The 72,089-nt window shown below is 44.9% G+C and overlaps 3 protein-coding genes and 1 pseudogene across 3 annotated transcripts; 1 reads left to right on the top strand and 3 right to left on the bottom strand.

The window, feature by feature from the left end:
• Nucleotides 1–13,119: 13,119 nt before the first annotated feature.
• LOC121709773 lies at nucleotides 13,120–19,014 on the top strand. Its single transcript, XM_042093376.1, has 12 exons — nucleotides 13,120–13,279; nucleotides 13,383–13,512; nucleotides 13,626–13,992; nucleotides 14,088–15,074; nucleotides 15,193–15,555; nucleotides 15,641–16,174; nucleotides 16,277–16,648; nucleotides 16,699–16,885; nucleotides 16,981–17,169; nucleotides 17,271–17,599; nucleotides 17,792–18,773; nucleotides 18,929–19,014. Exons 1-12 carry the CDS (start codon nucleotides 13,120–13,122, stop codon nucleotides 19,012–19,014), a joined length of 4,686 nt encoding a protein of 1,561 aa, XP_041949310.1.
• Nucleotides 19,015–37,969: 18,955 nt separating this feature from the next.
• On the bottom strand, nucleotides 37,970–38,971 carry LOC121709774 (trace amine-associated receptor 13c-like). The gene has a single exon (XM_042093377.1). The coding sequence runs from the start codon at nucleotides 38,969–38,971 to the stop codon at nucleotides 37,970–37,972; it is 1,002 nt and encodes a 333-aa protein (XP_041949311.1).
• An 18,716-nt stretch (nucleotides 38,972–57,687) lies between these two features.
• LOC121709775 (trace amine-associated receptor 13c-like) lies at nucleotides 57,688–58,692 on the bottom strand. The gene has a single exon (XM_042093378.1). It carries the CDS (start codon nucleotides 58,690–58,692, stop codon nucleotides 57,688–57,690), a length of 1,005 nt encoding a protein of 334 aa, XP_041949312.1.
• A 10,219-nt stretch (nucleotides 58,693–68,911) lies between these two features.
• On the bottom strand, nucleotides 68,912–69,772 carry LOC121709776 (annotated as a pseudogene).
• Nucleotides 69,773–72,089: the final 2,317 nt, after the last annotated feature.

A 72,089-nucleotide genomic window follows, 5' to 3' on the forward strand; every position in this document is an offset into this window, starting at 1 on the left:
CGGCGAGAGAAAAATGCACAGGGGTGCAACTTGTTGTCCTCCTCTGCCCGTTGAGAGAGTATGGCCCCGACTCCCACGTCTGAGGCATCCACCTCGACAACGAACTGCCGGTCTGAATCCGGCATCTGGAGGATGGGGGCAGTGGTGAACCGGGCCTTGAGGGTATGAAAGGCTGTGTTGGCCTCTGGGGTCCAGAAAAAGGGGTGTTTGATGCTGGTCAGAGCTGTGAGGGGAGCGGCGACGGAGCTGTAGTTCCGGATGAATTTCCGGTAGAAATTGGCAAAACCGAGGAATTGCTGCAGCTTCTTCCTATTCCCCGGAACTGGCCAGGAGGTAACTGCCGAGACCTTTGCGGGGTCCATCTGGATATTGCCTTCAGCGACGATGTATCCCAGGAATGACACAGTCTGAGCATGGAACTCGCATTTCTCCGCCTTGACATAGAGAGAGTTCTCCAGGAGCCGTCGAAGAACCAGCTGGACATGACGGGTGTGTTCGGACAGAGTTCTGGAGAAAATTAAGATGTCGTCCAGGTACACGAAGACGAATTTATTCAGCATGTCCCGCAGCACATCATTCACCAGCGCCTGGAATACCGCTGGGGCGTTGGTGAGGCCAAATGGCAGTACCAGGTACTCATAATGGCCGGTGTGGGTGTTGAATGCTGTCTTCCACTCGTCACCCTCCCTTACTCGCACTAGGTGGTAAGCATTTCTAAGGTCCAGTTTGGTGAAAATAGTGGATCCCTGGAGCAATTCAAAAGCAGAGGTGAGTAAAGGCAGAGGGTACCGGTTCTTCACTGTGACATCATTCAGACCTCGATAATCAATGCAGGGGCGAAGAGAACCATCTTTCTTTCCCACAAAGAAGAACCCGGCACCAGCAGGAGAGGAAGACGGGCGGATGAGTCCAGCTGCCAGGGAGTCCCTGATGTAATCCTCCATAGTTTTTCTTTCAGGAGGGGATAGTGAGTAGAGGTGACCTTTGGGTGGAGCAGTCCCAGGGAGGAGATCAATGGCACAGTCGTACGGACGATGTGGGGGCAGAGATGTGGCTTTGGTCTTGTTGAACACCTCTCGGAGGCCATGGTAACATTCAGGGACATTAGAAATGTCGGGGGCAGTGCTGGGGGGTACTGAGCCGGGGGGCAGCGAGGCAGCACGCAAACAGGTCAGGTGGCAGGCATTTCCCCACTCTTTCACAGTTCCGGAGGCCCAATCGAGGTGAGGATTGTGGAGACGGAGCCAAGGGTAGCCCAGGATTAGGGGTTGGCCTGGAGAGCTGAGCAGGTGGAAGCGGATGGTCTCTCGGTGGTTTCCTGACACCATCATTGAGATGGGGGCTGTGATGCTGGTAACTGTGCCAATTGCGTGACCGTCCAGGGCCCGGGCTGGAACAGGAGTGGACAAGCGATGGCTTTCCAAGCCCAGCTGACGAGCAAGTCCTGTGTCAATAATGTTTGCTTCTGCGCCAGAGTCCACCAGGGCTGCCAGGGTGTGGGTGGAATCAGACAGGTGAAGACAGACTTGGATGAGGGGTTTACGGCTGATGGAGGGCTGAATGTTCATTGAGCTCATCCGGATTCCTCCTACATCTGGTGAGCTCCGGCTTTTGCTGGACAGGTGGCGACTCGATGACCATCACCACCACAGTACAGGCACAAGTTGGAGGTGATGCGTCGCTGGCGCTCTGCAGGGGTTAGGGAGGTGCGGCCGATCTCCATCGGTTCAGACTGGTCCGGCTGGCTAGATGGTGTGGCAGGTGCGGACAGAAGGGCAGTTGGGACAATCCGTGTGCTGGTGGATGGACTCTGGCGCCCTCTCTCATGACGGCGGGCCTGGATCCTGCGGTCGATGCGGACAGCCAGAGCAATGGCTTCATCAAGAGTGGGGGGTTGATCATGGGAAACCAGCTCGTCCTTTATGTAGTCCGCCAGGCTGTGGAGGAAAGCATCCACCAATGCTTCCATGTTCCAGGAGCTCCGACTTGCCACGGTTCGAAAGTCGATGGAGTAATCCGCAACAGTCCTTCTGCCTTGGCGAATACTCATCAGGATCCGAGATGCCTCGGCTATTGTGGATTCCAAATCGAATACCTTGAGCATCTCCTCTGCGAATAGGTTGAAGGTTGCACATGCTGGGGTCTGGCGCTCGAACTCCGCCGTTCCCCAGAGTCACGGACACGGCAGCTCGTCAGGAACGCCCGTACCTGGGTTGGGTCGCCGCTGAACCGCTCTGGATTGCCGATCCTGGGTTCTGGGGCTCCGGCAGCCACGGTAGCAGTGGACTGGGCAGGAGACTCGGGTGCTGGGCCGGTGAGCAGGCTGGCTGGGGCTGGGCCGGTGGGAGCAGGCAGAGGAGAAAGGTTGGTGAGAAGTTGAATGATCATTGCAAGTTGTTGCTGTTGCTGCTGGAACTGCTGACGCTGGCTCAAGCCGGCTTGAAGTAGGGAGGCAATGTCAGCAGTGTTGCGGTTTACCTCTCTCTCTGTCTCTTCCAGGCGTTGCATGGCGGTGGGTGGTTCTGGTTCGTCGGTTTCCATGCTGGTTCGACCGTGCGCTGGGTCCATGTTTGGTCAGATCGTACTGTCAGACACCAAACAGGACGAGGACCACAAAAGCATCACGTTCAAAAGTTTATTTAAGGGTTGGGGGTTTCAGGGGTTCCGGGGGGGGTACAGGAGTTCCAAGAGTCTGCGTGTGTGTGTTCCCCCAGTAGCCGAACAGCGATGGCAGGAGCTGGATGATCCGGGAAGTCCTGGGGGAAACACACACACAACAGCAATTGAAACGAAGCAGCAGTACAGTCAAGGACTAGGCGGTATTCGTAGAAGAGGGACGGAAGGCAGGTCAAGATTACCGGGGCTGGAGAACACAGAAGTAGTCGAGCGGGTCCGGGATCACAGGCAAAGAGTCAGAGGCGTTTTCAAAAACAGGCAGGTAACTGGTGCTGGTTGCAGACGATCTGACAAGTGTGGACTGAAAAGCAAGGCTTTATATAGAGGGCATGATGAGTGGTGAATGCAGTGCAGCTGGTAGGTAACGAGGGTGAGGCAGAGCAGAGCAGGAACAGGTGGAGGTCATCAGACTTCAATCAGCACGTGTTACCAGGCAGAGAGAGAGCTCATGACAAATAGTGAGTTGTAGTACCTGCGTTAAGCAGTGTAAAGCAGATTGCAGTAGCCTAAAGTTAATCATAACGTCGTCTATCGCTGAAAAAAAAATAGAGAGCGGCCTATGATAAGTTAATTAAATGTTCGGCAGGCCGGATTAAAGTGCATGGTGGGCCACAGTGTCGAGATTCAGGTTGTCATCTCGACAGGCTATTTCAGACTGGATCTCAGGTCTGAAGCCAAGTCGGTAGACGGTGAGGAGCGATCTCACCTTCCAACCGCTTCTGGCTGCAAGAGTCCGAAAAGACAGAGTAGTCAGCTACAGAACGATCACCCTGGTTAACTCATTGAATGCCGCGCTGTTTTCGGAAGCTTTGGCCCAGAGTGCCAGCAATCTTGATCATTGTTGACGATTTTTGTAGAGCCACAGCGTATTCTATGTTATAGCTATGAACACATACAATAGCTCGATTAAAAGGTAATCGAAGGAAGGTGTTCCTGAGAAATCCCAAGCTAAACAGTGGCTAGTTTTCATCAAAATCGCTGTAGAAATGGAGAAATGACGTCTTTCATGAAATATGAGGTGTTGCCTGTTACTTACTTGTGTAAACTTTCCGGGAAGTGATCAGCGAGACCTGGCGAGACTGCCACCTAGTGATAGACCCACGAAAATGGCCTGGTTTTGACCTGACGTGCATGCGTCACTGATTCGACCCAAATGGTAAAATGTCCAGATTGTGCGTTTTCATGAGTTTCACGATCGTCATATATTTCATTTCCATTCATCACAGAGTTCCCAAAATCACATATAAGGTGTGTTAGAGTGTCTAGTTTTGTAATTTTAAAAAAAAAGCTAAAAACGTAATATTACGTTTTTGCCACTCAACGCATGGGAAGGAAAAACGTAATATTACGTTTTTGGCACTTAATGATTTAATGTCTAGTGAGATATCAGGCCAATTTATGATTAATTGAAATACATTTCTTACATACGGTTCCTTTAACTCTGTAAAGGTATTCCTGTCCCTCAAAACTGTACAAATTGTATTAAAATGGCGTTTAGCAGTCAGAATTTCAAAATGTTCACGGGGGAGAACCCCCGGGCCCCCGCTGATATAATTCACACCCCCTCTCACAAAATGCATTCAATTACCCTTATTGTGCCCCTCTAGAATTTGGGCTTGCATGACACCCCTGATGCAGAGGCATTTTGCCCCCTTTATCGGTTGAAACACGCCCCATAATCACATCCCAATGGAGCAGTAAGACTCAAATTCTGACTATCATTGAGAATGACGATGTCAGGCCACCGTAGACCTCCATTCATTCTGCACTCGCCCGTAAGCGCCCTCACATGGAACCAGAGTGGAACTGCAACCAGTTTAGAAAGTTCACATATCCAATTTACAATACAGTGTAGTTACACTGACACACGCATAAAGCATCTTTCACAAGGTAGACATAGGCTCTGTTCGAAACAGAAAGCAGCGACTCGCCCCCTGCCTAAATAGAGAGCTGTCTCACTAGACATGACTACAGATTGAATGCATTTTTTAAGAATGAGTGTAGCACTCAATCTTTGGTTTTCGGTTTCGAACCGCACTTTCTGTCTCGCTCCCCCAGTTATGTAAAAGGCAGCCGTTTTTACCATTTCAAAGAGAGACTTCGACTCTATTCCTATAACCGTGGTATTTTGTTAGTTAATTCAACTGGCAGCCTTAAGATGTTTTCTTTGCATATCACAGTTGATATGTTAATGCATTTAAAGCATACACTTTGACTCCATACTGTAATAACATCATCTCTATCAGATAGTTAGATTATGATTTATGATGTATTTCCTAGATTGAAAGGCAATCTCAAAAGTCGGGTCATCTAAAAGTACAGTAGTAAACTGAACCAAAGCAATGGCCATGTTTAACTTCTTGCCATGCTGCGCAGATCTGGCTGAACTTTATGCATGTTTCCATTGCAATGTTGTAGCTATATCTGTGCATACAACGTTATTACAAAGGGGTTGTGTGCTTGTGTTCACACAGTTCATCCCAAGCTCCTTAAAGATGAGCCATGTGTAACAGCTTTTCCATTCTCTCCAGTGCTGACTGGTCCAGTTTGGAAGGAGGGATATTGTATTGTGTGACAGGCCCCTTCCTTCGGACAACCATTTTCCCCAGCGGATGGTGTGCTGACAGCGTACTGACAAAATATATAAAGTGATATAACATGAATGCTTACTTTTGGCCTGCATCCCTCCACCCAGGTTAATTTTTGGCCCTTTGAATTTGGGCACCCTTGATTTATACACTTTCAATCTTAACAAATGCTGGTAATTTCACCCTTGTAAGGTGTTCGCGTCTGTGGGACCCGTTTTCAATGTTTGCTAAAAGAAACATATGCTATTTATTATTTCTTCTAACTCCGACTCATTGGCCTTTGCTCATCTTCTGTGAAGAACATAAAAAATAATTTATTTTCAATGACTGCACACAGTACACCCCCCTACACATAACTATTACATATGAGGTGTTCGGGTCTACTGGACCCGAGTGTAATAACTGTAGGTGCTATGTACCTTAACTGTGTCCTCCTCCTAACGGCCTGCTGTGTGTGTGTGTGTTTCTTTGTGTGTGTGTCTGTGCATCTCTGTGTGTCTGGGCATCTGTATGTGTGCGTGTCTTAGTGTGAGTGTCTGTATGCGGGAATGTTTTTTTCTGCACCTGCTATACCCACACAAAGTTACAAAATTGTTACATTTCAAGAACTTTCACCTGATTAAGTTCTAAGAAATAAGCACCAATTATTTAACATCTTTCCTCTGCCATTGGAGTCTATGGCAGCCCATAGAACCGTCTGGTGAAAAGTTGTGAAATTTGGCACACTGATTGGGGACAGGCCAATGATTAATTTCACCAAGATTCATGCCGGGATCTTGAGCGCTCTAGCGCCACCAACAGGCCAAAGTTGGACGTGCGTTCACACACGTAACTTTTGACCCATAGGCCCAATTGTCAAAAATGAGGTATCGTTGGAATCCTTGGACCAAGCCAAGTTCAACGCACCATATGACATAATTTTCCGCCATGATGGATTTTCCGCCATTTTGGATTTTAGTGAAAGTGAAACTAATTCTTCACAGGTCACAAATTTTGTCCGATCGTCACCAAACTTGACACACATGATCTTCAGCCCAAGCCTCACAAAAGATACTCCTTTTCGTCTTCGGAACTCAAACCGTTCGCCCGTAACAGCCAATCGAAATATGCGGCGAAGCCGCCAAACAGGAAGTGAGCTCATATCTCAGCAACCCATTCACCTATCATAACCAAACTTAGTCCATGGACTCAGGACCCAATCAGGGGGACGCTCAAGAAATCTGGTGACCTTTGACCTCTAGGGGGCGCTGTAATTAAGAAACATGCCTTTTGGCCTGTAGCAGCAGTTGTGCTTAGAATTAAAACGCACTAGTGGTGTCTGGTAATACTGTTGGAGGTCCTTAGGCCGACCCAAGCCAACTTGTGATGTCATCGTAATTGATTCGGCCGCCATATTGGATTTAATCAAAAACATATACGAATTTTCGCAGGTCACAAATTTCAGCGGATCCTCACCAAAATTGGCAGAGAACATCTTCAGACCATGCCTTATCAGCGTTTTGGAACGATTGACAGTAGGATTCGGCTGTAACAGCCAATCGAAACTTGCGGCGAAGCCGCCAAACAGGAAGTGAGCTCATATCTCAGCAACCCTGCCATGTATCATAACCAAATTTACTACATAGGTTCAGGACCCCATTAGGAGGACGCTCAAACAATGTGTTGACCTTTGACCTGTAGGGGGTGCTGCAATTAGCAATATTGCATTTTGATCTGTAGTTGCGATGTGTTTTATCGATCTTTTATTTTTGGATGTGAAACTGATGACAACATGTTCCATCCAGTTCATTCTAATGCGTGCGTGGTAGGGCGGGGTGGGACGGGCAGAGGTGATTAGGTGGGGGGGCTGGCTGGCGGAGGCGGGTGGCAATACTCAGCCCTGTTTCAGCCCTACAAAATCAGTTATGTTTGATGTAACACTTGTTGAAAGTGTTGATCGCGAGTGTCTGCTGAGTTCTATCTTGTCGCCGTGGCTACTCCAGCCTATTCTGCTTGGCCCCCTCATTGCTGCTTGCAGCTATATTCTGCTTTGTTATTTATCCAAAAACCCGCCAGAGAGGTTTCCTTATAGACACTCTTAAGACCACCGTCATTTGCAATTTCGATCAACTGCTCTTCCTCCTGCGCTGACAAGTTAGGACTATTTGGGATATTGACAAATGGGTTGCGGACCCACTCATTGGTTTGCCGTGGATCTTTGGAGGATGGGAAGTAACGCTCAAACTCATTTGAAAGCGCAACAAGTTGATCGCGCACTAGCTGCGAGAGAAAGGGCCCTGCCTCAGTCTCTCCCAAAACCCCCACTACTGTTTGGAACATATCAAATACACCCCGGTCCACTCGTCGTCCCCACAAATCAAGCTTGGCTTTAAATGCAGCGACTTTATCTGCCAGTTTAAAGACAGTCTTCATTCTCTCCTGGAGTGACCGGTTGAGGTCCGAATATGTCACACAGGTAAGCGAGTTTTGACACCCAGTCCTCATCACTAAAATGTGCAGCTTTTTTTCTGTAAGAAATCTCTGCGGCGGCTCTCTCAACTCAAACACTCTGGCCAGTGACCTGCTAAAGATGCTTGTTTTTTGTTGCTCATTCTAGCAGTTTAGCTAACTTCGTGTGACATACCGTTCGCCAAGAACTGATCAAGTGAAGTGAGCTGACCTGAGGCTGCACAGCGCTGAAGGCAATATGTAAAAGTGTTGAAGGCGGGACAGACAGACGTAAGAAAATAGACCTTGCAAAATGCAAACATGCGTGCAATCAAACAACTGCATATAGGCCTATGCCATGTAAAAACGTGACATTATTGCGAATTAAATTTAGTTTAGTTTGCATGCATTTTTTTTTTTAAACTTAGGAATGTCCCGCGGCCCGGTGGTTGGGGACCGCTGACGTAAGATCATAGAGGTCCAAAAATATTGAACGGGCCATCAAAGAAATTAACTACTTTACTGAAATTTCAATGCAAATCCATTTACTGAAATTCAAATGCACAGTAAACGCTATATAGTCTGTAGTTCATCAACAAACAACCTACAGGTTAAAACGGAAAATGATAGCGAGAAAGTAGCTCTCATCACTAGTAGTCTAAACAGATGGACTCAACATGCAGTAGGCTAGGCTACTTCAGCCAGATCGGTCACATATTTTATAAATGGATAAGACAGATAGTGCTTTTGTGGTTGAGTTGATTTTATGAATGTATCAACTCAAGGATACAAGGAAGTTTATTGTCACATGCATATAGTTACTGGAAGTAAGAAATGCAGTGAAATTATGTCTGGTGTCAGCCTATTTGTGGGGGGGGGGCAAGGGCTGCATAAGAAAGGTGGGGGAGGATTGGGATGGGGGGGGGGCACCAACAAGGAGCACCCAAGAGCAACAGGGGCAAGGAAAAACTCCCTTACCAAGGAAGAAACCTTGGGCAGATCCACGGCTCAAGGGGCTAACCCAACTGCCAGGGGTCTGTGTGTGTGTTGGGGGGATGACAGGGGAGATGGGATAGTGTGCTGTGTATGTGGGGAGAGGGCAGTGTGCAATATGCAATATGTGTGTTGGAGAAGCTTCCTCATGAGACAATGTGCTGTGTATTGGGGGGAAGTGTGCTGTAAGTATGTTGGGGACGTGTGTTGGAGAAGCTTCCTGATGAAATAATGTGCTGTGTATGTAGGGGAGGGGGGGGGGGGCAGTGTACTGCAAGTATGGTGAAGGGACTTACTATTGCAAGCAGAGTACTGTATGTATGATGTATGTGAGTGATGACAGTGAAGATGTGTGTGTGGGCGGAAGGGGAGTGGAGCAGTGACTGTGTGTGTGTGTAGTGTGTGTGTGTGTGGGTAGGTGGGGGCAGTGTGCTGTAAGTATGTAGAGGATGTGTGTTGGAGAAGATCCTGAAGACAATGTGCTGTGTATGTAGGGAGGGGGGGGGGGGGGGGGGCAGTGTGCAGCAAGTATGTAGAGGAGGCTTACTGTAGCAAGCAGTGTGCTGTATGTATGTGAGGTGATGACAGTGATGATGTACAATGTAAGTGTGTGTGTTTTTTGTGTGTGTGTTGGGGATGGGGGTGGGGTGGGGGATGGGGGGGCAGAAAGGCTAGGCAATCAAGGACATGGGTAGATGGAGGAGAAATCAAAAATAATAAATAAAAAGTTCTATGGAGATGTGCAAAAGTTGGAGAAAATCAGATATGTGTGTGTGTGTGTTTTGACGTGTGATGAAATAAGAAAAATAAATAAAATGTCTGTAGCATAGGGTGAGGAATGTAAAAGTGCTAAAAGTCTTGTAGGTGTGTGTGTGGGGGGGGGGGGGGGGGGTCATGAGTGCTGAGGAGAGAATGAGTGCAAAGTCAGTATAGTGTGAGTTCAGAGTTGGGAAATGTTTGAGAGTGCTGAGGAGTGAATGTGTGCAAAGTCAGTATAGTGTGAGTTCAGAGTTCGGATGGCCTGGGGATAAAAACTTCTCCTGAGTCTCTCAGTTCTGGCTTTGTGACTACATAGGCGTCTTCTTGATTTCAACGGTAGGAATAATCCATTGTTAGGATGAGAAGAGTCCTTCAGAATCTTTTGGGCTCTTAGGAGTACTCTTCTGGAACAGATATCTTGTAGAGCAGGGAGTTGAGTTCTTATAGTACGTTCAGCTGAGTGCTCTCTGCAGAGTACTACAATCTCTAACTGTGGAGTTCCCATACCAGGTGATGATGCTACCAGTTAGAGCACTCTCAACCGCTTAAGTGTAGAAGGCCTTCATGATGGATGTAGAAACTTTGAATTTCCTTAGCTGACGAAGGAAGTAGAGTCGTTGTCTGGACTTCTTCAGCCACATATTGAGTGTTAACAGTCCATGTTAAGTCTTCAGTAATGTGGACACCAAGGTATTTAAAACTTGTGACTCTCTCTACAGGTTGCCCGCTGATCATTAGTGGGGTGTAACTGTAGTTCTGCTGCTGCCTTCTGTAATCCACTACCATTTCCTTGGTTTTATTGATATTCAGTGTCAAGCTGTTAGATTGACACCACTGTGCCACCTCATCAACCTGATCCAAGTAGAGCTGTTCATTGTTGTTACTAATCAGGCCCAAGATCACTGTGTCATCTGCAAACTTGATGATGGAGGTATGACTACTGTTGGCTTTGCAGTCATGTGTGTAGATGTTGTACAGCAGTGGACTCAAAACACAGCCTTGGGGAGCACCAGTGCTGATGGTTAATGAGTCAGATGTCAGACCCCCCACTCTAACCACTTGTGAACGGTTGGTGAGGAAGTCAAATATCCAGTGACACAGGGTGGTGTTCAGTCCTAAGGCCTTCATCTTTGTGACCAAGGTGAGAGGTACTATCGTGTTGAATGCTGAACTAAAGTCAATGAACAGCATCCTCACATAATTCCCATTCCCCTCCTCCAGGTGAGTTAAGGTGGTGTGCATGAGGTTTGAGATGGCATCCTCTGTAGACCTGTTGGCTCTGTAAGAGCAGATAATGTTTTTCACAAGCTTCTCGAAGCACTTCATCACTGTAGACGTCAGGGCTACTGGGCGGTAGTCATTCAGACATGATGGACTTTTGTTTTTCGGTACTGGAACAATAACAGACTGCTTGAGGCAAGTAGGAACTGTCTCTTGAGCCAATAATGTGTTAACGATATAAGTGAACACAGGAGCTAACTGAGCAGCGCAGGATTTCAAAACCCTGTTAGAAATTCCATCCGGTCCAGCAGCTTTTCTACAATTTACCCTCCTAAAGGCATTGCTCACATCGACCTCAGAGACACAGAAAGGTGCATCCTCATTTGCTTCACATGCTGCAGTTAGTGCAAGATAGTCTGTGTTTTTCATGTCAAAGCGAGCATAAAAAGCATTTAGTTCATCAGGGAGGGCTTTACTCACATTCATCATAGGAGGGGACTTTCTTTCAAAGCCAGTGATGGTTCGGAGTCCTTTCCACACTCGTGCTGGATCACCCTCCAAGAAATCAGCTTCAACTCTGTCTCTATAGCGCCGCTTAGCATCTTTATTGGCTCTACGTAAACTATAAGATGCTGCTTTGTAATCCGTCATATCCCCTGAAATAAGCCCAGCATTATAAGTCATGGTGCGTGTCTTTAATGCCGTTCTCACTTCTCTATCTACCCATGGCTTCTGGTTAGGGAAGCTTCGGATATTTACAGTTGGGATGATGGAATCAGTTAGCATATTGATGTAACGCAATGACACAGTGGGCATCGCTTTCAAATGACCACTTCATTTGCGCATTACGCTGCGTGAAGCTTTAGTACCACTTTCAGCCACTGTGCGTCGCTCTGCCACTGTACATCGCTCTGCCTGCCGTCCCTTACATAATTGTTGCCGAGAGTAATCCCAGCCTACGAATTCAATAACAAAATAAATCATGCATAATTAAACATTACCTCGATTTAGGCTACTTGGGTATGGCGTAAGGCTTGACTACACGAAAATCGAAATCGAAATTTGCTGTCTACATTATTGTCAGTGTTGGGGTTAACGCAACTACGCAAATCAAAACAGTGGTGTGATAATTGAGCCAGTAGAGAAATAACTGTTCAGAATGAATCTGTAGCCTTGGGTAGGCTTCTGCAGAAAACAATGTTGTTGCCGATTTAATACTATCTGGCGACGTTTTTAACAGGCTACGCAATAGAGGCTTAGACAACTATGACCCACGTTTTGGTTTCGTAAATTAATTTGCCCTACTTCTTGACTGCAATGTAGTCAATTGACTGCTTGACATGTCATTTTTATTTTTCTGTACAATAAACAATTACATCTGCTTTATGCCGCAGAATTACATTCATATTTGGCTGACTGCAGACGCGCCACTTCCCTCCCCATATTCGCAGACGTGATGTCTACCGAGCCAAACTGTCTACGATCGCGGCGGCCAACGTAGACTACCAGTTAAAGTAAAGGGGCCTGACTCAAGTTCGCAGGCTACGCTTTTGGCTCGTCATTGGCCCAGAGTCTACATTCATCGTAGACTTGGAACATACCAGAGAGCAGAACTCATCTTTGGCGGTCGTTAACGTTAGTTAATAGTCAGCCTCCGATTGCGCCAGAGTCTACGTTTATATCCAATCCGATAGCGAGACTGTCTATAAAAACATTTCAGGCAGGTGCGCAAACCCTTTCATCGACCCAACGGACGAGAACCCAAGCAACGGCAAGACGAGTCAAAACAGCAATCAAATTCTACAAACAATGACTATTATGAAGCTAATTCCTTCTAAATGAATGTTTAAGTACAGGAATGATAACTTAATTTGAAAGAAAGGTTAGCCTACCTGCATGCATGCATCCAATGTAGCTTAACGTTAACGTTAGCATCCTGCATCTTCTCAGCATAGCATTTATAACTCTGCTATTACATGCTCGACATGCTCAGTTAAGGGTTTAATTTGTTTAATCTCATTTATGTAGGTATTAATTTTTTCTATAGTGTTTGCGTTGTAATTTGGTTTTATGCTTACCTTGGTGAATTAGACCAATTTCAAAGCCAATTTCGTTAGCACGTTAGCACGGGAAAGCCATAGTTGGGGGGGAAAAAAAGTAAAACTACATAGAAATGTTAAAAAATGGACATTTAAGCCACACTACGAATGGGGTGTGTATAAAATTGTGCAAAAGTGTATATTTCCTTGATATTTCCTTAGTTAGAGAACAGTGCAGCTGCCGCTTGTTCAGGCTGCGCGGGAACTTGAGTAGCAGCTAGAGAGAGATGCTCTCAGTAGGGAGAATGAGAGCGCGCACTGGTTATATGTTGACTAACGTAAAGTAAAGCATAATGACGAGTAAAGCATAATGGTTTTAATGTTTTAATGTTAATTGACTGTTACCAATGTCAGATATGGATCCACTGCTGCCAGTGTTAGAGATACTGGACACTAGCGTGCCAGTAGAGAGGCAACAATGCATGCTACGGGCCTCAAAAGAGGCCAAGGCCGCGCAGGGCAAAAGCCTGAGTGTTAACAAGCTGCTGCGGGAGCCAAAGATGGCCTACAGAGAAGGTAACATCATGGCATAATGACAACCTAATGCACTGCAGTAGAGCTTTTGCTGGCTTGCTCACTAAGGTAATAAAATGTTCAAAATGTTTTTTTTTGTCTCCAGCAAAAAAGCGCTGTCACATTGACAACCCTACGGAGGCCCAGTACCTGGGACAACTGGTTCTGACATTCGGCTGGTACTTTGGGAGGAGCTTCAAGTGGCTGGTCGAGAATGATGTCGGCTACATCAAATAGTAAGTACATTGAAGAAAACCAAACCAAACAGCGTACAGTTGTCCGTTTCTTAAACTAACCATGACGTGTGTGTGTGTGTGTGTGTGTGTGTGTGTGTGTGTGTGTGTTTCAGTGTTCTTGACCGCCACTTGGAGGAGACCCAGGACCCAAAGAGAAAAACTCCCATCAATGACGGGTGGCTGAAGGACAGCCTGATGAGCTATGTGACGCTGTTCCCCCCCGTCTCTTGTCACCTTGAGGTCAACGTGGATCGGGCCATTTACGGCCAGGGGCAGTTCAAGTCCTTCACCTTCCTTGAAATGTGGAGCTGGTACAGCCTGCATACACGCCACCAGGCTGACCCACAAGCTGGGAGTGAACAAGAAAGAAAGAAGGCGCGGGATGCTCATGCCGCTGTGAAGCAGTGGCTGCTTAAAAAGGAGGGTGACATCACCACCAAGTCCCTCAAGCGCTTCCGGGCGTACATTTTGGAGAAAGAGGTATGCTTGTTGAGTTGTCCTAATTCTCCTAATAACACTGTAACATGTGATGCATAACAGAAAACATAAAGCTGATACCTACCTGTATTTCACAGAAGTCTCAGTCGGGCGCCGCTCGTCCTGCTGCCACTCCGTCTGCTGCTGCTGCAGCCACTCCATCTGCTCCTCCTACAGCCACTCCGTCGGCTGCTGCCGCTGCTCCATCTTGCGCGTCGTGGTGTGATGACGATGACATCATGCTAGATGCCCTCGTCACCTTTGAGAGTAGTCAAGGGAAGCCAGCTGATGAGCTGTCCACCAGCCAGCCACAGCCACAGCCTGCTCCTCCTGCCGCTGCTCCTCCTCCTGCCGCTGCTCCTCCTGCGTCTCCTGGGCCTCCACTCCTCGCTGAATCTGGGCAGCGGGCCAAGAAGTCTGCCAAGAAGAGTCAGAAACGGCAGCCTGCTCCTCCTGCTGCCGCTGCTCCTCCTGCTGCCGCTGCTCCTCCTGTGTCTCCTGAGCCTCCACTCCTCACTGAGAAGCGGGCCAAGAAGAGTCAGAAACGGCAGCCTGCTCCTCCTGCTGCCGCTGCTCCTCCTGTGTCTCCTGAGCCTCCACTCCTCACTGTGAAGCGGGCCAAGAAGAGTCAGAAACAGCAGCAGCCTGCTCCTCCTGCTGCCGCTGCTCCTCCTACTCCTGAGCGTCCACTCCTCGCTGCATCCGAGAAGCGGGCCAAGAAGTCCGCCAAGAGTCAGACACAGAAGACCACACCGGCCTCCAAGTCCGCAAAGAGTCAGACACAGCCGCCGCCGTCGCCCAGTCAGCCTGCGCCCAAACCGTCCTCCAGGTCCGCAAAGCGTCAGACGCAGCAGCCAGCGCCATCCACCGAGCAGCCTGCGCCCAAACGGCCCTCCAGGACCTCCAAGCGTCAGACGCAGCAGCCAGCGCCATCCTCGCCCAGTCAGCCTGAAGCGCAGCAGCCCGAGACGTCCACCAGCCAGGTCGCTCCTGGCGCTCGCCCTGAGCCGCAGCCGTCACCGTCGCCCTCCAACAGCCAGTCTCAGCCTGCCTCTGCCGCCACGTTGTCGCAGAGCGACTCTCCTGTAAGTGTAAAAATGACAGTGTGATGCATGCATCTTACAAAATACCTCAGTCACAATCTAATTATGCACTGTTTATATATATATATATATAATGCTGTTTGTGTTGTGTGTCTTTTAGGTGGAGATGGAAGGCTGGGTGAGGCTATGGGAGGACCCTAGCGGCATCCCAGCGGCAGACGTCACCTGGTTGAAGGAGGACAGCGAGCGAGGGCTTTTCACCTCGGTGCAGACCTTCAAGGACGTCAGGGGGCAAATCAAGAGGCGGCGGGTCCTGAAGTCGGACCGCATGTGGTTTTACCCACCCGAGCCACCTGGCTACCTCGGCGGCGGCGTTCCCTCTCCTCAGCCCTTTTTCCGGAGCCGCTTGTTCTTCTGGCGCCCTGTTGGCGTGTGGCGGTGCTCCATCAGCTGCCCGCGTGGTGACGCGTGCGCGGGGGCCGGACGCAACACCCATCTCTCCAAATCGGGTTACCACATTCGGGTAAGCTTTGTGGTCCCTTCGCGTGAGTGCTACGTGCACGTCTGGCCCATGCCGATCTGTAATTGTGACATTTCCTCTCTCTCAGGTGCGGCACATCTGCGATGTGTCGGGGTGGTACTCCATGTGCTGCGAAGTGCTCTGCTGCGGGCCGTGCCTCAAGGCAGCCAGGGGGGGAGACGGTGGCCCCATGGGCCGTTGGCTGGCCTGGGACGACGCCATCCTGCGCCAGCTGAGCGAGGCTCACCAGGCCATGTTTCCGGCTGTCCTCACGGCCAAGCGCGGGGTCGACAAGAGCGTTCTCAACCTGTTGCGCGACCGCACAGAGGGCAACACCATGGCCAAGGTGTGGCAGCAGGTGCGGGAGAACCACATGGAGGAGCACAACCGCAGGCGGGACCTCTACACCACGCTCCTCATGGCTTTGGTGCGACCGGGCAGCATCGTGTCCGCGCTCGGCCACGGAGAGTTTCGGGCGCCTCCTCCTCCCAGGGAGCTTCCCTGCGAGCGGCTCCTGCGGCACGCCTTTCTCCTGGCGGAGGCCAACAACGTCCAGGATTACCGGAGCCAAATTCTGTCCACGTTTGGCACGGTCCTGAAAATGGACTCACAAAGAAGGCAAGTTAACCAAGAGTGTGTTGCACGCATACAAGTACTCACAGGAAAAACACCACATCATGCAAACCTAAACTGTACTCGTATTTGTTTGCTTGTTTTGTCGTAGGTGGTGAAGAAGCTCTCTGGGGAGGGCAAGGGCTCGGCCGAGTGGTTCACCAGCATCGGCAACAAACTCTCCCAGATCGTGTCCTTTGTTCTCACCTGCGAGGAGTCCATGGAGAAGTTGGAGCCCATGTGCCGTGGAGTTATGGAGAGATTCCGCCTCGCCAACCAGCCCGTCCCCCAGATCCTTTACATCGACCGGGGATGCTGCAGGGCGCAGGGTCCGACAGCTGTGGAGACCCTCTTCCAGCCTTGGGTGGACAACGGGATGGTGGTGAGGCTGGATATCTTCCACTGGCTCCATCGCTTCGACGCCGCTCTGCGGACAGAGGCTCACTCCAAGTACCCCGCCTTGAAGTCTGTGCTGGCCGGGGCGGTGTTGGCCTACAACCGCCAGGACCTGGATCTGCTCATCGCGGCCGTCAGGGCCAGAGACTCGTCCGTCATGGAGGCCGTGTCCGACTCTACATCTCGCGGGAGCAGCTAAAGCACCACGTCCGACGGGTCACCCTCGGCGCCCATGAGACGTTTCGCCTCATTCACCTCATCATCGAGGAGCTGAAAGGTCCGGCTGGGCTCGATGAGAGTGGCGTCAGCCTCTTCAAGTCCACTGGTACGACAAAACACACACACACACACACACACACAAACACACACATGCTCAAAGTCAATTATGTGCTAAATGAATGCATGTTTGTGTGCTTACAGCTGCCATCAATGAGATGTGGGCCAGCCAGCAGCGACACCTGGAATGCATCCAGGACCCACCAGGCATGAGCATGTACCGTGTTGCCCGCACCACCACCATCAACGGTGTGGATGTCCCGTATTACAAGTGCCTGCGTGGGAGCAACAGCTTGGAGGGGTTCCACCGCTCGCTCCCCCACATGATTCCAGGTGACCTAGAAAACACAACAAATACTTGCACTCAACAAAAAAAAAAAAACCCACACAACAATACCGCTCATATCATGCCTGTTGTTGTGATGTGCCTGCAGGTCCCCACTGTGCGGCGCGGCCCTACCAGGTGTACTTGGTCAGCGGCATCGCGCGTTGGAACGCCGACAGGAGCTCGGCGGCTGTGTTTGGAGGTCGGCAGAGGTCCAGCGTCTACTCTGTGCCGCTCGTGGACCGCCTCAACGCTCGCTGCCAGCTGATCTTCGGGCCTGGCCCGGCCCCCGAGGAGGAGGTGTATCGGCCTGGTGAGGACGATCCCGGCGCCGAGGCAGACGAAGCCTACCAAAGCGACGAGGACCTGGAAGACATAGATGCTGCCCACATCACGCTGACCAACAACGAGACGGCCACTGTCCATCCGCCAGCCTTTGTGAGTCTCACCGACATGCTGCTGAACCACAAAGACATTTTTATATACACATTTATAGACATATATAGACATTCATATTAGACATTTATTTTAGAAAGAACATTGTTTACATTTCAAGTGACACTCTCTCTCTCTCTCTCTCTCTCTGTCTCTCTCTCTCTCTCCCTCTCTCTCCCTCTCGCTGTTTTGCAGGAGGACGCCTGCAGTGCCAATCCCCTCCCTGGGTTCCAGGAGCTGGAGGCCTTCTGCGCTACGCTAGTGCAGCTTGGGGGTGCTGACCAGAAGCTCCAGCTCACCACCGACCAGCGCAACGCCATCCTCGACGCCTGGAATGCGGTGGAGGAGCATGACAAGCAGCCACAGAAGTACCACCAGCTGTACCGCACGCACTGGGGCAACACCTTGTACTGCCGTACAAAGAGGGATGACCTCGGCGAAGCCGCCCTGATCCAGCGGGTGAAGATGGCCAGGAGGTACGCGCCGGCCCAGCAGGACATCAGCGCGCAGCACAACCGTCTCATGTACGTGTTGGTCAAGCTGCTTTGGTTGAGTGCCCCCCAGTCCTCTCGAACCGGCCCGGAAAAGGCCAGCATCCTCAAGGCCTATGAACTCATACAGCACAGGGTGTTGGTGGACGACCCGGTGCTGTCCAAGGCGGGCATCCCTCTCCCCAAGATCAACGTCAAAACGGTCAGGGACTTTATCCTACAGCAAGAGAGGCTGGTCAACTTTCACGCCATGAGGCAACCTTCGGTGATCTCAAAGACCACCTCCGTATCGTCCACAGAGCTTCCTCCAGCGCCACGGCAACCCGACGTCCTCCCTCCGCCCGACTACCCGGTGATGGAGTACGTACCAACGGCCAGCACGGCCGGCACCAAGAAGCTGAGGGGACGGGCTGACATGGCGGCGCCGTCGCAGCTTCCTCCTCCTCAGCCGCTCCTTCCTCCTCCTCAGCCACTGCCTCTTGTGCGGCCGCTGCAGAGACCCCCCGCCACCTTCAGCATCACCGAGCCTGTGCCCACCCCCGCGCAGTCTGTGGCGGGCCCCTCCTCCACACAGACCGCGCCAACTGCTGCGCCCTTGGCTCGGCTTGTGTGCCCATCCTGCCTGCCCCTGCTCTCGCTGGGCCTTCCTCCAGCCAGACCCACGCTGCTCCAGCTTCCTGGTCCAGGTCGACCCATTACAAAAGGAAGCTGGTGGCAGACCAACCCACCCAAGTTGGGGCGAAGCTTTTCAGGGTCCAGCACATCCCCAATTGCAAGGTGTGTGGCCAACCTATACAGGGACATAAAAAATACAAAAAGAAAACGTATTGCCCTGTGAAAGACATGTCACCCTCCAAGGGCCTGGACAACAGGGTTTACAGAAACTTTGCCCACTTTGTCGCCGTCATAGATGGCTTGGAGGACTGACACTGTACAAATTGTAAATACTTTTTTACCTGTAATCTGTGTTATGGTCTTACAAGTGCCCGTTATCATGGCACGTTTTTCTCTGTTGTGCACCGTTCTGTTTTATGCACTTTCTAACTTGTTATCTATGTTCTGGTCTTACAAAAGCCCGTTGCCTTGGCACTTTTCGCTGTGCTTTGCAGTGTTTTGACTGTACAAACTGTACAATAGTTTTTGACTTGTTATCTATGTTCTGGTCTTACAAATGCCCGTTACCTTGGCACCGTTCGCTGTGTTTCGCAGTGTTCTCCTATTTTATGCACTTTCTGACTTGTGTTTTGCAGTGTTCTCCTATTATGCACTTTCTGACTTGTTATCTATGTTCTGGTCTTACAAATGCCTGTTACCTTGGCACCGTTCGCTGTGTTTCGCAGTGTTCTCCTATTTTATGCACTTTCTGACTTGTGTTTTGCAGTGTTCTCCTATTATGCACTTTCTGACTTGTTATCTATGTTCTGGTCTTACAAATGCCTGTTACCTTGGCACCGTTCGCTGTGTTTCGCAGTGTTCTCCTATTTTATGCACTTTCTGACTTGTGTTTTGCAGTGTTCTCCTATTTTATGCACTTTCTGAGTTGTTATCTATGTTCTGGTCTTACAAAAGCCCGTTGCCTTGGCACCTTTGGCTGTGCTTTGCAGTGTTTTGACTGTACAAACTGTAAAATAGTTTTTGACTTGTTATCCATGTTCTGGTCTTACAAATGCCTGTTGTCTTGGCACCGTTTGCTGAGTTTTGCAGTGTTCTCCTATTTTATGCACTTTCTGACTTATCTGTTATCTGTTTGCTGGTCTTACTGAATAAAAATGGTCAATCAGTAACAATGCCTTGTTGAGTGTCTGTACATTTATTTTACACACACACTAGAACTAGGTTTCTAAAGGGTCAAAATCTTCAATCTAAATTAGTTTAAAGCCTTAAAAGTCTTTAATTGTGCACTAGGTCAAAATACATTTAGTTTAATTTAGTGGTTTTTAAGGAGAAATAAAGTTGGTATTTGTTGTCTATACCAAAAAGCGTATGCTTAGAATTTCAATCACAATGGTCTTCAAAAGTCTTACCTTCTTCAAACCTAAATTTAAACACTTTCTTTCTTTACATGTAAACACTTTTCATAATAGTTGAAAGCATAAAGGACATAGGGTGGGGGAAAAAAACTCATCTCACACAAGCTGGCATTTGTGATAAATCCAATACTTTATTGAAAGAAAGGGAGCAAACGAACTACAATTTTTTTTTTTTACTAAAAAACTTTTCAATAGCTTGGAACTTGTGTACAACAAAGGTGAATAAAAGGCATTAAAATTAATGCGGGGGGGCTTATGCTTGGTGAAACTGTGTGATTGTGTTATAATCTAGCTATAAAAATCCTATTTGCAACAGCACCTTTTCAGGTGATGTTCAGTAAAACACACGGGATTCACCTTCCTGCACTGACACAAGTTTGTTTGTTTTGGATGATGTCAGAGCCACGTGTAGTGCTCCCTGCGGGATTCCTCATACTTCCTGGTCCAGCAAACCTGGGGGAAGGCATAAGATAATCATATGCTAATCAGGATTTTGACACAAGCATCGATTTCACATCTGTAGACTCTCTGCCAATTATCTGTCTAATCAATTGCACTTCAGTCCTGCGCACCCCCATTCGCAAGATTAAGATAGTATGAAGTGCTTTTTGTATAGGCTACTATCATAAAAAAATAGTTAAAACGAATAGCTATTTGCCATTTGACAAAACACTGGTCCTCATTTTGCGAATGCGAGGACGATATGAGCCTGTTGCATTTAGTTAGATGTCCAAGTCACGCATAATGTTTGAAAACCACTGGCTCGTAATCACAATAATTTAACACACGACAGTTGGATAACCTACTTCATCATGTCCCCATGCCTACATTTTTGTGAGTAGCATAGAGATCGTTAAAAACAATAAAGTATGGCTCTCCGTTTGGGACATCGAAAACTTATATTTTTAATAGACTACCGTCGAAGATGCTGACTTGCAAAAGCCTCGGGATAACACGTTATCTCCACTATCATCAGTCATGCCCCTTGATCAAAGTGGGGAATGAAATAAAAGTTTGAGAACCACTGGCTTAACAACAGTCCAGAACACAGAATCTGTTGCAATATTCTGATGATCGGCGATGATATCGGCAAATGTTTGTTTTCCAAAGTAAGAATTTCACTTCACCATGCACCTTCGACAATACCTGGCCTACCTGGTATCATTACAAACATTATTCTGTGTCCTAAAACTGGCATATTTTATGACATTGTGTCATGTAAGTTCGTTGCAAAATCTAGAGAAATGTGTGAGGTGGTCAGCGGGGGACAATTGAGACACACATTGGATTGTGTTATTACTTGAACATTCCACACTATCCACAGCTGTGGTAGGCCTATCAGGGGCAGGAGGATTACTGTCAGTGCAGGCTTTATATAAAATTCTTCAACAGAAGGCCACGAATGTTGTCTTGTTTGTGGGGCGCTTTGCTTCGCTTCTGTAATTTCGGCTTCATTGAAAATGAGGGCTTCCCTCAATGACCCTCCGAGAATAAATAAAGGTTGAATGAATGAATGAATGCAGGCTTGCCCAGCCAGCGGCTTGCCCAAAATAAAGGCATGTGGTTTGCGCAGCCTACAGTAGGCTAAATAACAGACCCGCCAGAATGTGCGTTATGATGCTTTTTTACGAGCAAGATGTTTTTGGTACCCTACGCACACTGCATGTTCTTAAATAACAATGATCATCAGTAATATTCGACCATTAATTTGGGTAAATGGGCAAGCGTGACCACCTTGATTGGCTGATTGGCTGATGATTGTAACGCGGGCATAATTCCAAACACCTCCCTTACGATGATGAGTGACAGGTCTCAGAATGCGTGCGCTACACAAGGACGGAAGATGATGAATAACTGGGGCCGTAGGCTATTCACAAAGGCTTTTATCTTACTACTAGGAGTAGGCTACTCCTAAATCGCACTTAAAGATTTTAGATTGGAGTTTTCTCTTCAAAGTTATTCACAAAGCCTTTCAGACAACTCCTAAACTAGGAGTGAGTCTTCGTGGCTATGGATGACGTCATTACTCATGCACGAGCTTGACTGAAGTGACCACCTTGATTGGCTGACGATTGTAACGCGGGAATTCCAAACACCTCTCTTCGGATGATGACTGACAGGTGACAGGTCGGAGAATGCGTGCCCTACACAAGTAGTGCGAAGGACGGAAGATGATTAATAACTGAATAAAAAGGCCTAGCCTAAATGAATAAAGAGTAAGGCAAAACAAATAGCTTAGTAGCCTAATGAAACATAGGCCTATGGATTGATGCAGTAGCCTACCTTTGCAACATTATTAAATTAATCTGTCACCATATCCCTAGGCTACGTTTGCAAAGAGGAGAACATTTTAATTTGATTCACAATGAAACGTTACATTTCATTTACATGTTAACAATGAGTAGTTTTGGTTGTTGTTGGTGGCGTTATTGCATCCCTTTTATGAATGCAAAATTTTTCCCTCGCATTGGAAGCTCCTGTTGCGCATAGGTTATTTCAAAACATCGCAACGTAAAATGCCACAAAAAAGCTGTTTATGAATAGGTCTTAGTGAGTTACGTAGGAGTCCTCTCGACTTAAGCTGTCCCAGACTTAGGTGCTACTTTTAGGTCTAAAATGCTTCGTGAATTACTTTTTGTGAAAAAATTAGGAGTCCTGAAGTTAGGAGTGACACGCCCATTATTTTTAGGAGTTGCTCCTAAATTCGCCAGTTAGGAGCTACTTTTAGCCTTAAAATTCTTTGTGAATATGGCCCCTGAATAAAAAGGCCTAGCCTAAATGAATCGAGGCAAAACAAATAGCCTAGTAGCCCAATGAAACATACGGATTGATGTAGTATCTTTGTAACATTATTAAATTATTCTGTTACTATGCCTACGTTTGCAAAAGAGAACATTTTAATTTGATTCACAATAATGTTACATTTAATTTACATGTTGACAATGATTAGCCTAGTTTTGGTTGTTGTTGGCGGCGTTATTGCATGTTAGTTATGCCTACAATGCAAAATTGCTTCCTCGCGATTGGAAGCTGCTGTAGCTGCATAGGATTTCAAAACAGCAGGTTTGTGAATAGGTCTGTGAGTAAGGAGTCCTCTTGACTTCTTTTAAGCTGTCAGAGGTGGGAAGGTGTGATTTTTTGGGGGAAGGGCCGGATTAACTGGCCACAATTGTCTGATGGCCCCCCTTCCCCCCAGCCAACGTGAATCGGGTGGTTAGTTAATAGGCCTATCGTGAAGATTTTTCCTGCCATCTAAGGCACGAGCGCATCTGTGAGGCCAAGCTTCACCAAGTAGCTCGTTTGTTTACAACTAACATTCCATTTAACTGCTTTATAGGCTATGCCGAAATAGTTTTCAACATTTTGAATATTAGTGTCGGGTGAATTGAAATGTTCTCAAAGTAGCCTTATGGCTGAAAGCTGCTTGGGACCCCCCCGTCAAGCAATATAACCATACAAACGCGCTTCCTGCACTCATTGTTTCAAAAGGAGTAATTTTGGCTTTGTCAGAACTGAAGAGCTGTGGACGGCACGGCACGGTATGCCCAATGAAAATAAATTAACGCAACACAACACAACACAGACCCCGCTTCTCTCGCGTCAGTCACTGACATGAACGAAACACAGAACCCGCTTCTCTCACGGCAGTCACTGACAGTAACCTAGAATAAATGCATGGGGAAAAACACTTCCCCATGACAAAGACATCTTAAAACACTGAAAGTTAATATTTTGTCACTAGCAACATTCATCTGTCCTTTGTCAAATGTATTATGTTCCAAGTACCCTATGCGTAATTCTGCTTCATAAAGTTGAACAAATACATTTGCTTATTTCACAGAAAAATATAAATAGCCAGTCTACAGTGCAGAGTTGGTAAGTTATGGTAGGCCAACTTGCAGTGAACATACAAAGAGGGGAAATTATTTCTCTTGCAGCTGAGTAGCCTCAGGTGCGCACGTAGACATAAGGCCGAACATGCAAGCGCCAATGAATCGTGCTCTCACGGCAATCGCGCCGTTAAACTTAAATAGGTTAACATCACTCTAAGTTCGCCTTCAAGCAAGGAAAACGATGATTTGAAGACATCTGTTTCGTTGGAAGGGCAAGGGGTAGCAACAGGGCAACACAGAGACAGGCCCGATGGCAGGGCTGTTATGAGAGTATTAAAATATGTAGGATATTCTACGGGAAAACATTAAAACGGCAAGACAGCAGGGAAAGTTAAAATACGTGATAAACACGGAAAAAGTTGGCATGCATCGTTTCGGTCCCCGTGCACAGGGATTATTTGTCATACTATTAATCACATATGATTATTTGTGAAATTGTGCAAACAGGCGCAACACATTTGAAAAGGAAGGACTGGTAGCATGCAAGCTCACGGGAAAGATTGATTTAAGAATGTTATCACAAAGTGTGTGGTTGTGGCGCGGGCGGAAGACAATTGGCAGGGGAGGGTCATGTCTTTTTTTAACAATTCTGTCGGAGGGTCATTGAACAATTTCTAGCAGGCAAGAGAGGGTCATGCAACTTCCAATTGAAGCACTCAAAATTCCTCCGGTGGCCCCTTCAATAAATAACGAACAGTCCCTAGATTGCTGCTGGGCTATATGTCTTGGTTCTGTTAACAACTTATTGTCAAACGCATAGCCTATCTCGCGGTTGCATCCATTACAAACAAACATGCAATGTGAACGTCTGGGATTGGGGAGAGCACTAAATGCTCTTCTGAATAAGCACGAAGTCAAACCTTTAAATGAAAAACACTCTTTAATAATCCAAAAAAATAAACCGCTAATGAAGTAAACTTGTGACCATCAAAAATCGTTTATCGCTCGTAACTCCGTGATACCAGGACGTAACAGGAAGGCATTTGGCTGAGCAACGGAGGTTAATATGCTCCATGTTTTGTCCAAATGATGACTGTCTATCATCGTTGCACTCGGAGAAAACCGGAATGTTTCATTCGTCCCCGTTTCAATCGTCCCGGTTGTACCTACTCAAAACGCAGATAGAACCTTATTATTCTAAGGTAGCGAAATAGCGTTCAGCATGATTCATGCCCAATTAATTCCCCCTGTTAAAGTGTTCGCCTTTGTAGTTTGGTTTCGTGATAGCCTATGATAAACGGCTTATGGCCAAATATGTGAAAACGTTAAAATACAGTAGGCGATAAACCCGGAAAAAGTTGACAGTGATTTTTTCATAATCACTTTGGAGGGTCATAGAAAAATGTATTGCTGGCGAGGGAGGGTCACGTCTTTTTGGACTAATGCTCCCCAAACTCCTCCGGTAGCCCCTTAAATAAATAACGAACAGTCCCTAATGAAGTAAACTTGTGACCATCAAAAATCGTTTATCGCCTGTAGGCCTAACTCCGTGATAACAGGACGTAACAGGAAGGCATTTGGCTGAGCAACGGAGGTTAATACTCTATATTTTGTCCAAATGATGTCTGTCTATCATCGTTGCACTCGGAGAAAACCAGAATGTTTAATTTGTCCTGCGTCTCTACGGCTGCAAACGGGATTCACTCGCAGTTAACCAAATATTTATTTATTAGGGCAGGCATATTTCTGGCTATTACATTATTTCTAAACCAGTCTGCTAAAGTCTGTAGTGAAGTCTGTGTAGGGTTTTCCAGGCTCCATTTCTTTTTACGACACACCCTGCTCACTTGAGCCATCTACCGGTTGTTTGGGTTGTTGCAGCGTCTCACTGGAAAAATACAAATTAAAGTCGCGTGATACCGCGTGATCCCACGCGCGGACCGCGAGTGAAGCTGGCCAATTCGAAGCACTGCCCACTGTATATCGCTAGCTAGCGACTGTTAGGCCTACTTTGCTAGTTTGCTACGTATTATTAGCAAACGTAACTTCACTGATAACCTACATGGATGTAAATGTCAAAAGACCAGGATCTGGATAACGTATAAGTAGAGTTGCTCTCTACATTCATTCCCGCCCCACGGGAAGTTCGGTATTGCTCCACTGTGGTGGAAGTATGCTCGCCCTAAATCGGGCGGACCAATCAAATCAGGCTTTACGATGATGGACAGGTGAGCAACAGCGCCTGGTCTATCACGTCATCTGAGCACGCTTAGATTAGGCTTATGTTTGAAACAAAAACGCTGTGGCTAGAAGGATACATGGCTTTTAAGACCCCATATGGAAAATTCATATTATTTAATGAGTTTGTATCACTGAAAACGATTATTTCTGAGAACTTTGGCCAAAGTTGAGATGTGGGAAAACTGGTGGTTTCACTTTCATCAAGGGAAAACAGCGCTGTTGCATTGCGACATGTTCCCTCGTTCGTGGGATTTGCGACAGCCTTTCCCAGCTGTTTAACATGTTTGTAGCATATCACAACAGAATTATTTTTAAAAACGGAGGGGATATAGGAGCAGAAGGATGGTTCGTGTGTTTTCTTCCTACACCTCACGGTAAGCTATTTTGTTGCTCTGATTGGTTAGGTCTATCCAATTGACTGCAGAGGCATTCCCCCCCTGTATCGGTGTTTGTTGTCCATGCATCATCACAAGGGGCAGCCGTGGCCTACTGGTTAGCGCTTCGGACTTAACCGGAGGGTTGCCGGTTCGAACCCCGACCAATAGGCACGGCTGAAGTGCCCTTGAGCAAGGCACCTAACCCCTCACTGCTCCCCGAGCGCCACTGTTGTTGCAGGCAGCTCACTGCGCCGAGATTAGTGTGTGCTTCACCTCACTGTGTGCTGAGTGTGTTTCACTAATTCACGGATTGGGATAAATGCAGAGACCAAATTTCCCTCACAGGATCAAAAGAGTATATATACTTCTATATATATATATATATATATACAAGTAGTAGGCAGTTAGCAGTTTTTTGATCATATTCACTGAAACCGACACTATGCTAACCGAGAGAACAACATAAATCAGCCGGTTTTAGAAAAAAACCCGCACTTCTACCTCTACCTATAGCCTGTTATTTGTTTAGCAAAAATCCACAGCTCCCGGTTCTTCTGGTCCAATCAGAGCAGGGCTGTGTGATATCTGACTGTCAGACACTGTCTGGTGCAGTCTGGTGCGCACTGACGAGCACAAACTCAGTAACAATGCCTTGTTGAGTGTCTGTACATTTATTTTACACACACACTAGAACTAGGTTTCTAAAGGGTCAAAATCTTCAATCTAAATTAGTTTAAAGCCTTAAAAGTCTTTAATTGTGCACTAGGTCAAAATACATTTAGTTTAATTTAGTGGTTTTTAAGGAGAAATAAAGTTGGTATTTGTTGTCTATACCAAAAAGCGTATGCTTAGAATTTCAATCACAATGGTCTTCAAAAGTCTTACCTTCTTCAAACCTAAATTTAAACACTTTCTTTCTTTACATGTAAACACTTTTCATAATAGTTGAAAGCATAAAGGACATAGGGTGGGGGAAAAAAACTCATCTCACACAAGCTGGCATTTGTGATAAATCCAATACTTTATTGAAAGAAAGGGAGCAAACGAACTACAATTTTTTTTTTTTACTAAAAAACTTTTCAATAGCTTGGAACTTGTGTACAACAAAGGTGAATAAAAGGCATTAAAATTAATGCGGGGGGGCTTATGCTTGGTGAAACTGTGTGATTGTGTTATAATCTAGCTATAAAAATCCTATTTGCAACAGCACCTTTTCAGGTGATGTTCAGTAAAACACACGGGATTCACCTTCCTGCACTGACACAAGTTTGTTTGTTTTGGATGATGTCAGAGCCACGTGTAGTGCTCCCTGCGGGATTCCTCATACTTCCTGGTCCAGCAAACCTGGGGGAAGGCATAAGATAATCATATGCTAATCAGGATTTTGACACAAGCATCGATTTCACATCTGTAGACTCTCTGCCAATTATCTGTCTAATCAATTGCACTTCAGTCCTGCGCACCCCCATTCGCAAGATTAAGATAGTATGAAGTGCTTTTTGTATAGGCTACTATCATAAAAAAATAGTTAAAACGAATAGCTATTTGCCATTTGACAAAACACTGGTCCTCATTTTGCGAATGCGAGGACGATATGAGCCTGTTGCATTTAGTTAGATGTCCAAGTCACGCATAATGTTTGAAAACCACTGGCTCGTAATCACAATAATTTAACACACGACAGTTGGATAACCTACTTCATCATGTCCCCATGCCTACATTTTTGTGAGTAGCATAGAGATCGTTAAAAACAATAAAGTATGGCTCTCCGTTTGGGACATCGAAAACTTATATTTTTAATAGACTACCGTCGAAGATGCTGACTTGCAAAAGCCTCGGGATAACACGTTATCTCCACTATCATCAGTCATGCCCCTTGATCAAAGTGGGGAATGAAATAAAAGTTTGAGAACCACTGGCTTAACAACAGTCCAGAACACAGAATCTGTTGCAATATTCTGATGATCGGCGATGATATCGGCAAATGTTTGTTTTCCAAAGTAAGAATTTCACTTCACCATGCACCTTCGACAATACCTGGCCTACCTGGTATCATTACAAACATTATTCTGTGTCCTAAAACTGGCATATTTTATGACATTGTGTCATGTAAGTTCGTTGCAAAATCTAGAGAAATGTGTGAGGTGGTCAGCGGGGGACAATTGAGACACACATTGGATTGTGTTATTACTTGAACATTCCACACTATCCACAGCTGTGGTAGGCCTATCAGGGGCAGGAGGATTACTGTCAGTGCAGGCTTTATATAAAATTCTTCAACAGAAGGCCACGAATGTTGTCTTGTTTGTGGGGCGCTTTGCTTCGCTTCTGTAATTTCGGCTTCATTGAAAATGAGGGCTTCCCTCAATGACCCTCCGAGAATAAATAAAGGTTGAATGAATGAATGAATGCAGGCTTGCCCAGCCAGCGGCTTGCCCAAAATAAAGGCATGTGGTTTGCGCAGCCTACAGTAGGCTAAATAACAGACCCGCCAGAATGTGCGTTATGATGCTTTTTTACGAGCAAGATGTTTTTGGTACCCTACGCACACTGCATGTTCTTAAATAACAATGATCATCAGTAATATTCGACCATTAATTTGGGTAAATGGGCAAGCGTGACCACCTTGATTGGCTGATTGGCTGATGATTGTAACGCGGGCATAATTCCAAACACCTCCCTTACGATGATGAGTGACAGGTCTCAGAATGCGTGCGCTACACAAGGACGGAAGATGATGAATAACTGGGGCCGTAGGCTATTCACAAAGGCTTTTATCTTACTACTAGGAGTAGGCTACTCCTAAATCGCACTTAAAGATTTTAGATTGGAGTTTTCTCTTCAAAGTTATTCACAAAGCCTTTCAGACAACTCCTAAACTAGGAGTGAGTCTTCGTGGCTATGGATGACGTCATTACTCATGCACGAGCTTGACTGAAGTGACCACCTTGATTGGCTGACGATTGTAACGCGGGAATTCCAAACACCTCTCTTCGGATGATGACTGACAGGTGACAGGTCGGAGAATGCGTGCCCTACACAAGTAGTGCGAAGGACGGAAGATGATTAATAACTGAATAAAAAGGCCTAGCCTAAATGAATAAAGAGTAAGGCAAAACAAATAGCTTAGTAGCCTAATGAAACATAGGCCTATGGATTGATGCAGTAGCCTACCTTTGCAACATTATTAAATTAATCTGTCACCATATCCCTAGGCTACGTTTGCAAAGAGGAGAACATTTTAATTTGATTCACAATGAAACGTTACATTTCATTTACATGTTAACAATGAGTAGTTTTGGTTGTTGTTGGTGGCGTTATTGCATCCCTTTTATGAATGCAAAATTGTTCCCTCGCATTGGAAGCTCCTGTTGCGCATAGGTTATTTCAAAACATCGCAACGTAAAATGCCACAAAAAAGCTGTTTATGAATAGGTCTTAGTGAGTTACGTAGGAGTCCTCTCGACTTAAGCTGTCCCAGACTTAGGTGCTACTTTTAGGTCTAAAATGCTTCGTGAATTACTTTTTGTGAAAAAATTAGGAGTCCTGAAGTTAGGAGTGACACGCCCATTATTTTTAGGAGTTGCTCCTAAATTCGCCAGTTAGGAGCTACTTTTAGCCTTAAAATTCTTTGTGAATATGGCCCCTGAATAAAAAGGCCTAGCCTAAATGAATCGAGGCAAAACAAATAGCCTAGTAGCCCAATGAAACATACGGATTGATGTAGTATCTTTGTAACATTATTAAATTATTCTGTTACTATGCCTACGTTTGCAAAAGAGAACATTTTAATTTGATTCACAATAATGTTACATTTAATTTACATGTTGACAATGATTAGCCTAGTTTTGGTTGTTGTTGGCGGCGTTATTGCATGTTAGTTATGCCTACAATGCAAAATTGCTTCCTCGCGATTGGAAGCTGCTGTAGCTGCATAGGATTTCAAAACAGCAGGTTTGTGAATAGGTCTGTGAGTAAGGAGTCCTCTTGACTTCTTTTAAGCTGTCAGAGGTGGGAAGGTGTGATTTTTTGGGGGAAGGGCCGGATTAACTGGCCACAATTGTCTGATGGCCCCCCTTCCCCCCAGCCAACGTGAATCGGGTGGTTAGTTAATAGGCCTATCGTGAAGATTTTTCCTGCCATCTAAGGCACGAGCGCATCTGTGAGGCCAAGCTTCACCAAGTAGCTCGTTTGTTTACAACTAACATTCCATTTAACTGCTTTATAGGCTATGCCGAAATAGTTTTCAACATTTTGAATATTAGTGTCGGGTGAATTGAAATGTTCTCAAAGTAGCCTTATGGCTGAAAGCTGCTTGGGACCCCCCCGTCAAGCAATATAACCATACAAACGCGCTTCCTGCACTCATTGTTTCAAAAGGAGTAATTTTGGCTTTGTCAGAACTGAAGAGCTGTGGACGGCACGGCACGGTATGCCCAATGAAAATAAATTAACGCAACACAACACAACACAGACCCGCTTCTCTCGCGTCAGTCACTGACATGAACGAAACACAGAACCCGCTTCTCTCACGGCAGTCACTGACAGTAACCTAGAATAAATGCATGGGGAAAAACACTTCCCCATGACAAAGACATCTTAAAACACTGAAAGTTAATATTTTGTCACTAGCAACATTCATCTGTCCTTTGTCAAATGTATTATGTTCCAAGTACCCTATGCGTAATTCTGCTTCATAAAGTTGAACAAATACATTTGCTTATTTCACAGAAAAATATAAATAGCCAGTCTACAGTGCAGAGTTGGTAAGTTATGGTAGGCCAACTTGCAGTGAACATACAAAGAGGGGAAATTATTTCTCTTGCAGCTGAGTAGCCTCAGGTGCGCACGTAGACATAAGGCCGAACATGCAAGCGCCAATGAATCGTGCTCTCACGGCAATCGCGCCGTTAAACTTAAATAGGTTAACATCACTCTAAGTTCGCCTTCAAGCAAGGAAAACGATGATTTGAAGACATCTGTTTCGTTGGAAGGGCAAGGGGTAGCAACAGGGCAACACAGAGACAGGCCCGATGGCAGGGCTGTTATGAGAGTATTAAAATATGTAGGATATTCTACGGGAAAACATTAAAACGGCAAGACAGCAGGGAAAGTTAAAATACGTGATAAACACGGAAAAAGTTGGCATGCATCGTTTCGGTCCCCGTGCACAGGGATTATTTGTCATACTATTAATCACATATGATTATTTGTGAAATTGTGCAAACAGGCGCAACACATTTGAAAAGGAAGGACTGGTAGCATGCAAGCTCACGGGAAAGATTGATTTAAGAATGTTATCACAAAGTGTGTGGTTGTGGCGCGGGCGGAAGACAATTGGCAGGGGAGGGTCATGTCTTTTTTTAACAATTCTGTCGGAGGGTCATTGAACAATTTCTAGCAGGCAAGAGAGGGTCATGCAACTTCCAATTGAAGCACTCAAAATTCCTCCGGTGGCCCCTTCAATAAATAACGAACAGTCCCTAGATTGCTGCTGGGCTATATGTCTTGGTTCTGTTAACAACTTATTGTCAAACGCATAGCCTATCTCGCGGTTGCATCCATTACAAACAAACATGCAATGTGAACGTCTGGGATTGGGGAGAGCACTAAATGCTCTTCTGAATAAGCACGAAGTCAAACCTTTAAATGAAAAACACTCTTTAATAATCCAAAAAAATAAACCGCTAATGAAGTAAACTTGTGACCATCAAAAATCGTTTATCGCTCGTAACTCCGTGATACCAGGACGTAACAGGAAGGCATTTGGCTGAGCAACGGAGGTTAATATGCTCCATGTTTTGTCCAAATGATGACTGTCTATCATCGTTGCACTCGGAGAAAACCGGAATGTTTCATTCGTCCCCGTTTCAATCGTCCCGGTTGTACCTACTCAAAACGCAGATAGAACCTTATTATTCTAAGGTAGCGAAATAGCGTTCAGCATGATTCATGCCCAATTAATTCCCCCTGTTAAAGTGTTCGCCTTTGTAGTTTGGTTTCGTGATAGCCTATGATAAACGGCTTATGGCCAAATATGTGAAAACGTTAAAATACAGTAGGCGATAAACCCGGAAAAAGTTGACAGTGATTTTTTCATAATCACTTTGGAGGGTCATAGAAAAATGTATTGCTGGCGAGGGAGGGTCACGTCTTTTTGGACTAATGCTCCCCAAACTCCTCCGGTAGCCCCTTAAATAAATAACGAACAGTCCCTAATGAAGTAAACTTGTGACCATCAAAAATCGTTTATCGCCTGTAGGCCTAACTCCGTGATAACAGGACGTAACAGGAAGGCATTTGGCTGAGCAACGGAGGTTAATACTCTATATTTTGTCCAAATGATGTCTGTCTATCATCGTTGCACTCGGAGAAAACCAGAATGTTTAATTTGTCCTGCGTCTCTACGGCTGCAAACGGGATTCACTCGCAGTTAACCAAATATTTATTTATTAGGGCAGGCATATTTCTGGCTATTACATTATTTCTAAACCAGTCTGCTAAAGTCTGTAGTGAAGTCTGTGTAGGGTTTTCCAGGCTCCATTTCTTTTTACGACACACCCTGCTCACTTGAGCCATCTACCGGTTGTTTGGGTTGTTGCAGCGTCTCACTGGAAAAATACAAATTAAAGTCGCGTGATACCGCGTGATCCCACGCGCGGACCGCGAGTGAAGCTGGCCAATTCGAAGCACTGCCCACTGTATATCGCTAGCTAGCGACTGTTAGGCCTACTTTGCTAGTTTGCTACGTATTATTAGCAAACGTAACTTCACTGATAACCTACATGGATGTAAATGTCAAAAGACCAGGATCTGGATAACGTATAAGTAGAGTTGCTCTCTACATTCATTCCCGCCCCACGGGAAGTTCGGTATTGCTCCACTGTGGTGGAAGTATGCTCGCCCTAAATCGGGCGGACCAATCAAATCAGGCTTTACGATGATGGACAGGTGAGCAACAGCGCCTGGTCTATCACGTCATCTGAGCACGCTTAGATTAGGCTTATGTTTGAAACAAAAACGCTGTGGCTAGAAGGATACATGGCTTTTAAGACCCCATATGGAAAATTCATATTATTTAATGAGTTTGTATCACTGAAAACGATTATTTCTGAGAACTTTGGCCAAAGTTGAGATGTGGGAAAACTGGTGGTTTCACTTTCATCAAGGGAAAACAGCGCTGTTGCATTGCGACATGTTCCCTCGTTCGTGGGATTTGCGACAGCCTTTCCCAGCTGTTTAACATGTTTGTAGCATATCACAACAGAATTATTTTTAAAAACGGAGGGGATATAGGAGCAGAAGGATGGTTCGTGTGTTTTCTTCCTACACCTCACGGTAAGCTATTTTGTTGCTCTGATTGGTTAGGTCTATCCAATTGACTGCAGAGGCATTCCCCCCCTGTATCGGTGTTTGTTGTCCATGCATCATCACAAGGGGCAGCCGTGGCCTACTGGTTAGCGCTTCGGACTTAACCGGAGGGTTGCCGGTTCGAACCCCGACCAATAGGCACGGCTGAAGTGCCCTTGAGCAAGGCACCTAACCCCTCACTGCTCCCCGAGCGCCGCTGTTGTTGCAGGCAGCTCACTGCGCCGAGATTAGTGTGTGCTTCACCTCACTGTGTGCTGAGTGTGTTTCACTAATTCACGGATTGGGATAAATGCAGAGACCAAATTTCCCTCACAGGATCAAAAGAGTATATATACTTCTATATATATATATATATATATACAAGTAGTAGGCAGTTAGCAGTTTTTTGATCATATTCACTGAAACCGACACTATGCTAACCGAGAGAACAACATAAATCAGCCGGTTTTAGAAAAAAACCCGCACTTCTACCTCTACCTATAGCCTGTTATTTGTTTAGCAAAAATCCACAGCTCCCGGTTCTTCTGGTCCAATCAGAGCAGGGCTGTGTGATATCTGACTGTCAGACACTGTCTGGTGCAGTCTGGTGCGCACTGACGAGCACAAACTCCCCTCAATCTGTCAAACGTACCAACTGCAGCTTTAATCACTTATCAAGTCAAGTCAAGTCGGCTTTTATTGTCAATTTCTTTACATGCACTGGTCATACAAAGAATTGAAATTTCGTTTCTTACTTTCCCATGCAGACATAGACATGCTTTAAATACAGACATAGACATACTATGGACATAGCCATAGACAATAAACATTAAATTAAAGTGCAAGACTGAAATATAGAACATGTATGTATCAAAATAGAAATATAGGACATATATTAAAAAAAATAGAGGTAGTTGTGTTGTATATTTCTATAGTCTTAACAGTTACATGAAGTAACTGGGGGGGTTTGGTAGACAGGATCCTAGTTTCCTAGGTTCCTGGTTGGCTGGTGGGTGGGGGGGGCTGTCAGTGATGGGAGAGTGGGTAGAGTGTTCAGCATCCTGATTGCTTGGTGGATGAAGCTACTTGCCAGTCTGGTGGTGCGGGAGCGGAGGCTCCTGTACCGCTTTCCAGAGGGCAGGAGGCTGAACAGTTCATGTGCAGGGTGGGTTGTATCCTTGACAATCATTAGTGCTTTGCGGATGAGGCGGGTGGTGTAAATGTCCTGCAGGGAGGGGAGTGGTGCTCCAATGATCCTCTTAGCTGTGTTAACAGTGCGCTGGAGGGTCTTCCTGTTCTGATCTGTGCAGCTTCCGCCCCACACTGTGATGCTGCTGGAGACGATGCTCTCGATGGTCCCTCTGTAGAATGTAGTCATGACAGGAGGCGTGGCACTTGCCTTCTTCAATTTGCGCAAGAAGTAGAGGCGCTGCTGGGCTTTCTTCGCCAGTGATGCTGTGTTGGTGGTCCAGGAGAGGTCGTCGCTGATGTGCACCCCCAGAAATTTTGTGCTGCTCACTCTCTCCACAGCATCTCCGTCGATGGACAGTGGTGGCAGTTGTTTGTGGCCTCTCTGAAAGTTGACAACAATCTCCTTGGTCTTGCTGACATTTAGCAGGAGGTTGTTGTCTTTGCACCATTTAGCCAGCAGGTCTACTTCTTCTCTGTAGTGAGCCTCATCGCCCTTAGTGATGAGGCCCACCAGTGTTGTGTCGTCCGCAAACTTCACCAGATGGTTGGAGCTGTGAGTGGTTGTACAGTCATGTGTTAGCAGTGTGAAGAGCAGGGGGCTGAGCACACACCCTTGAGGGGCCCCCGTGCTCAGGGTCAGAGTGCTTGAGGTGTTGTTCCCGACACGTACTGCTTGTGGTCTCTGCAACAGGAAATCCAGCAGCCAGTTGCAGAGGGAGGTACTGAATCCTAGCTTGTCCAGTTTGCTGATGAGTTGTTGTGGTATTATGGTATTGAATGCTGAGCTGAAGTCTATGAACAGCATTCTCACATATGAGTCTTTATTGTCTAAGTGGGTGAGGGCTGGATGGAGGGCAGAGCAGATTGCATCCTCCGTGGATCGTTTGGCTCGGTATGCAAACTGGAAGGGGTCCAGGGTGGGGGGTAGGGTGGCTTTGATGTGTGACATGACTAGCCGTTCGAAGCACTTCATGATTATGGGCGTGAGTGCTACAGGACGGTAGTCATTGAAGCATGATGGTGATGATTTCTTTGGCACGGGTATGATGGTGGCAGTTTTGAAAAATGATGGGATGACTGCTTGCTCCAGAGAGGTGTTGAAAATGTCTGTAAAAACATCCTTCAGCTCTTCTGCACAGTCCTTCAACACTCGTCCTGGTATGTTGTCTGGGCCTGCTGCTTTGCGTGGGTTAATGGTGGCTAGTGTCCTCTTCACGCTGGCAGAGGACAGGTACAGGGGTTGGTCGTGGGGGGGAGGTGGGGTTTTCTGTGGGTGAATGTCATTTTGTGCTTCAAAACGGGCGAAAAAACTGTTCAGGTCATTTAGCAGAGAGGTGTTGTTCTCACAGCTCCGTGGCGCAGGCTTGTAGTCAGTGATGGCCTGTATGCCCTGCCATAGGCTCTGTGCATCTCTGCTGTCTTTGAAGTGTGTTGTTATTTTGTCTGTGTAATCCTTTTTTGCCTTCCTGATGCCCTGGGACAGGTTAGCCCTCGCTGTTCTTAGGCCAGCTACATCTCCAGCTCTGAAGGCTTTGTCTCTGGCCCTCAGCAGTCTGTGGACGTCTCCTGTCAGCCATGGCTTCTGGTTGGCCCGAGTGGTGATGTGTTTTATTTCTGTAACATCATCGATGCATTTGGTGATGTAGGAGGTCACAGTGTCTGTGTATTCCTCAATGTCAATGTGGTTGTTGTGGGTGGCAGCTGTTTTGAAGATATCCCAGTCTGTTGTTTCAAAGCAGTCCTGAAGTTGTGAGACGGCCCCCTCCGGCCACATTCTCACCTCCTTCAGAACCGGTTTGGTGACTTTTGCTCTTTGTCTGTATCGGGGCATTAGTAGGATGCTAATGTGGTCTGATTGCCCGATATGGGGGAGGGGTTTGGCTTTGTCTAACTTATTGTTTATTTGTCTAACTTATTGTTTAACTGTAATGTATAGAAGTAGAATTATAAGTGGGTGGAAAAACTGCTATGCAAAGGAAAGCAGTTAAGTTATATTAAGTTAAGTACGCCCTAATATACTGTATGTTTCTCAGTGATGTTAAAAGGGGGAGGGGGGCGCAAAACTTAATCTCGCCTAGGGCAACCAAAGGGCTAGAACCGGCCCTGATTTAAAGCATACACTTTGACTCCATACTGTAATAACATCATCTCTTAACATGTACATCAGCTAGTCAGATTATGATTTATGATGTATTTCCTAGATTGACAGGAAATCTCAAAACAGTGAGGGTGGCTAATTCAATCATTGCCATTCATTTTCCGTGGAAATTGTGGTTGATATGTTAACAGATTTAAAGTATACTTACACTTTGAATTTCGATCTCCAGGGTCTTAACATGTAAACCGCTAGTCTAAGTCATGGTGTATACATTTCAAGAGAGTGTCTGGTCATCTGAAAGTAGCAAACTGAACCAAAGCAATGGCCATGTTTGACTTCTTGCCATGCTGCGCAGATCTGGCTGAACTTTATGCATGTTTCCATTGCAATGTTGTCGCTAGATCTGCACATACAAAGTTATTACATAGGGGTTGTGTGCTTGTGTTCACACAGTTCATCCCAAGCTCCTATCCTTAAAGAAGAGCCATGTGTAACAGCTTTTCCATTCTCTCCAGTGCTGACTGGTCCAGTTTGGCAGGAGGGATATTGTATTGTGTTTGTGACAGGCCTCTTACTTCGTACAACCGTTTCCCCCAGCGGATGTTGTGCTGACAGCGTACTGACAAAATATATGAAGTGATATAACATGAATGCTTACTTTTGATAATTGTTGGACCTTTATAGGGAAGTATTTGGGCACCCCAGATTTATACACTTTCTGTCTAACAAATGCTGGTAATTTTAACAATTGTGTCAGTTCAGCTATTTCACATCAGAATTTACATTGAAGTAAGAGGAACCTGGATGAAGTATTGCAAGGGTGATGATATGCTTGGTTGAGACTTTAAACCATGGGTAAGATAAAGCATATATTATTGGGTTCATGCAGGAGTTGAGATACATAATCCATACAAGACAGTTAAATAGATAAGATAATGAGTCAGTGCCGTATGCAAAAATGCTTAAATTATATGGCATATAGCAGAGCAAATAAACTGTAACGAGTACCCCTATTGTTTTTTCAGCTTTATGGCTGGATTTCTTACTTGTTATTGTGTCCTTGTTACCAGCCCTTTCTCTTTCTGTAACAGAGTTAATCACCTTTGCATGATACTTAGCTGTACAGAATATTTTCATGTTTAAAATTATAACCGTGGAACAAGGCACAATGAATGACACAAAAACATCACCAACAATCCATGAGAAACTGATTGTGAGCAGACACTCTCCGTGACATGTCCTGTGAGGCTCCATTTGAGTTAGGTGGTCATAAAGCAAGAAGAACATATAAAGTAGACAAATACACCAGCCTAGAACAACAATGATAACTACTTTGTTGTGTGTGACCTTCAATGAGTACCTTAAAGGATCACTGACTGCAATGAAACGATCAATGGAAACTAATACAAGGCTCCACAGAGATCCTGAAATAGCCACTGAATAAATGAACGGAAATATGTTACACAGCGTGTCCCCAAAATACCAGCATGTTTCAATTAATTGTGACCCTTCCACAGGCATGACAGTCAGTCCGATCAATAAATCTGCCACAGCAAGAGAGAGGATGAGCAGGTTGGTTGGAGTCTGAAGCTGCTTGAAGTGAGAAATCGAGATGATCACCAGCAAATTTAGAAGAACAGTGGACACAGATATTGAAGACAAAAATATGTACATGATGATGTATAGTGCCTGTGGCCTGACAAACTTTGTACATGAAGAGTTCAGGGCTGGATAGCAGCGATCAGCTCTCCAGGGGTCTTCCATTACCGTGACTGGTTGTCCTGACGATAATATTGTCCCAGCTTGGCAGCACACCCAACTTTTCTACTGATTACTCCCGATACTGACCTTGTATTTATATGTTGGTGAAATAATGGCAGCTGTGAAAAACAGATCCTCATGTGGATTGCTATCTATTAATAACAAAGTCTAGCCCACCCATAATGATCAAACGTATAATGGGATGTCATTGAAGTTCCTGTGGGTGCAATGGGCAAATAGTCCATATAGTGCACATAATACTAATATGTAAGGTTTTGTATTGCATTTGAGTATTTACTTTTATATCAACTTCCTAGTTTGGCATTATTGAATATGTTGAGCATACCAAGAATGTCCCAAAAACCCAATTATCCATTTTTCTATCCAACGTTACATTACACAAATACAAAATCAGGATACAACTCCAAATTAAATCTTAAATATGCCAAATACTTTAGTCCATAGTGCATATAATACGTAAGGGATAACGGCCGCCGAGATGTCCTGTTATACAGAATTAATGGACGATGGCGAGGGCCAAAGAACTCCCCGACGCGCATCGGAGGGGTGTTGCCTCCGGTCGAGTCCATTAATTCCGTATAACTGGACACACCTCGAAGGCTGTTATCCCGCTTATCACCCGGTTTCCACTGTAAAGCAAAGGAAACACGCGGTTCCGTTTAAAAAGAAGCTCACTAGTTCAGCTTGTTGTACAACTTTCGTTGGCCCTATAACAGCGATAGCATGGACCGTTAGCTTGTTTACAGTTGATTCCATTTTTGCGAAGCCTGCCTCGTGGCAGCCGGTTCGGTACAGCAGAGGTCATCCATCCAGGGTCGCAATTTCAAATCCAACATTTTTGCTGCCTTGTGTGACCGTTTAGGCATGCAGAAAACATGCACAACACCATTACATCTACAAAGTGATGGCCTGGTGGAGCAGTTTAATTTAACTATGCAACAGCAGCTAGCCATACTCACAGCAGACCACCAGCGTGACTGGGACAGACATATTCCTTTTGTGTTGATGGCATACCGCTCTGCTGTCCAAAGCTCTTTAAACTGCACCACTGCTCTACTAATGCTGGCCAAAGAGATTTGGACACCTGCAGAGCTGGTATTTGGTAGACCACCGGACATTGAACTCCCACCGGGGCCGAAGTATGCTTGGAAGCTTCAGGATCGCCTAGAAAAGGCCAATGCCTTTGCCAGGGACCAGCTGGAGAAGGCTGGCATGAGGCAAAAACGGAACTATGATGTGAGGAGTAATGGCAGAGACTTCCAGGCCGAGGAGTTGGTGGGTCATTCTCCACCGGGACAGATTAGCACCATACAGAGGGAATGCTGTGCCATTATTTGAGCTGGGGCCTAGTTCACAGGCAAACCCCGGGCCCTCTGCAGATTCAAATTCCTCAGCCTCCCCTTCTCCAATGTCCCCCAGCCTTAATGTCCCTGACACCCCCTCAGCATTCCCTGCTCAACCCTGCCTGCAAGGCAGACCGGGACCAGGCCCAAGCAGGCCACAGAGACAGCGGTGGAGACTGCCACAAACCGCCGGTTTAATGACTTTTGCATGACCCCTCGAGGGAGAGGGGCTTTAGGGGGGGGGGGGGGGGGCAGTGTGATAACCTGTTGAGTTTCTTAAATTGTTGTGTGCCTTTTAGGGGAATTGAGGGGTGGAGTTTACGTGAGTGTGCGTGTGTGTGTGTGTGTGCGCAGGTGCGACTGATTGCCCTGTTGAGCGTGAGTTGTGGCCAAAACAGCAACTCGTTTCTGTTATACTTGTTGATAATAAAGTTCGGGAAGTTTCCCTCCTGTGGGATAAAGTGTCCGGAGTATCACAATATGTTAACACATTTAAAGCTTACTTACACTTTTGATTTGAATTTTGACTCCACGCTGTAATAACATCATCTCCAGGGTCTTAACATGCAATCCACTAGTCTAAGTCGTGGTGTATACATTTCAAGAGAGTGTCAGGAAAGTCTGAAAGTAGTAAACTTAACCAAAGCAATGACCATGTTTGACTTCTTGCCACACTGTGCAGATCTGGCTGAACTTTATGCAAGTTTCCATTACAATGTTGTAGCTAGATCTGCACAGCACAGCAAGAAGTCAAACGTACCCACTGATTTGTTCAAGTCAGTGTAACCTGAAGACGAAATAAGTCTACTGGGGCGCGAACTGACGTGAAAAACAGGAGGTTTTTTTTATTTTTATTTTTTTATCTGTAGCCTAGGCCCAGGTAGCACCTGATGCGCAATGGACGCACAGTGTTATTCATAGGGAAGCGCTCGTGTCAAGGAAGCTTAGTGTTAAATGGGTGTTGGGTTGGTAAATAATGGTAGGACTGTATGTGGAATGATGTATTTAATATGGGTGTCTCACTGGGGTGTCGATCAGAACACAAAAGAGTCGATGCAATTCAATCCAGCATTTTTCTTGAGGTGTTGAAAGATTTACACAGCACAGCAAGCACAATAAGGTACACTGGTTGTTATGTTCCAATGGCTATATGTATCTAGTTGTATGCATATGTCTGTTTCGTGTATCTGTGTATGTATGTGTGGTCTGGAAAACAAGAATAAACAAGAAATAATGTGTCTGTTAATTTTCCATTATAAAGTTACATAATCATTGGCATTACTTGCATTAATACACTATAAACTGACATTTCTGTATTATAATGACTAATTCTAATGTAAAACAGTAATTACCATTGAAATGCAATACAATAGTGCCACCTTGCGGCCAGCTGAATTACCATTTGACTGTACGCTAGGCTCTGGAATTTTCCACGAAGTGGCCACTAATCTAAGTACAAACACGTCACATCTTACACATGTCATACATCGTCAGAAACGGGTCTAATAAGGCAAAATAATGTCACATATAAGTGCTAACATAGTGTAGATATGAAACAGGTTACAGTTTAAGGAGATAACAACATTAATCAAGAACTACAAGGAATTACAAAGTGCATGTAATCTCCGTAAATGCTAGGTTCTATTGACGAGCTCTAAACATGTATCTAAGCAAACTACATCACAACACTCAAACATATATCACATACAATGCTCAAACGAATCTAAACATACAGGAATTATACAGAACAACTCACTTTTTCAGCATTGACGCACACATCACACACAAACGTTTTCTCCCTCTCACTCCGCTGCTGCATCTAACTTGAAGTGACGACGGGAAATGTTCATACTGGCACATGCGCACAGACATGGCCTTTCCAACAAAGCCGCCCCCAAATTTGTGCCCAAATTTGCGCCATGGAAAGGCCGCCTAGGGTCCATCCGGATCATCAGGGTTGTCGTCTTGGTCTTGGACCTCCGGCAGCACAATCAGGCGGGTGATAGGTCGGGTGTATACTCTGTCCTTTCTCTGTACTTCAACAGTCCTCACTCTGCCATCAGGGCCTGGAAAAACCTTAGTTACCTTTCCTATTGGCCATAATGAGCGTGGTAGCTGGTGGTCGATCAGCATCACCACCATACCGACTTCGACTTCTGGAGATGGATTCTGCCACTTTCCTCTGGTTTGCAGCCCAAGAAGGTAATGTTTGATGAATGCTGTCCAGAACCTGTCTGCCAACACCTGGGAATGTCTCCATCTCCTCTTGCCCAACAGTTCAGAATCCGGATAAACAACTTGAGGTAAGGAACCATCCGGCCGCCCCATAAGAAGGCAACTGGGCGTTATTGGATCGGGATCTGCCAGGTCGGCGGACACATATCCAAGGGGCTTGGAGTTTAGAATGGCCTCAATCTCCGTAAGGACGGTCCTGAGGACTTCTTCTGTGATGGAATCTGAGCCAAGAGTGGTGTAAAGTGCTGCCTTAACTGAGCGTATCTCTCGCTCCCACGCTCAGCCAAAATGTGGGGCAGCAGGATGGTTAAAATGAAAACTGATCTGCTGCTTGGCAAGGTGTTGTTGCAGGTCAGGGCTAAGTTGCTTGTAGGCGTCTAAGTTCAGTTTCTCCCCCACGGAAGTTAGTGCCTTGGTCAGAGTATAACTCTGCAGGCTTACCACGGCGGGCAATGAACCTTCGAAGAGCCATGAGAAAGGCGTCACTGTCGATAGAGGTAAGGATCTCCAGATGCACGGCTCTCGTAGTAAGGCATTTGAACAGTAGGCCCCACCTCTTTTTATTACGGCGCCCCACCTTGATCAGAAAGGGGCCAAAGCAATCCATTCCACATAATGAAATGCTGGTTTAAACAGCCTGAGGCGAGGAGGTGGAAGGTCCATCATCTTCTGGCAAGCTGGCTTAGACCTCCACCTACGGCATTCTTGGCTATCCGTTGGTGTTTTCGCACAGCCTCTCTGCCTCTTAGGATCCAGAATTTCCGGCGGAGCTCCGCAAACACTCTCTCTGGTCCTGGATGACACAACCGAGTATCATATTCCTTAATAAGCAGCCGAGTGTTCTGGTGACTGGGATCCAGGACAATGGGGTGCACCGTGGCATGGTCAAGGTCCTCAATGAGCCTTAAACAGCCTCCAACTCGGATGAGCTGAGTGGACTCATCAAACTCAGGAGAGAGGCAGATTAATTGGCTGTTAGAATGCACCGGTTTGGCTTGTCTCAGGAGCTGATAGTCTTCAGGGAACCAATCCATCTGGACCCTTCTCAGCACCAAAAGCTCTGCTTCCTGGAAGGTGCTTGCAGGTGGATGACCCGTCAGACCCGCCGCCCCATGAAGCTCCTCAGCTACTGCCTCCAGTAATTCCTGCCAGCTGCTGTGCTTGGGTGCATCTGTCACAGGTGGTAGTGAGGTGATTAGCCCACAGAAGACTGTCTTTCTTAGCTCTACACCGTCATCACCAGTTGGTTCCGAAGGGTTCAGGCCATTCACTGGGAGGCTGTAGGAGAAACTGTGGTCCTTGGATCCATCGATTTTCTCCAAGCAAATCTTTGAGACTCTTTCCTCTGGTGAGATCATCTGCAGGGTTCCTGGCAGAGTCCACATATCTCCATGACTTCAAGTTGGTCAACTCCTGAATCTCTGCCACTCTGGTACCCACAAATACCTTGAAGTGGCAGGACTGGGATTGCAGCCAATGGAGAACAGTTGTGGAATCTGTCCAGTAGGTGACTTCTTGTATTGGCAGTGTGAGCTCGTTCAAGAGGAGTTTCCCTAGCTGTGCTCCAGTTAAAGCTGCGCATAGCTCGAGTCGGGGCACTGAGTGTTGTTTCCGTGGGGCAACACGGGATCTAGCAAGGAGAAAGGCTATGTGTACATTACCATCAGGAGCTGTTGACCGGAGGTACGCTACAGACCCGTATGACTTCTCTGAGGCATCAGAGAAGATGTGGACATCATGTGTCACCTGAGCATTGTCCATTGCAGATGGTAAGTAGCACCTTGGCAACATCAAGGAAGGTAAGTACTGAAGTTCGGATTCCCATACTCTCCAGGTCTGCAAGAGGTGTTCAGGGAGTTTAGGATCATCCCAGTCCCGATGTTTGTCCCAAAGCTGTTCACCTTTGCCCGGGTGGTGAAAGGTAGGAGGACACCCAGGAGGTCATATTGGGTTGCCAACACGTGGTAGATGTTCCTCATTGTAGGAGCACTACAGTGGGCATCGCTTTCAAATGACCACTTCATTCGCGCATTACGCGGCGTGAAGCTGCGTGAAGCTTTAGTACCACTTTCAGCCACTGTGCGGCGCTCTGCCACTGTACATCGCTCTGCCTGCCGTCCCTTACATAATTGTTGCCGAGAGTAATCCCAGCCTACGAATTCAATAACAAAATAAATCAGGCATAATTAAACATTACCTCGATTTAGGCTACTTGGGTATGGCTTAAGGCTTGACTACACGAAAATCGAAATTTGCTGTCTACATTATTGTCAGTGTTGGGGTTAACGCAACTACGCAAATCAAAACAGTGGTGTGATAATTGAGCCAGTAGAGAAATAACTGTTCAGAATTAATCTGTAGCCTTGGGTAGGCTTCTGCAGAAAACAATGTTGTTGCCGATTTAATACTATCTGGCTACGTTTTTAACAGGCTACGCAATAGAGGCTTAGACAACTATGACCCACGTTTTGGTTTCGTAAATTAATTTGGCCTACTTCTTGACTGCAATGTAGTCAATTGACTGCTTGACATGTCATTTTTATTTTTCTGTACAATAAACAATTACATCTGCTTTATGCCGCAGAATTACATTCATATTTGGCTGACTGCAGACGCGCCACTTCCCTCCCCATATTCCAAGATTAAGATAGTATGAAGTGCTTTTTGTAAAAAAAATAGTTAAAACGAATAGCTATTTGCAATTTGACAAAACACTGGTCCTCATTTTGCGAATGCGAGGACGATATGAGCCTGTTGCATTTAGTTAGATGTCCGAGTCACGCATAATGTTTGAAAACCACTGGCTCGTAATCACAATAATTTAACACACGACAGTTGGATAACCTACTTCATCATGTCCCCATGCCTACATTTTTGTGTGTAACATAGAGATCGTTAAAAACAATAAAGTATGGCTCTCCGTTTGGGACATCGAAAACTTATATTTTTAATAGACTACCGTCGAAGATGCTTACTTGCAAAAGCCTCGGGATAACACGTTATCTCCACTATCATCAGTCATGCCCCTTGATCAAAGTGGGGAATGAAATAAAAGTTTGAGAACCACTGGCTTAACAAGTTACCTACAGTCCAGAACACAGAATCTGTAATATTCTGATGATCGGCGATGATATCGGCAAATGTTTGTTTTCCAAAGTAAGAATTTCACTTCACCATGCACCTTCGACAATACCTGGCCTACCTGGTATCATTACAAACATTATTCTGTGTCCTAAAACTGGCATATTTTATGGCATTGTCTCATGTAAGTTCGTTGCAAAATCTAGAGAAATGTGTGAGGTGGTCAGCGGGGGACAATTGAGACACACATTGGATTGTTTTATTACTTGAACACTCCACACTATCCACAGCTGTGGTAGGCCTATCAGGGGCAGGAGGATTACTGTCAGCGCAGGCTTTATATAAAATTCTTCAACAGAAGGCCTCGAATGTTGTCTTGTTTGTGGAGCGCTTTGCTTCGCTTCTGTAATTTCGGCTTCATTGAAAATGAGGGCTTCCCTCAATGACCCTCCGAGAATAAATAAAGGTTGAATGAATGAATTAATGCAGGCTTGCCCAAAATAAAGGCATGTGGTTTGCGCAGCCTACAGTAAATAACAGACCCGCCAGAATGTGCGTTATGATGCTTTTTTACGAGCAAGATGTTTTGGTACCCTACGCACACTGCATGTTCTTAAATAACAATGATCATCAGTAATATTCGACCATTAATTTGGGTAAATGGGCAAGCGAGACCACCTTGATTGGCTGATTGGCTGATGATTGTAACGCGGGCATGATTCCAAACACCTCCCTTACAATGATGAGTGACAGGTCTCAGAATGCGTGCGCTACACAAGGACGGAAGATGATGAATAACTGGGGTCGTAGGCTATTCACAAAGGCTTTTATCTTACTACTAGGAGTAGGCTACTCCTAAATCGCACTTAAAGATTTTAGATTGGAGTTTTCTCTTAAAAGTTATTCACAAAGCCTTTCAGACAACTCCTAAACTAGGAGTGAGTCTTCGTGGCTATGGGTGACGTCATTACTCATGCACGAGCTTGACTGAAGTGACCACCTTGATTGGCTGACGATTGTAACGCGGGAATTCCAAACACCTCTCTTCCGATGATGACTGACAGGTGACAGGTCGGAGAATGCGTGCGCTACACAAGTAGTGCGAAGGACGGAAGATGATTAATAACTGAATAAAAAGGCCTAGCCTAAATGAATAAAGAGTAAGGCAAAACAAATAGCTTAGTAGCCTAATGAAACATGGGCCTATGGATTGATGCAGTAGCCTACCTTTGCAACATTATTAAATGAATCTGTCACCATATCCCTAGGCTACGTTTGCAAAGAGGAGAACATTTTAATTTGATTCACAATGAAACGTTACATTTCATTTACATGTTAACAATGAGTAGTTTTGGTTGTTGTTGGTGGCGTTATTGCATCCCTTTTATGAATGCAAAATTGTTCCCTTGCGATTGGAAGCTCCTGTTGCGCATAGGCTATTTCAAAACATTGCAACGTAAAATGCCACAAAAAAGCTGTTTATGAATAGGTCTTAGTGAGTTAGGAGTCCTCTCGACTTAAGCTGTCCCAGACTTAGGTGCTACATTTAGGTCTAAAATGCTTCGTGAATTACTTTTTGTGAAAAAATTAGGAGTCCTGAAGTTAGGAGTGACACGCCCATTATTTTTAGGAGTTGCTCCTAAATTCGCCAGTTAGGAGCTACTTTTAGCCTTAAAATTATTTGTGAATACGGCCCCTGAATAAAAAGGCCTAGCCTAAATGAATCAAGGCAAAACAAATAGCCTAGTAGCCCAATGAAACATACGGATTGATGTAGTATCTTTGTAACATTATTAAATTATTCTGTTACTATGCCTACGTTTGCAAAAGAGAACATTTTAATTTGATTCACACTAATGTTACATTTAATTTACATGTTGACAATGATTAGCCTAGTTTTGGTTGTTGTTGGCGGCGTTATTGCATGTTAGTTATGCCTACAATGCAAAATTGCTTCCTCGCGATTGGAAGCTCCTGTAGCTGCATAGGATTTCAAAACCGCAGGTTTGTGAATAGGTCTGTGAGTAAGGAGTCATCTTGACTTCTTTTAAGCTGTCAGAGGTGGGAAGGTGTGATTTTTTGGGGGAAGGGCCGGATTAACTGGGCACAATTGTCTGATGGCCCCCCTTCCCCCCAGCCAACGTGAATCGGGTGGTTAGTTAATAGGCCTATCGTGAAGATTTTTCCTGCCATCTAAGGCACGAGCGCATCTGTGAGGCCAAGCCTCACCAAGTAGCTCGTTTGTTTACAACTAACATTCTATTTAATTAAACTGCTTTATAGGCTATGCCGGAATTGTTTTCAACATTTTGAATATTAGTGTCGGGTGAATTGAAATGTTCTCAAAGTAGCCTTATGGCTGAAAGCTGCTTGGGACACCCCCCCCCGTCAAGCAATATAACCATACAAACGCGCTTCCTGCACTCATTGTTTCAAAAGGAGTAATTTTGGCTTTGTCAAAACTGAAGAGCTGTGGACGGCACGGCACGGTATGCCCAATGAAAATAAATTAACGCAATGCAACGCAACACAACACAGACCCCGCTTCTCTCACGTCAGTCACTGACATGAACGAAACACACAACCCGCTTCTCTCACGGCAGTCACTGACAGTAACCTAGAATAAATGCATGGGGAAAAACACTTCCCCATGACAAAGACATCGTAAAACACTGAAAGTTAATATTTTGTCACTAGCAACATTCATCTGTCCTTTGTCAAATGTATTATGTTCCAAGTACCCTATGCGTAATTCTGCTTCATAAAGTTGAACAAATACATTTGCTTATTTCACAGAAAAATATAAATAGCCAGTCTACAGTGCAGAGTTGGTAAGTTATGGTAGGCCAACTTGCAGTGAACATACAAACAGGGGAAATTATTTATCTTGCAGCTGAGTAGCCTCAGGTGCGCACGTAGACATAAGGCCGAACATGCAAGCGCCAATGAATCGTGCTCTCACGACAATCGCGCCGTTAAACTTAAATAGGTTAACATCACTCTAAGCTCGCCTTCAAGCAAGGAAAACGATGATTTGAAGACATCTGTTTCGTTGGAAGGGCAAGGGGTAGCAACAGGACAACACAGAGACAGGCCCGATGGCAGGGCTGTTATGAGCGTATTAAAATATGGGATATTCTTCGGGAAAACATTAAAACGGCAAGACAGCGGGGAAAGTTAAAATACGTGATAAACACGGAAAAAGTTGGCATGCATTGTTTCGGTCCCCGTGCACAGTGATTATTTGTCATACTATTAATCACATATGATTATTTGTGAAATTGTGCAAACAGGCGCAACACATTTGAAAAGGAAGGACTGGTAGCATGCAAGCTCACGGGAAAGATTGATTTAAGAACGTTATCACAAAGTGTGTGGCGCGGGCGGAAGACAATTGGCAGGGGAGGGTCATGTCTTTTTTAACAATTCTGTCGGAGGGTCATTGAAAAATTTCTAGCAGGCAAGAGAGGGTCATGCAACTTCCAACTGAAGCACTCAAAATTCCTCCCCCCTTCAATAAATAACGATCAGTCCCTAGATTGCTGCTGGGCTATATGTCTTGGTTCTGTTAACAACTTATTGTCAAACGCATAGCCTATCTCGCGGTTGCATCCATTACAAACAAACATGCAATGTGAACGTCTGGGATTGGGGAGAGCACTAAATGCTCTACTGAATAAGCACGAAGTCAAACCTTTAAATGAAAAACACTCTTTAATAATCCAAAAAAATAAACCGCTAATGAAGTAAACTTGTGACCATCAAAAATCGTTTATCGCTCGTAACTCCATGATACCAGGACGTAACAGGAAGGCATTTGGCTGAGCAACGGAGGTTAATATGCTCCATGTTTTGTCCAAATGATGACTGTCTATCATCGTTGCACTCGGAGAAAACCGGAATGTTTCATTCGTCCCCGTTTCAATCGTCCCGGTTGTACCTACTCAAAACGCAGATAGAACCATATTATTCTAAGGTAGCGAAATAGCGTTCAGCATGATTCATGCCCAATTAATTCCCCCTGTTAAAGTGTTCGCCTTTGTAGTTTGGTTTCGTGATAGCCTATGATAAACGGCTTATGGCCAAATATGTGAAAACGTTAAAATACAGTAGGCGATAAACCCGGAAAAGGTTGACAGTGATTTTTTCATAATCACTTTGGAGGGTCATAGAAAAATGTATTGCTGGCGAGGGAGGGTCACGTCTTTTTGGACTAATGCTCCCAAAACTTAAATAAATAACGAACAGTCCCTAATGAAGTAAACTTGTGACCATCAAAAATCGTTTATCGCCTGTAACTCCGTGATAACAGGACGTAACAGGAAGGCATTTGGCTGAGCAACGGAGGTTAATACTCTATATTTTGTCCAAATGATGTCTGTCTATCATCGTTGCACTCGGAGAAAACCAGAATGTTTAATTTGTCCTGCGTCTCTACGGCTGCAAACGGGATTCACTCGCAGTTAACCAAATATTTATTTATTAGGGCAGGCATATTTCTGGCTATTACTTTATTTCTAAACCAGTCTGCTAAAGTCTGTAGTGAAGTCTGTGTAGGGTTTTCCAGGCTCCATTTCTTTTTACGAGACACCCTGCTCACTTGAGCCATCTACCGGTTGTTTGGGTTGTTGCAGCGTCTCACTGGAAAAATACAAATTAAAGTCGCGTGATACCGCGTGATCCCACGCGCGGACCGCGAGTGAAGCTGGCCAAATCGAAGCACTGCCCACTGTAATGGGGTTCAGGGACACATTACAACAGCGTGACCTCACTATTTAGATTTTTAATTTAAGTATTAAGTATATATACTTTTTTGATCCCGTGAGGGAAATTTGGTCTCTGCATTTAACCCAATCGGTGAATTAGTGAAACACAAACAGTACACAGTGAACACACAGTGAGGTGAAGCACACACTAATCCCGGTGCAGTGAGCTGCCTGCTACAATGGCGGCGCTCGGGGAGCAGTGAGGGATTAGGTGCCTTGCTCAAGGGCACTTTAGCAGCGGCCCACTGCTCGAACCGGCAACCCTCCGGTTACAGGTCCATAGTGCTAACCAGTGGGCCACGGCTGCCCACAAATTTGTTTGATTGCCCATTTATTTGTTTGATTGACAAGGGTTTATGGGTTCACCAGGTGATTGAGTGATCTAGAAGCTAAAATAACTGTATTTACTCCTTATTTGGTCATTGCCAAAAAGAAAACCTTACATCAGAGAGGGTTAAAGCGGAGCTAGTAATCAAGGATCTTTGCTTACATGGGTGTTCACAGACATGATGCTGTCTGTTATGGCATTCACTTTTGATGTTACCAGACTTATCAGCAACGTTTGTAACAGTTAACCATCTCTGTGTTGTTTGAACGTTTTCCTTGAAAACACTCATCATACTGTGTCTTGGTGAGGTCCAGTGTCAAAATAATATGACCTTATTACTGTTAACAATATCCCTCTCAACCACTTCTTTTAATTGCTGTAGCCAACTTATTTATTTTTCTGGAATTCCCAGAATTCACCTCTAGTGTTTATTTGAAATAGGCTTGTATGTGTGATCAGTGTTCACCTCAAAAAGTGCAACAGGACCAATCCATCTGGAGTTAATTGACAAGGAAAAGGCAAGAAAACATGCACAAAAGTCAGTGTCTCCATGGTCATAATAACAAACAGGCCTGTTTGTCAACATGTTTGTGAACCGGACATCACTTGACCTCTGAATCAAGCAGGGCATGAGAGTCATATGTTCCAAACCTTGCAAACTGGACCTCCCCCATTACTCCCCTGCATCTTTGCACCACTAGAGAGCACCTTCACATCCAGTGAGTTCATCAGGGTTTGGCACAGAGACAGATTTTATGGCAAGGATTGCAACAAAACGGAATAGATAAAAATAAACATGCTAATGTTTGATGATTATTTTAGCTTAGTACAACATCAATATTTAATACGGGAATTGGTTTTGGATGAGCTATCTGACATTGGTCCTCAATAGTCTTGCTTTCATCATGATACAAACATTACCCTACAGTAAAGACGAAGGGGAAAAAAGTTTTCTTAAAAAAATAATAATAAGGGAAATGAAGACATGATCAAATGACTCATGGACAATGGGAAATGCAAAGCACTCCCCGTCAAGCAGCGTCAATTTTTTCTTCCTCCAGAGATTTCTCCACATTGCTTGATCCAAATTCTGTTATTTTTGCTGCACATATGTTGTACGCAAATGTTGTTTCTTATCAAAGTGGAATGGTTGCTGGCATAAGTCAGCGGCGTTAGTTTAAGTACATAATTGCCGTTTTGTTTACATGTGTTCAATGTAAGTCAATGGGAGCCGGAAATCGGCCAATACCGGTGACCAGGCTTGGAATTTCACCATTCTGGGGGCAAGGCCACTTGGCCTTCAGTTGGGCATATTTGGTGGGGGGCACAAAGGCCACACGTCAGGGCACCAAGGCCAAAGTTAACTATACAGTAGTAGGCTATTAAAATGATCAAAGTTGTATTTAGCCTATTCACTGCAGTAGACCTGCATCACTGTATGAAACATTACAAAAACATGAAACATGACATATTACATAGAACTGTAAATCATCTGATCATCTAATATTTACAGATATCTAGGCTATAACATTTATTTTATATTTGGCCTGTTATGAAATCGTGTACTGAACAATTTAAGCACAGCTCAGCTTTAAGAAACTCAAATAGCCTAGATGCATGCTTAGCATTTTGTGATCATTAAGGCTACTTTCACAAACTCTTAGTCAGCTGTCCTCTGATTTACCAATATCTAGGCGATATTTGTAACATTTTATTTTGTATTTGGCCCGTTATGAAATCATGTGGAACAATTTAAACACGTTGTAAAACTTAAAGCCCAAATTTGGAGACATCCATGTATGTCGAACTTTACTGCAAATTCAAAACTGGATTACTCTGGAACGGCTAACTGTACAGGGGACTGCTTTACACCTTTGTGTTCGGTAAGGTCTCCTGTTTATTCTGATATATGGTTTGTCATGTGTTAAAAGAAGGGTTCGTAAAGTATTCCACCGAGATGAATGGGTAGGGAGATCATGGGACGCAAAACCTTCAGTAGAATGTATGATTAAATTTAATTAAATTATTTACTTTTCCCGCGAACCGTTCAACACAGCAATTATCGGCTAACATGTTTAAAAGCTCAGAAAAAGCTCTTTCATGTGATACTTGTGATGTCTGTGTGATGAATAGGCTACTTCGCGAGTAGTTCAACTGAGAATAGGTGAATTTGAACCCACTTTCTTTTTTGCGCTGTCACTTTCTCCACTGCGTAAAAGACTAAATTAATTTGCGCTGTGAATGCTAAGATAATTTTGACAGGTCACAGGCTAAATAAAAATCGCTATTAGTAGGACGCGAAGCAGAATATTGAAAGAAGGGGGCACCAAGGCCACGGTGGCCTGTAAACCTCTGATTTTCAAAGGGGCCTCACGGCCAACCCAAGGGGCTACGACGGCCGTGGCCGTCCTACCCTGGCGGTGACCAAAGATTATTTCTCCGGATAGAGAGACGGCGGTACTATAAGCTATATCGCTAGTTAGCGACTGTTAGGCCTACTTTGCTAGTTTGCTACATATTATTAGCAAACATAGCTTCACTGATAACCTACATGGATGTAAATGTCAAAAGACCAGGATCTGGATAACGTATAAGTAGAGTTGCTCTCTACATTCATTCCCGCCCCACGGGAAGTTCGGTATTGCTCCATTGTGGTGGAAGTATGCTCGCCCTAAATCGGGCGGACCAATCAAATCAGGCTTTACGATGATGGACAGGTGAGCAACAGCGCCTGGTCTATCACGTCATCTGAGCACGCTTAGATTAGGCTTATGTTTGAAACAAAAACGCTGTGGCTAGAAGGATACATGGCTTTTAAGACTCCATATGGAAAATTCATATTATTTAATGTGTTTGTATCACTGAAAACGATTATTTCTGAGAACTTTGGCCAAAGTTGAGATGTGGGAAAACTGGTGGTTTCACTTTCATCAAGGGAAAACAGCGCTGTTGCATTGCGACATGTTCCCTCGTTCGTTTGGAATCTCTGATTGACCACCTGTTCGAGGGATTTGCGACAGCCTTTCCCAGCTGTTTAACATATTTGAGGCATATCACAACAGAATTATTTTTAAAAACGGAGGGGATATAGGAGCAGAAGGATGGTTCGTGTGTTTTCTTCCTACACCTCACGGTAAGCTATTTTGTTGCTCTGATTGGTTAGGTCTATCCATTTGAGTGCAGAGGCATTCCCCCCCTGTATCGGTGTTTGTTGTCCATGCATCATCACAAGGGGCAGCCGTGGCCTACTGGTTAGCGCTTCGGACTTAACCGGAGGGTTGCCGGTTCGAACCCCGACCAATAGACACGGCTGAAGTGCCCTTGAGCAAGGCACCTAACCCCTCACTGCTCCCCGAGCGCCGCTGTTGTTGCAGGCAGCTCACTGCGCCGAGATTAGTGTGTGCTTCACCTCACTGTGTGCTGAGTGTGTTTCACTAATTCACGGATTGGGATAAATGCAGAGACCAAATTTCCCTCACAGGATCAAAAGAGTATATATACTTATATATATATATATATATATATATATATATTCAAGCAGTAGGCAGTTAGCAGTTTTTTGATCATATTCACTGAAACCGACACTATGCTAACCGACAGAACAACATAAATCAGCCGGTTTTAGAAAAAAAACCCGCACTTCTACCTCTACCTATAGCCTGTTATTTGTTTAGCAAAAATCCACAGCTCCCGGTTCTTCTGGTCCAATCAGAGCAGGGCTGTGTGATATCTGACTGTCAGACACTGTCTGGTGCAGTCTGGTTAGCGCACTGACGAGCACAAACTCCCCTCAATCTGTCAAACGTGCCAACTGCAGCTTTAATCACTTATTGTTTAACTGTAATGTATAGAAGTAGAATTATAAGTGGGTGGAAAAACTGCTATGCAAAGGAAAGCAGTTAAGTTATATTAAGTTAAGTACGCCCTAATATACTGTATGTTTCTCAGTGATGTTAAAAGGGGGAGGGGGGCGCAAAACTTAATCTCGCCTAGGGCAACCAAAGGGCTAGAACCGGCCCTGATTTAAAGCATACACTTTGACTCCATACTGTAATAACATCATCTCTTAACATGTACATCAGCTAGTCAGATTATGATTTATGATGTATTTCCTAGATTGACAGGAAATCTCAAAACAGTGAGGGTGGCTAATTCAATCATTGCCATTCATTTTCCGTGGAAATTGTGGTTGATATGTTAACAGATTTAAAGTATACTTACACTTTGAATTTCGATCTCCAGGGTCTTAACATGTAAACCGCTAGTCTAAGTCATGGTGTATACATTTCAAGAGAGTGTCTGGTCATCTGAAAGTAGCAAACTGAACCAAAGCAATGGCCATGTTTGACTTCTTGCCATGCTGCGCAGATCTGGCTGAACTTTATGCATGTTTCCATTGCAATGTTGTCGCTAGATCTGCACATACAAAGTTATTACATAGGGGTTGTGTGCTTGTGTTCACACAGTTCATCCCAAGCTCCTATCCTTAAAGAAGAGCCATGTGTAACAGCTTTTCCATTCTCTCCAGTGCTGACTGGTCCAGTTTGGCAGGAGGGATATTGTATTGTGTTTGTGACAGGCCTCTTCCTTCATACAACCGTTTCCCCCAGCGGATGTTGTGCTGACAGCGTACTGACAAAATATATGAAGTGATATAACATGAATGCTTACTTTTGATAATTGTTGGACCTTTATAGGGAAGAATTTGGGCACCCCGGATTTATACACTTTCAATCTTAACAAATGCTGGTAATTTCACCCTGGTAAGGTGTTCGCGTCTGTGGGTCCCGTTTTCAATGTTTGCTAAAAGAAACATATGCTATTTATTATTTCTTCTAACTCAGACTCATTGGCCTTTGCTCATCTTCTGTGAAGAACATAAAAAATAATTTATTTTCAATGACTGCACACAGTACACCCCCCTACACATAACTATTACATATGAGGTGTTCGGGTCTACTGGACCCGAGTGTAATAACTGTAGGTGCTATATGTACCTTAAAGGCCGTGTTGCAGGGTTCATTTTCCAACGAATTTGCACAATTTGCTTGTTGATAATAAACATTTAAACTGTTATCCATTGTATTTGATGTTGTTGGGTATCACAAAACGGAATATAATACGAAAAAGCAGGTAATATTTCACAGCATTTGAAGTGATTCTCCTTTCCCCCACAATACATTGCATTACGTCACCTTGGGGAGACTACAGACCAAAGCCCACCTTGAGACCCTTGAGAGTAATGAGAGAGGAGTAAAGAGAGACGAGTAAGGTATTGTTCAGCAGTAGATAGCGCAGATTATAGATAAATAGATAGGCTATAGATAGCCTAGATATGTATATAGACAGATAGATAGCTAGATAGATCATGTCATTATGCTGGTCACAGGGGAGCTCCTCGACCAGCGGCCAAAATGCACTCGCTTCCCTAGTTACTGCAGCTCTCCACCACAGTTTCCATCGGGACGGCACAGCCCACACAAGCACCTGCAAAACTGCGACTTGCCCATATTATCTCCCTCTTTGGTAAGCCGTACCCTGACGATGTCAATGGCAATCAATCACGAGCAGTAGTTATCGAAAATATTCATGCTGAAGACACGACCAGCCTAATCGGCGGCGGCTAGAAGCTAAGTAACTGGGGTGGCTCACAGGTGGGACTAAAAAGTTAGCCCAGCTAGCTATCATGATGCTTCATATTCTGATCTTCTGACTAAGTTTGCCCGGTAGCCTACTTATCTGAACTAACGACATGATCACTATCACTAGATATAAAGAACATGTTGACTTTCATTCGGTGCTGTTCACTGACAGTAACAAAAAAAGTGTCGTAATGTTATAAGCATAATACATTGAACTGAATAGGTGCATTATAGCCTCATAACGAGGCCTCTCAAATTCAGAAAATTGCATTAAACTAAAATCGGAAGACATTGTTATCTTTGTTAGACCATAGGGTCGTTGTCATATAAATGCTGTAACGAAATTCGAAGTGTAAATATACAAACTTTATGTTGAAAGTCTAACCGCGACCGTTTCCCATAGGAATGAATGTAAAACATATACCCTCCAAAACGAGACCTCCCGAAATTCAGAAAAAATACTAAATTGATATCAGGCACCGGTATTACCATTGGTAGATCATAGGGTAGCTGTGATATAAATGCTGTGACGAAATTCGAAGTGTAAATATACAAACTTTATGTTGAAAGTGTAACCGCGATGTCCATTGAAATGCATTGAAATGAATGAAGCGCAGATCAAGTAGTCCCCAAAGTGACGTCATCACCGAATTGCGTACAAAAAACCCGCTAATGCTAAAAACAACAAAAACTGGCATTTAACACCATTTGGAGACATTTTTAAAATGATATACATATATTGAGTGCTTTATGTACCCATTAATCAACAGTGGTGTTTAACCTGCAACACAGGCTTTAACTGTGTCCTCCTCCTAACTGGGCCTGCTGTGTGTGTGTGCATCTCTGTGTGTCTGGGCATCTGTATGTGTGCGTGTCTGAGTGTGAGTGTCTGTATGCGGGAATGTTTTTTTCTGCACCTGCTATACCCACACAAAGTTACAAAATTGTTACATTTCAAGAACTTTCACCTGATTAGGTTCTAAGAAATAAGCACCAATAATGATCAAAAATCTTGTTTCTGTTTTTACCTTTTTTTATAATTGAATTCCTTGTTTTCTCACAAAAAAAACCTGAAAATGATCATACGCGTGATCTCACAGGGGTAAATGACAAATATAAAATAAATGGTGTCTATATCATTGGTAATTGAGCTAAAGTAAACACCTGTTAAGTAGTTTTTCATAAATTGTTATGGTTGTGTTGATTTAAAAGCCTAATAATGTGGTGGGTCCAACAGACCAACATTGGCTGAGTAACAAAAATATGAACACCTTACAAGGGTTAAACAATTGTGTCAATTCAGCTATTTCACATCAGAATTTACATTGAAGTAAGAGGAACCTGGATGAAGTATTGCAAGGGTGATGATATACTTGGTTGAGACTTTAAACCATGGGTAAAATAAAGCATATATTATTGGGTTCATGCAGGAGTTGAGATACACAATCCATACAAGACATTTAAATAGATAAGATAATGAGTCAGGGCCGTATGCAAAAATGCTTAAATTATATGGCATATAGCAGAGCAAATAAACTGTAACGAGTACCCCTATTGTTTTTTCAGCTTTACGGCTGGATTTCTTACTTCTCATTGTGTCCTTGTTACCAGCCCTTTCTCTTTCTGTAACAGAGTTAATCACCTTTGTATGATACTTAGCTGTACAGAATATTTTCATGTTTAAAATTATAACCATGGAACAAGGCACAATGAATGACACAAAAACATCACCAACAATCCATGAGAAACTGATTGTTGTGAACAGACACTCTCCGTGACATGTCCTGTGAGGCTCCATTTCAGTAAGGTGGTCATAAAGCAAGAAGAACATATAAAGTAGACAAATACACCAGCCTAGAACAACAATTATAACTACTTTGTTGTGTGTGACCTTCAATGAGTACCTTAAAGGATCACTGACTGCAATGAAACGATCAATGGAAATTAAGACAAGGCTGCAGAGAGATCCTGAAAGAGCCACAGAATAAATGAAAGGGAATATGTTACACAGCGTGTCCCCAAAATACCAGCATGTTTCAATTAATTGTGACCCTTCCACAGGCATGACAGTCAGTCCGATAAATAAATCTGCCACAGCAAGAGAGAGGATGAGCAGGTTGGTTGGAGTGTGAAGCTGCTTGAAGTGAAAAATCGAGATGATCACCAGCAAATTTAGAAGAACAGTGGATACAGATATTGATGACAAAAATATGTACATGATGATGTGTAGTGCCTTTGGCCTGGCAAACTTTGTACATGAAGAGTTCAGGGCTGGATAGCAGCGATTAGCTCTCCAGGGGTCTTCCATTACCGTGACTGGTTGTCCTGACGATAATATTGTCCCAGCTTGGCAGCACACCCAACCTTTCTACTGATTACTCCAGATACTGACCTTGTATTTATATGTTGGTGAAACAATGGCAGCTGTGAAAAACAACTTTTCAGATTCTCATGTGGATTGCTATCTATTAATAACAAAGTCTGGCCCACCCATAATGATCAAACATATAATGGGATGTCATTGAAGTTCCTGTGGGTGCAATGGCCAAATACTTTAGTCCATATAGTCCATATAATACTAATATGTAAGGTTTTTTATTGCATGTGAGCATTTACTTTCATACCAACTTCCTAGTTTGGCATTATTGAGATATGTTGAGCATACCAAGAATGTCCCAAACACCCAATTATCCATTTTTCTATCCAACATTACATTACACTAATACAAAATCAGGATACAACTCTAAATTAAATCTTAAATATGCATTTATTTGACTTGCAAAAAAAAGATAATTAGAAAATTGAATATAATTTTCCAATTTCAATAGAAAATTGGAGCGGACCTCTTGACTGCCTCTTCTCTTTTCGAGATACAGAATATAGGAGTTCGTAGTATATAGGAGATCATACCAACTTCCTGAATTGTTGGTCAATGACACCAAAACACCGGGGCACATGAAACTTAATGGGTATGTAGCCCCACTAGACTTTTTCAGGAAATAAGCGTTTGTCAAACATGCGCACACAGAATCACACACTCCTGAGTCCTGAGTCCTTTTTCATAGTTTGGCTGGTCCTGCAGGTGTGACTTCAAAATATAGATATCAAAATATATATAATTTAACATGTTATTAAAATGTTAGTCAGTATGAATTGACATGAATTCTACATGAAACATTACCGTCTACAGCCGCGAGAGGGCGCTCTAGGCTTGTGGAATGAGATCAGTAGCTTGGTGAACTTGCGACAGGTCAGACATTGTTTCGTACTTAATGGCGGCCTTACATTGTACGATTTTGGTCTGTTTTCACAGTCGGACAGAAATCATAGGAGTTGTACTGGAATCGCTGCGCGCTCCTGTCACTTAGATCGTTAAAGGCACACTATGCAGGTTTTTTAGCTTAATATGCAAGTTTTTAAGCTTAATTTACCTTCATTTAACAGCTTCAGAATCATTGGAATGGTTATATGACTTTTTTCGGGTTGAATTGTGGCCGTCTTGCTTCCCCCTAGCGCCTGTGAGCGGAAAAACCACGCTTGCAACTGTGGGCTGACGGCCTCGGTGTCAGGAATTATAACGAGTGTAACAAATTGCTTTACTGCATTCAAATACACATACACGCCAGGCACCGATGGAGTTTCTCAGACATTCGTCATGACAGAGCCAGTGAAAAAGAAGCAAAAACCGAGAAAACAGTAAGGAAATTGCCAATACTGCATAGTTTACCTTTAAGTGTAAGGTGCCAATCTTAGCGGTTTCTAGTCTTTCTAGTCGTGGCTCATGCAAATAGTGACGTGAAGAATATAAAAACAATATAGTTACCTCTCTCCAACACCAAACAGGAAGGGGCAAAGTAGGTGACAGCTGTAGCCTATATGATTATTTTATACATCTTTATACATCTTTAGTCGGCTCTTTCATGTGACAGAACAACTCTATATCGGTTAGGGATGCTGCAGAAAAAACACGAAAAAATGATTTTGAGTTTATAGGCTATAATTTCAATTCCTGTCGATATCTATTGCACGATGGGTAATAATTTAACGGAATCTAGTTGCAGTCTTGTAAATGGTGACCCTGCAAGATCTAAACGATTTATACAGACAGTACCTTCAGGAAGTTTACCATTCGCCGCCATCTCAAATTTAGTCACGATAAGTCGAGTGACGAGTACGAATGACTGGGATGATAAGGAATCAGATTCCAAAAATAATTCCTTGGAAATGCATGGATTCCAGTTGCTTCCACAGAATTATTTTTGGAATCTGATCCCTTATCATACCTGTTCCCATCCCATACCATGTGTGACTAAATTCAAGATGGTGGCGAACGGTAAATTTCCTGAAGGTACTGTCTGTATAAATCGACTTTTTCAAAGTTCTCAATGTCTTGTTTTAAATGTTAGGGCCCTCGGAAGTCTACCAATGATGTCCAAGGTACTTCTGGTTGGACCAAAACTAAAGCGAGATATTATTCTTAGTAATCTGGGGAACTTGGCACACCAGGTCAAACCAAAAGTAACAAGCCTCGGTGTCATCTTAGATGCAGAGTTAAGTTTTAAGCCCCATATCAGTAAAGTCACTCAGACAGCCTATTTCCACTTGAGAAACATTGCCAAAGTGCGGCCCTTTTTAACTCAACAAGATGCAGAAAAACTAATTCACGCCTTTATCACTAGCAGGTTAGACTACTGCAATGCACTTTTCACTGGTCTTCCCAAAAAACATCTAAAGAAATTGGCACTCATACAGAACTCTGCGGCTAGACTTTTAACCAAGACTAAGAAGAGAGAACACATCACCCCTGTGTTGGCTGAACTGCACTGGCTCCCTATTTCCTATAGAATTGATTTTAAGGTTATGTTAATTACTTACAAAGCTCTGAATGGCATAGCACCTTCATATATCTCTGAGCTTTTAATATCTTATCAACCACAAAGGAAACTTAGATCATCCAATTCTAATCTTTTAATCGTACCCAAAGTGCTCCACAAACAAAGTGGAGAAGCTGCGTTTATCCATTATGCCCCCAAACTATGGAACACCCTGCCTCTGTACATCAAGCAGGCGAGTTCAGTAAATATTTTTAAAAAAGATCTGAAAACATACCTGTACAGGAAAGCTTTTAGTTAACTCATCTTATCCTGTAGACTACATTTTCAGATTATTCTACATCTGCTACTATTGGAGGGCGCAGCCAGCCAAAAGCAGATGGGCTCCCCCTATTAAGTCAGGTTCTGCTCAAGGTTTCTTCCTGGAATATGGGAGTTTTTCCTTGCCACAGTTGCCATATGGCGTGCTTGTGGGGGGTAAGAGGGTTAAGGCTGCCAGTCTTATGACGTCATTTTCTATATTTTTGATATGTTGCTGAGTATATCATAAACAGCAAAGAAAAGTGATTGATAATGACTGACTATTATTGTGTTACATGCTTCAAATGTAAAGCACTTTGAGCTGCATTCTGTGTATGAAAGGTGCTATACAAATAAAGCTTTATTATTATAAAGCTTTATTATAATGAAGTGTGGGGCTACTTTGAGCCTCGTATATGGTGTAAAACAGTGTAGGCCGATGCCCGAGGCACCCCCTTTGAAAACCTGTTAGTAGCATCGGCTAACTAGCGCCAGATTTCGGAGTGCATTGGACAAGCCGAGATGAGCTATGAGACATAAGTTCACACTCGGTATCATGTTTCAACACACTTTAGGTCAATATCACACCGGAATTCTCCTTTAAGCCCAAAAGTTAGAGGGAATTGGGGGGTGTCACCACCAGGAAAATGTATTAAATATTGTTATGTAAATGCACAAGTTCTGCGCACTTTCAGTCAGAGATTAGGGCTTGCATTAAATATGCCACTCCAAATGAAACGCGTCTCATAATAAAACACACATAAGAAATAAAGGCCTGCCTCAAATACAAGCCTGCCCCAAATAAAAGTCTGTGCTTTGCGCAGCCTAAGTAAATAAAAGACCCCGGCCATAATTTTAGGATGTACAATAGTCTGTCTCTTCAACATTCCTCACCCGTAATCCAGACATGCATGAGAACATTTGAAAACAAAACTCAGCCATAGGTTATTTTGAGAATGATGAATTTCTCTTCAGCATTGTCCTAACCTTTAAAATGAGGCAGATATGACAAGGCATTGCAACATTGTTTACAGAAATACACTAAGGTTGGCTGCAAAGATTATGCAGGCTGTTACGATTGACTGACACATGCACGCACACACACACATTATCGAAATCATACGACAGACGCTTTAGGCTTTTTACCAGGGCTGTCAAGCGATAAAAAAAAAACCGTATTAATTTCATATTTTAAAATTAATTAATCTAGATTAATCATGATTAAAAAGTAAATTTTCTCCCTAAAGCTTCTTAAATGGCATATTAAATACAACATAACTCACAAAATAAATGAGTAGGCTAACCACAAAGGTAAAAGTAAAACACTTTTATATTATTTAAATGATAATAATGACCGTAATTTTGTTTTAAATTATTAATTTCTTAAGAAATACTACTCATTTGATGCTGTTTAACTCATTTGTAAATGGTGCACTGTCACTTTAAACCCATCGTGTCCACACATTCACATAATGACCTTTTTACCAGCTCCATTCAATCCTGCACTCTAAACATGAATGTGTTAAAAACAACACAACATTTGTTGAATTTCAACACATCAATGAGTTTTCTTTGGGACAACACAACTTGTGTTAATGGTGACACAGTTGATGTGTAAGCATCATGAAAAAAGAAAATGCTATTTACACATTAGTGTGCTCGGAATTCCAGTTATCCAACACAATTATGTGTCATTCCACAAGGTTAAATCAATATGAATAAAGATGAAGATCCAAGTTAAAAAATACTTTGGAATGTTTATTTTTCATATGTCAACATTAACATTGCCTTCAAGTTATTCATAAAAATACCTTTATCTAGACTCCCCTAGTGTGTTTTCCCATTGGTTAACGCCTCGTGTTCTCCTTCAGAGAACCGTGGTTATGTTCATAACCTTTACGTTCTCTTTCAGTTGAACTACTCGGCGTTAACCAATGGGAAAACACACTCTTACCTTACCCGGCTAGGCTGTCAGAGCAGAGCTGTTCCCGAGTAGAGAATTCACGCGCGCTGCGCTGTCTCGAGCAGAGCGCCTATCATGTATCGTCCTGGCCAAGTTGTAGACAAATAACAGTCTCCCACGAAAACGCGGAAAACACGAAATCGGGGGCTGTCGGTGAAACACTAGAAACACAGCCCTGTCCCCACTCAACACACACCAAATGCGCGTGCAAAAAACGGGGGGCCAACTCCGGTCCTGACCGTGTAAATGCCACAGCAAGCCTCCATGGGCCAGCCTTGGCTCGATATCACCTGCCGCGATAGCTGTAGTGTGTCGGGGATAACCATGTCCGGCCGGAGCCTTCTCGAGTCCGGCCGGGTTCCCCTTCGCACCGCGCCTCTGAGGCTATGTCACCGTGCTACAATCACATGCCACTGACAACACTGAACAAGCCACAGACGCACTCGCGGTGTTCAGGCTGTAGTAACGCGCAAATGTGTCGCCCGTCTTCCAACTGGCAGACCTACATATATCCTCGAGCGCGGCCCCCTTCCAGACAGCCCAGGACGCCGCCACCCCTCTGGTGGAGTGCACCCTTAGATCGCCCGGCTCCTGCCACCTCATAAGCCGCTGCTATAGCCTCCACGATCCAATGGGAGAGCCTCTGTTTAGAGAGGGGTTTCCCTAGCGCTTGTGCACCAAAACAGACAAACAGCTGCTCAGTCTCCCGTAGCGCACTCGTCCTTTCCGTGTAGACCCTCAGAGCCCTGACCGGACACAGGCTACAAAGCCATGGCTCTTCCTGCTGGGCCTCTGGGCCAAAAGCGGGCAGCTCGATCACCCTCAAGCTCGCCGAGGAGGACAGAATCTTTGGCTGATAAAAGGGGTTAGGGTGCAGAACGACTTTCGAGTCATCCACTGCGAATTGCATGCAGGCGCGGATGAGCGCGGAGCGCTGAGATCCCGCATGTGCAGGAGGCCGAGGGGAACCGCATGTGAAGCCGCCGCCATTAGCCCCAGAAGTCGCTGACATTGGCGCACGGTGACCATAGCGTCTCGGCGAAAAATGCTGATGCAGTGCTGAAGGCCTGCCCGACGTGCCTGAGACAATGTCACTGTCATGCCCACCGCATCAAACTCCAGTCCTAGGTAGGGGATTACCTGCACGGGCGTGAGTCGGCTCTTTGCCCAATTCACCTGGAAACCTAGCCGCTCGAGATGGCCAAGCGTCTCGGCTACGTGCAGTTCCAAAAGGGCCCTGGAGTCTGCCAGTAAGACCCAGTCGTCCAGATAATTCAATATGCGAATACCTCGCCTCCTGAGAGGGGCCAAAGCTTCCTGAACAACCTTGGTGAAGGTGCGGGGCGCTAGAGCCAGCCCAAAACATAAAACCGAAAACTCCCACACCTCGTCCTCGAACGCAAAGCGCAGGTATTTTCTGTGCCGAGGATGAATCGGAACATAAAAATATGCATCTTTCAAGTCTATCGTGACCGTCCAACCCCCCTGCTGCACGCTCTGAACAATGCGCTGCAACGTCAGTATCTTGAACGGAATCTTTGACAAGTATGTGTTCAGCGGCCGGAGGTCCAGAATGGGCCGAAGGCTGCTATCCTTCTTGGGAACCAAAAAATACTGACTACACCCCCTCCATCCACTGGCCCCGCGGCACCTGGCGTATGGCCTGCTTGGCCGCCAGCTCCCGGATTTCCCTGCGGAGCGCTAGGGCGCGTATGGGCGAAACCCTTGTCCGCCTGACACCCGTGAAGACGGGAGGAGCACGGGCAAACTGCGTATGGAGAACCCATTGGGAGTTTGTGCACTTCCGCCACTCCGCAATGTGATCCGCCAGACACGGCGGCCGCGGGCCTAACCCAGGCCGACCCACTCCAGACGGGGCATCCACGTCCGGAGCCACCAAGCCTGGGGCCGGCTGTGTGTCTGCCGCCGGCTGCAGCGCCGCGGCAGGCACACGGGCTTGGCCGTGCCTCATCATGATTATTGATTGATGATTTTTTTTTTTTTTTTGGGGGAGTTTTTTTCAACAAGTTCTTGTGAACACAACAGCGCAACTGCGCATGAACTGTCACTTTGGAGAACCCTGGCACGCTTGGGGAACGGCTCGCCAACCTCCCGTGACCGTCCCAACAGTCAGCTCGCCTGAGGCTGGCCAGTGGGGGCTGGGCGTGAAGCAGACCGCTCTCTGCCCCGCTTCCAGCCTCGCCTTAACTGCCCGTCCTGCCGCGGCGGGTAGCTGCCCCTCTGTTGCCCAGGCGACCTCTGCTGCTGTTGTTGCTGCTGCTGCCGCTGTGGGTGTGGCGCACGCTTGCGTCTTGCCCGCACACGGTGCGTGGCCATTGTCGGCGCCTGTGCGGTGGGGCGGGAGATCCCTTCTCGCCGAGGCAGAAAACTCTTTAGCGCCTCCGCGCTCTTCTGGGTCGCCTTGAAACGCTCCCTCATGCCGGTCATCGTCGGCCCGAACAACCCCGAGGGGGTCAGGGGCGCGTCAAGTAGCGGGATATTCTCCCTGTCCAGCAGCAGCGACAGCGTAAGCCACAGGTGGCGCACCAGCACCACCAAATTGCCCTGCCCTGCGCCAGAGCAGCACACCTCGACGCTCGCAGCAAGAGGTCCAGGGCCTTCCGCCACTCCAGGGGCGGGGCCAAAGGCCCCTCCTCCTCGGTGGCCAACCTCATGCTCTCCCCGGCGTATACCTGGAGAACCACTGCTGTGTTGAGGGCCCGGCAAGCCTGCCCCACACAGGTATACTCTTTGGAGGCCTGGCCAGCCGTAACCCGACAGGGCTTGGACGGCAGTACCGGCGGTCCCCGGGCCGATGCTCCCTGGGGGCAAAGATACGCCGCCAATGTCTCCTCCACCTCAGGGAGGTGAGCCAGCCCCTGGTCCTCCGCCCCATCCAGGGCAGAGAAAGGGCCGAAGTACCGGGGACCGGGATGAATACGGCTTCCCCCAAGATTTCTGAACCTCCGCCAGAAAATCGGGGAAGGCTGGGAGGGGGCGGGATCTCTTCTCTGGCCGGTGCTCATAGAAAGAGCCGTCCATTAAGGACCCCTGGCGCTCCGGCCACTGAATGAGACAACGTGATTGTCGTTGGCTGCGGCGGCTTATTATAGCCGAGTCGTTTTCGCGCCAACAGAACCTTAGCAGGACCTGTAAGAGGACTTCAGTGCAATCACGTGATCGTGGAATGTATTCCCATTGGTTAACGCCGAGTAGTTCGACTGAAAGAGAACGTACATTAGCATTTAGTCACTTCAGTGTTGCAGTTTTCAGACGGCTGACGGCATTTCGACGCTAAACGTTAACCAAAGACTTGATCTTCAAGCCTACACCCCCTGCTTAGCTCATTTAGCATAAATAACTAGCTGGTCTAGCAGTAATTCGCCTTGGTGTGACCGCGAATATCAATCATTGTGTTGGGGGGACGCTGAGGTAAAGTCACCTGTGAGAGGTCGGGTTAAGCCTAATTTATGGCTTATTGAGCACTTTTTAACCACTTATGTCTATAATTGAAACATAAACTCACAAATCATCCACTTACCTGTCCATTTGATTGGTCCTTTCAACCGTGTAGAATTCCCTGCTGTACCAGCGTTGCTCATCTTGAGATGATTTCGTTGAAATGTTGTTGGACGAACTTCTTGGCCGATAGAAAAAAAAAAAAACTTGGCCGTAGGCGTTTTGTGATTGGTCTTGATGTTGACACATATTTTGTGTTGTAGAAGTTAAATCACGCAACACATTATTTGCAGAAATTGACACAACATGTGTTATTTGGCTTTCTACACATTGAATGTGCAAGAAAACAACACATTCTTTCTTAGAGTGTGGTGTGCTGAGATTTTTGTTTGACAGCTGGATTTAACCCTGTCAGCTATAACACAGTCTTACCAGTGCCATGCTTTGTACCTTTGTATATTCTGTAACAAGCTCAGCTCGAGCTGTCACCAAATTAACGTCATCGGTTCATTAAAACGTACATTCACAGATATATCTCTAGCCTGCTTAGATTTATTGAAGTGCTTTGGTGAGGGTGAGAACATGAAAAAGAGAGAGAGAGATAAGCCCATAGGCCAGAGTCTATAATTGTCCAAACACCGCTGACGCGGCACAACAAAAAAGGCAGAAAAACGTGCAACAAGCGCTGTTTCAGTCCATTAAACAGAGCGGAAAAGGTAACGAAAAAAACTCTGTATTTTCAATATCAATCAGTCGAAAAATGAAAATAATCCACGGCAATAATAATCCATAAATCCGAGGGTATGTCAAGGCAGTCTTTGAAACTCCGCAAGCACAAAAAAAGGAAAAAGGACAGATCTCACCTCGAAATCATCTCCAGGATACGCGGAAAAACCAGTCATGTATTCCTTATTATCAGGCGTAAAGAAGAGGATAAATCCAGTGTGTGAATCAACCAAAAGGAGGTTATCAGAAGCGCAGATCGCCTTCTACCCCTGTTCATTCATTCATTCTTCCTCCCGGCTTTCTTCCTGCGTCCCGTTTAAAGGCACACTATGCAGGTTTTTTTAGTTTAATATGCAAGTTTTTTCGCTTAATTTACCTTCATTTAACAGCTTCAGAGTCATTGGAATGGTTATATGACTTTTTTCGGGTTGAATGGTGGTCGTCTCGCTTCCCCCTAGCGCCTGTGAGCGGAAAAAAACACCCTTGCAACTGTGGGCCGGCGGGCCGACGGCCTCAGTGTCAGGAAGTATAACGAGTGTGACGAATTGCTTTACTGCATTCAAATACACATACACGCCAGGCACCGGCTAGAAAAAGGTAGCGTAGTTTCTCAGACATTAGTCATGACAGAGCCAGTGAAAAAGAAGCAAAAACCGAGAAAACAGTAAGGAAATTGCCAATACTGCATAGTTTACCTTTAAAAAGCAAACATGTGATTTTCCGAGAGCACAGCCATAGGGCCAGAACAGGAAAAGTGGGTGAGAGTGAGCGTGAAAAGGTGAGTGACAGTTCTGGACCCTATCGTTTGTTTCAACTATACTTGCCCTGGATCACTGACTTACGCCCATAGTCATCAAGATAGCTAGCGAACTATAAAGATGGTTAGAGAGAAAACGGATTTTAAAGAGCTCAATACTACCTGGCCAGGTTTTTAAACAGTACATTATAAAGAGAAGGCAACTTTTATAGTGAGAGAGTTAGGCCTATTCCATATGAAGAAACAGTTAACAAATCTGTTACGCTTTACAACAATAAATAAGACTTGTCTAATATCACAATATGGCTATTTATGTGGCGGATGCTACAATTATACTAGCTGTAATAGAAATATTGTTCATTAAAGGTTTTCCAAAAAGATAAGATGAGCCTTTTATGTCTCTTAGGTAGAGAAATGTTGGGTAATCAAGAGAGTGTGTTTACACAAATTAGAAAAAAGTCACAGAAGGTGAATAAATACATATTTGCCTTTACACATAATTAGATTTATAGAATAGAAGAATATTTGCTACAAGCGATGCAGATGTAAAGCTTCCTTGAAAAGGGATGCTAGCATAATACGACATATAACTGAGCAAATAAACAAGTATTCCTATGGTTTTTGTAGCTTTACTGTTGTATTTCTCAATCATTCTGTTTGCATGACCAGCCTTTACTCTTGCTTTGAAAGAGCTGATCACCTGTGCCTGATGTTTGGCTGTGCAGAATATTTTCACATTTAGTCCTATCACAATGGAACAGGTGATGGCAAATGAGACAAGAAGATCAAACACAATCCATGGCAGGTGAATAATAAATAGACACTGGCATGTTCTATGTGGATCGGGATAAAGGATGTGATCGTGTAAAATCAGGAGGGCACACGCCAGAGAAGCACACCAGATCAGACACACACACAGGGCGCTTTTCCTGTGTGTCACGCTCAGAGTATACCGCAGAGGATCACAAACCACAATATCAATGGATATCAAAACTATGTTGTTCATAGACACAATAACAACTGCAAATGTAATGTAGGGAAAAATGTAACAGAAAGTGTCCCCCAGATACTAACATGTTTCTATTAATGTGATGCTCTCCACAGGCATAACGAACAGGCCAACTAGTAAATCTGCTACAGCCAGAGAGAGGATGAACAGGTTCGTCTGAGTGAGTAGTGGCTTGAAGTGAGAGATGGAAATGATCACCAAGAGATTGAGGAAGACCGTAGATACAGATAAAGATAAAAATAATATATACATTATGAAGTATCCAATTGGTGACCTGGTATCCTTTGTGCATGAAGAGTTCAGTGCTGGAAAACAGTAATAAGCTTTAGTGAGGTTCTTCATTGTTGTGGCATTTGTGGAAAATATTACATACAATCCCAAAGATGGAAGTCCCCTTGTTACAAGCTATTGCTCTGTTTTCACTTGTGACCGTCAGTCACTGCGCCAAATTGTAGGGCACTCTGTGTTTTTTATATACAGCATGAACACTGCAACTCTCTCTGTCGCGCTCTCTCTCTCTCTCTGTGCGCATACATGTGGAGTGAGTGGACGGAGCCGGTGTTGCACCAAATTTTGTGACCTGTCGAAATTTGTGACTCTAGAGGGCGCTATATGAATTTACTGAGTTGTACTGACACATTGACGAAGCACTTACGCAAATAACGTAAGACAGGGGTCCCCAACCTGTTCCATATGTGTTGTGCATGCATTACTTGAAAAGAACTAGCTCCAGTTATGTATGAACAGTGAAGGTAACGATCTCTTAAAGATTGAGATATATGCAGAGACCAAATTTCCCCCTCGGGATCGAAAGAGTATATATATACTTATTGTCGCAGCTTTGCCAGGTTCTTTAGCAGCACCTCACTCTGCACCAGCCACTTCCCCAGCCACGCCCACTCATCAGACTCACACTCCTGTCACTCATTCTCTCTCCCCTGCCTACTGAAGCCTTACACCTGCAGCTGATCAATCAGCTGATCAGCTGCACTATATCAGGCCTCCCTTCACACACACACTTTGCCTGGCCTTGTCAAAGCAGCATTAAGGACCCAGCCAAAGACTCGCGCCCTCGTCAGCTCGTCAGCTCGTCAGCTCGTCAGCTCGTCAGCTCGTCAGCTCGTCAGCTCGTCAGCTCGTCAGCATTCTGTGGATTCAGTTAAGTTATGGACTTTGTTGGATGTTGCGCTCTCTCTTTAATTGCCTTAGTCTGATCTCCTGTGTGTTTGCTTTGCTTTGAATTCTGGACCTACAAGTACTTTTCTGTTTACTATTCAATAAATCTCTAGGGATGGGCAGAACGAGGCTTTGTGAAACAACGAAACGTTCAAAGCAATTGCGCCGGAATGTGTCGGTTTCAAAACAATCCGACACACGTAACTTTATGGTGACATCTAGTGGCCAGTTTTGCTAAAATCACATTTTGACCGTGAAGCACAACTGCTTCAGACGAAGAATATAAATAGCCAACATGGAACGCAAGATTTCGTCTACAGCTACGTGGTTCAGTGGTTAACACACTGGCATTCGGCCGGAGCGGCCGGTGTTCGACTCCCTGCTGGTGCTTAGAAATGTCAGACTAGTATATGCCTTCAGTAAATAGAACATTTTTTATATCTGCCAGTTAGATGTTTTGTTAATTCAGTTTCATAGTACATTATCCTTTGGAATATGCTGGAGAGGAAAATGCTACAATGGTTTTAAAATGTAGGCTATGCTTATGGCCCAGGGTTTTTTTTGGGAACATGTTGTAGGGAAATAAAGGATACATGTGAAGCAGGTTAGACTAATCAGGTACAACATGGGGAAAAATAAACAACACATTTTTTGTATGTCAACATACATTTTTATTTAGGAATAACAGTTGTTCTGCCGTCTTGGCATTTAATCTGTTTCTTGTTTTTGAATAAACCTCCCCGGCCTTGGAAAAAAATCTTTCACAAGGCACACTTGTTGCTGGCATGCACAAATATTTTTTTGGCCATCACAGTTAGGTTTGGATAAACCACTCTCCTCTCCTGCCAGTATTTCAAAGGGTCAGCTGTTCTTGAAATAAAGGCATCAGTCATATATTTTTTTACTTCCACTGTGGCATCTGCAATGGCGCTATGAATGTTTAGGGTTTCACCAACACGGTGATCAAACAAATCCCATAGACTCTCTGATGGGGATGCTGTTGATGTTGTTGAAGATGATGATGATGATGATGATAGTGGTGGTGTCGGGTCTGAGGATGTTGATGCCTGTGGCTCTAATTTAATGAAAAGAGCAGTTGGTCATATAGCATAAGTATATATTATGTTAGGCTACATCACAATACACTGAAATGAAAACTGACACTGCTCACCATCAGGTGTTGTTGTCGCTGAGCGCATCAGTGAAGCACACTCTAAAGTCAGATTCCTCTCAGCTTCTAGGGCTTTTGTAGGATTGCCAAACGCCAAATGCTTGAATCTCGGGTCCAGCAATGTTGCCAGGGTTAGCACTCTAAATGACTCGTACGATCCACATCTGGAGTGCAGCCCTTCCTTCAGGTGGGTGCCTAATGTACAAAACAGAAACCAACACAAAACATTAATTATATCAATTAACAGGATATGACATGTATGGTCAATTATAGTACTGTTATTGCAACCTACCTAATTGCACAGTTGGCTCC

The sequence above is a fragment of the Alosa sapidissima genome, chromosome 5, assembly GCF_018492685.1.
Source record: "Alosa sapidissima isolate fAloSap1 chromosome 5, fAloSap1.pri, whole genome shotgun sequence".
Classification (NCBI taxonomy): domain Eukaryota; kingdom Metazoa; phylum Chordata; class Actinopteri; order Clupeiformes; family Clupeidae; genus Alosa; species Alosa sapidissima.

Excerpts from the sequence above, each read along its gene's own strand:
- LOC121709773 (XM_042093376.1), top strand. The coding sequence starts at position 13,120 with ATGGATCCACTGCTGCCAGTGTTAGAGATACTGGACACTAGCGTGCCA. Across the intron at positions 13,513-13,625 it reads GATGTCGGCTACATCAAATA|TGTTCTTGACCGCCACTTGG; the intron begins GTAAGTACATTG and ends TGTGTGTTTCAG. Across the intron at positions 16,886-16,980 it reads CAGCCTCTTCAAGTCCACTG|CTGCCATCAATGAGATGTGG; the intron begins GTACGACAAAAC and ends GTGTGCTTACAG.
- LOC121709775 (XM_042093378.1), bottom strand. The coding sequence starts at position 58,692 with ATGGAAGACCCCTGGAGAGCTAATCGCTGCTATCCAGCCCTGAACTCT.
- LOC121709774 (XM_042093377.1), bottom strand. The coding sequence starts at position 38,971 with ATGGAAGACCCCTGGAGAGCTGATCGCTGCTATCCAGCCCTGAACTCT.